We start from the raw sequence: 50,487 nt of genomic DNA on the forward strand, positions 1-50,487 counted from the left end.
TGAAATGATACACAGCCTCCCGTGCAGAATTGCAGGATTGCTGTTCCTTCCTCCTTCAATCTCCCACTGTCTGTATCATGCACATACACCCATACAGTTATATGGCCTTGTGTGTGGGCTAATCCATGCTAATCCAACACTTTTTTAAAAAGCTAGTTATCCTTGAGCACACACATATGGGCAATCATTTAAAGTTACAATTTATTTGTCCACACTGGACAAATAAATTGGCACTATTATTGGCAAAATACATGTTGTGCTATGGATATTTAGACATCCTGGATGTAGTGAAGCTCTTCAATAAATCTCTATATTTAAAATGGATAATAAGGATTTCACATTTCAGAAGTAATGACACCAACTTCATGGTGGCACTAGAGGGATGACTATTATAATTAATCCTCTAGGAACTGTGAAAACAAGCTCTTCAGATATATCTGCTCCAACTCAAGTGGTGGATCAAACTCTGAGAGACACATAAAGCCGTGCATCTGGAGTGCTAAAAAACAGAAAGAGCCAAAGATAACCATCACATAAAAGAGGAAAGACTCAAGATTACAGTTCCTTACTGGCACTGACACTAAGTGTGCTGGAAACAGCTGAATACCAACATGCTCCCGCATTACTTGATGCAAATCGGGTTGAAAAACACAAAAACCAGACAGCGTACCATCAAAGGCTTCATTTAGTCACCTATAAAAACAAGTATAGGTAATGATGTGTCCAGTGGTACCAGTAGTATCATTTATATCAGCACTCATTTGCCCTTTCAGCGATATTTGTGTGTGTGGTCCTTTGTATGTGTGAAAATACCCACATCTATGTTTTTTTGCTCTATTTACTTGTATAATGGTCTCTAAATGCAAACAACTGTTTCCATGTATTTTATAGTGCCTGGTGTAACAGTTGTTTGGGGAGTTAACAGACATTTGTAAACTGCCAGAGAGGCATGGTGTGCTATTATGGCATTACTACTGTTTTACAGAATGAGACTGTAAAAATGGTCACACATTGCACATTCTTCAGTCCATAGGCTGTGAATCCATTGGCAGGGTATGCCTGTCAGTGTGCAAATGAAACAAATATGCAGGGCTGCTTTCTTGCATTTGTGAAATATTTCCAAAATTAGAAACATTCTGTCTCAGAGTGATGCTGAAAAACTTATTCGTGCATTTATTACTTCTGGGTTGGACTATTGTAATTCATTATTATCATGGTGTCCTAAAAACTCTTTGAAAAGCCTTCAATTGATCTAAGATGCTGCAGTTAGAGTACTGACGGGGACATGAAAGAGAGAGCATATTTCTCCTATATTGGCTTCTCTTCACTGACTCTGTCTTAAATCAAGAATCACATTTAAAATCCTCACATCCAAGATCTCAAATAATCAGACCCCATCTTATCCTAAAGACCTCCTTGTACCGTGTCACCCCAATAGAGCACTTCGGTCTCAGACTGCAGGCTTACTTAGTTGTGGCTCAGGCAGAGCCTTCAGCTTTCAGGCCCCTCTTCTGTGAAACCAGCTCCCAGTTTGGATTCGGGAGGCAGACACCCTTTCTATTTTCAAGATTAGGTGTCCTGTCTCCAGCCACAACTGGTCAAGGCACATGGCCTCCCCTCCCTGAGCCTGGCTCTACTGGACATTTCTTCCTGTTAAAAGGGAGTTTTTCCTTTCCACTGTCGCCAGGTGCTTGCTCAAAGAGGATCTGATTGTTGGGGTTTTCTCTTTATTACTGCAGGGTCTTACAATACAAAGCACTTTGAGGGGACTGTTGTTGTGAAGAAAATGAGCATCACTGCAAAACCAATCACCCTCAGCTGTGTGTCTCTCCTTCAGTGGTTAGATCACATAACTTACATATAAAAGACGGAGCTACTGTGATGTCACTCATTGGTTTGTGGACTCCCATTTTGGTTAGAAACTTTGTGCCCATACTGTAGTGACTTTTCAGTCACAATGTTGCCACACTCTAAAACACACCCAGCTTTACTGAACATTGTAGACAAAGTATGACCATCATTTATTAAAATAACATCATGGTCTGTTAAGAAACTACCTATGGAGACTATAATCTATGGCTCCATAGGCTAGTGGTTGCTGGTGAGTTCCAATCAGACACAAATCCCACTTTGGGGTTGTGTCAGGAAGGGTATCAGGCATAAAACTCTACCAAATCAAACGTGCTGTATTGACATTGGAGGAGCTGAAAGTAGTATATAGAGACCAAGATCTCAGCTTCTAGCTGGACGTTAACACTATTATCTAACATTCACACACACACACACACAGTCCTATGAATGCATCATAGCTTGCCCAAGAATACTTCAACACATGGACAGGAAGCGCTAGGAACTGATCTACTAACCTTTTGATTGGTACACGACCTACTCTTCCTGAGCTACAGCCACCTCAGTCATATGAGTACTGGTCACGAGGAACGAAGCAAAGCTTTAACACTCTTCTGCATTGCTTAATTTTTCAGATGGCAAAGCAATGTCCACCTTTGTTTACAGTATATGGTGGCCCCATTAAGGCCATGGTGGGGACTTGAAACTTCCTACAATGGACTATACTTCTCAGGCCCCTTGTATACTATCATGAGGGTGACTATGAACACGGTGGATATTTTTAATGCCCAAATTCAATCACAACGTCTGTAAATTTTGTGTTTTGCCCTGTCTCCTTTGGCCTTTTTTTCTCCTCTCTTTTTCTCCTCTTTATCCCCAGTGGGTCGCGGCAGATGGATGCCACTCCTTGAGCCTGATTCTGCTGGAGGTTTCTTCCTGTTAAAGGGGAGTTTTTCTTTCCCACCGTTACAAAGTGTTTGCATGTTGGAGCTCACTTGATTGTAGAGGCTTTCACCAGAGTATCGTAGGGTCTTTACACTGTGGTATAAAGTGGCTTGAGGTAACTGTTGCTGTGATTTGATGTTATATAAATGAACCTGAATTGAAGTGTTTTGGCGCCGTGCTGTTCTAGGACAGCTATTTTTAGGACGTGAGACATATTTAACAAAAAAGGTAAATGCTCATTAAACCTTTAGGCCAAACATTTAACCTGTTAAAGTTCATTTTGATTTGCTTTTTCTTAGACAAAGAAAAATATTTGAGACATATGAATGCAAAACTGTGGGCAACTGCAACTTTTCACATTAAAGCATTTCTTTATTGCTCTTGTGTATGACTGATTTTGTCAATTTGCAACTTGATCCCTGTGTATGACATTGCTACAATACTAGACTTTACAAGCACTCATATTGTTTAAGTCTTGGCCCGTACTAAGTGTATCTCTCTTATATTGTAGCTTTTTAATGGCTAAATTTATTAGCAATTTAGTGAATTAGCAAATTTAGTGAATTCAGTAATTTAATGGATACAATAAAATACCCCAGACAGGGTTTTTTTTCCTTAATTCTCTCTGCCTTGCTCCCATTTTCAAACACAAACACTAGTGTTTCTTGCTCTCCATTTCTACAGCTCTCTGATCCTCTCTCTCTCACACACACACATTACTGGCGTGCTCAAACACCAGCAGACAAACACCTTAACCTCAAACCACATGCTAGGTGCAGACAGGACCACACATACTGTCTCACACAAAATGTTTGGAATGCTATAAACATTTATTTCAGTTGAAAAGACGATTTTTGCAAGTGCATGATGCATACATGTGGGTGTGCACGCATGTGTGTGTGTGTGTGTGTGTGTGTGTGTGAGTGTGTGCATGTGTGTGTGTGTGTGTGTGTGTGTGTGTGTGTGTGTCCTCTTTTTTTTCTGCTGAACAGGAAGGTAACCAGGTCGAGAGAGATCAAACATGACCAAATATTTTGGCTGTGTTGTCCATAAAATGCGACAGGTTTATACATAAAAAGAGTTAAATCCATAGCTAAGTCATCGCTTACCCACAAAATGTTCCAAAAGAATAGCAAAGTGATTTATTAATTTTGTACATTTATGGTTATGCTTTTTCGGATAGTTACAGAGTTAGGACTTGAAAACTTTATTTTGAGTGGGGGGGTAAGTTGTAATTTATGATGACGTGATTATTGTTCATCAGTTTGTTGCACATTTTGGTTATAATACTGTAGTCTATAAAAATCCATGTTTTTGCATTTAAATAATATATAACAAAACAAATCTCCCATGCGTGGGACTAATAAAGGTTATCTTATCTTATCTTAACACAGTTCAGCAGTGTAATGTAATGATCTGGTGTTCATCCCCAATATAAAGGTATCAATTAGACTGATTTGAAATGAATGATCGCTAAACAAAAGGTACAAAATGTTCCATATACTTTTGTTTTTATTGCTATAGAGTGTATATATAAAGGTGTGTGTGCATGTGTGTCTGTTCATGTTTGCCCTGTGTGGGTAACAGACCTCCCAGAAAGTCCATCAAACAGAACGTGGCCAAGCAAAGACACACACAGACGCAGAAAGCGAGCTGCAGTTCAGATGATATGGTCAAACTCTCTCTTTTCTTCTTGCAAAATCCTCCCTCTTCCATTAGCACTTTTCCTGTATAAGTCTATATTAATCTTCCTCAGTTACCACCTTAGTAGATCTTCAAAACAGCCTTTATCTCACAGAGACAATCGAGAAAGGCCTTTACAATGACAGCATCTGCATTTGCACCACGCTTTTTAAAAATATAATCATTTCACTTTTAACAGTTGAAGCTGCTGTACTCTGTTACCGAAGATCCAGAATTTACCCTCAGATTCATGAAGACCACAACTATTTTACATGTAATTTTCAGAAAAAAGGAATTGTCTTATAATTGAGTAAATACAGAGTCTCGTAATGGAAAATGTGGGAGAGCGATAGACAACAATTGCCAGTATTGTAGCTCAACAGGGAGGGATGCAAATGGATAACATACACAGTCAGATGGGTTATAGAGACCCTCAAACAGCATCTTACAGAGAAAAGTGCCAGCGCCCTGCAGCAGGGAGTTGTCCAGATTTTCCCACTCTGGCTTCTCAAAACCCAACCCAGATATTTCCTGGTTCTGACACCAGCTTGGCTCTCAGATCCCTCCTGAAAGCAGAAAGAAACAAGAAAAGAATTACTTCAACTGTGTTCAAGTGAAAAGGAATGAATTTCAAAGGTCTAGTGACGCAGACTGTTGAATGTCAGGTGGAAAAAAAAAAGACATTTATTTGCGAATCCACAAAAAACACACTTTATATCACAGTTGTTTGAAATATAACATTTCACAGCTGGTTTTGAGGCTGATGATGAACAAATTTGCATTCTGGGTTTCAGTGCAATAAAACAGTGACAATGGATCTTGTGAAGTATTTCATAAGAAGAGGGAGGTTTTTAGCATGCAATAAACTAAAGTGTATTCACAGTAAATTAGAAGAAAAAAAAAACTAATCACATCACCAAAGGAATGTAAAACAGTTTCTGCATCTCTGCCACAGTGAGACATCTTAATCTTTGAACTGTGAGCATGTGCGTTCATCTCTGACACTGACTGGGCGAACGTGCCGGTTTTAGTTTCCATAGCAGTGGTAAGGGCCCCACAGAGCACTGGCCCTGGAAGTGGAGCAAACACAAACCACAGTACAAGTGTGTGTGTGTGTGTGTGTGTGTGTGTGTGTGTGTGTGTGTGTGTGTGTGTGTGACTTTGTATGTTCTGCAGTACCCACCTCTAAACTCAGAGGGAGGCTTCAAACACACACACAAACACACCCATGCATGTACACTCACACAGACTCTCGCCTTGGCTCTGTTCTCTCGCTGGGTGGTCGGTGCTACAAATGTTTATGATCTAAACCAAGCTAATCCAACTGGCTTGTTTCAGTGAACTGAGAATGATTTACAAGATGCTGCAACAGAGCCAAGGAGGGAGAGGAAATCAGAGGAGATCTTAGGGCTCCATTTCAAGTCACTCAACGATTAGACCTGCATGACTGTCTCCATGTCTGTTTGCATGCATATCCCCATCTGGTTCTGTCTCGGAGTTGTGGCATTCTGTTTTGGACCTTTTTTCATTTTGTCTTCCTCTAACCGCTCAGTCGGATGTCTTCATTTCTGACAAATAAAGCGTATTTTGAAAATATGCAAAATACATACGCTCAGGGAATTTTTTTTAATTTACATGTGATTCCTCTTTGTCTCATTTTTCAATTCTGTTTTCTTCTCCCCCGTTTTCCCCACATATATCAAAGAAGTCAAACCGTGATAAACAGTGTGTCTCTGTAGGGCTCCTCCTTACAATGAACATGCTAAATGAAGAGAGAGATTGTTCAATAGCATTGTCTCTATGTGTATGGAAGGATATCCTTAGGGCAGTATATAATGATAAGGGCCTATTAGAAACCTTTCTGCAAGCAAAGGTTTGCTTGCAGAAAGGAAATCAAAAGCTGCATTAAAAATAGAGAGATTAAATGACAGTTATTGAGATCTTTAATAACCTTGAAAAGCAATAATATAAAGAAACATGAATATGAATGTAGAAGTATGGAAAGCATAAGCAAGAAACATTGATGTCTGAGGGGAGGAGGAGAGAAGCTGAGCCATGTAAAATCTTTGTACTTAATTACATTTTTAAGTAATACAGAACTTAGCATACAACACATGCACATCTCATCAACTGGCCAATCACACTGTCTGAGCAATCAGTTATGATTAGCCAAGAAGTTATCTATTGCTATTAAAAACTAAAACACTTACCATTTATTCCAGAAGAGAGTTTTATGTAAACAAACACTTTTTTGTTTCCTCACAAAATTCTGAAGCTTTTACAACACAACATTATTATGAGAACAACACCATCACAAGGATATCACATCCACTATACAGGAAAACTCAAGTAATGTGCAGATGACATCAAACAAAAAACTTCTATACTAACCCCGTTTATCATTATTATTATTATTATTATTACAAGAACAAACAAACAAACAAAAAACAACTTTGATATCCTTTTAGACATGTTTGCTTTCTTGCTGTTTGAGCTTTGCTTGTAACTAGCCAAGTTCTCTAATGTCTCACACACTTCGGTTCCCTGTGGTTAACCAGCTAAGTTAAGCAATCTTTGTGGTCTTTATTTGACTTTTACTGTGGCCTTTTTAAAAAAATTTCCCCAGATTCCTTGATATGAACTGAGAAAGCTGCCACCTGCCTACTGACAGCACCTTGCAGGCTTGAGGAGATGATGATGATAAACAAAAATGATCATATGTCCGTTAAAGTGTGTTTTATAAGATAAATAGCATATGGGATTGTTTGATTTTAGAGTTTGTTCTTTTGATATTTGTCTACATGGCTCTTCTGCACTGCTTCACAGACAGCAAATGCAGCTGGACACCCACTTTTTCAGCAATCACCATTCACGGTGGAGAAATTGCATTCAATAGTTTCAGCATTATGGTGTTTGGGCAACAACAGGCAGTCAGGCCTCTTCGTCTCTTTGTTGTTTTCTTTTTCTCTCCTTCTTCCCTCCCTTCTCGTGCTTGCCTGGCTTTGAGCAGGCAGTAATGAGCAGTCAAGCTCATCTCCTGGCCAGAGCAAACAAAACCAGAGCCACATTCCCCAAGCTCAATTTGCTGTTACGTCTCAGCTCTGTGAATTGGGATTTTTCTAAGCTTTTGCTGTTTGGCTTCTGGCCGCTAATCTGCTCACATTTTTACAATGTGTGAACATTTGTAATTCCTTGTACCATAGCTTTTAAAAAAACGAATATTTTCCTTATCTGTTTAATAATGTAAAACAATTATCATCATCATCACTCGGAAAATTAACTTAGTATAAATCATAGTTTAGCTTGCCAGCATGATGATATTATACCCTAGCAGAGTGAAGATTTTTTTTTCTTTTTAAACAGATCTGTTCTTCTCAACCATACCTATTCCTCCTTTTCCCCTTGTCTGTAAAAAACTTTAGTCTATGACAAATCATGGTCTAGTTTTTCTCCCATTCTCTGATCGGAACCATATTACGAAGGAAGTAGATTCTCGCACGGACGTATTTCACTAAAGGCACGCAGGTGTCATCATTAAAAGGCTAGTTGCTTAGCGTCTTTTGCGTAATTACTGTTAAATTATTTGGCGAGAAATCTAATATATGTTATTTACTTGCATTTAAGTTACCTGTCGGTTTTCAGAAACGTGTCCGGTTGGTTGTAATCTATCTCTAAAAAAGCGGCATCGTTTACTGCTCGCTGCTAGTCCTTAGCCGAGTGCTAACAACACTGACGGCAAGTTGCATGCGTCTAGCACCGCTGTCATTTCCAGGCAGCTCGGAGGGATTCTGACAGGTAGGTAAAGTTTTATATCTCAGTGCTTCGGCTTTGAATTAATTCTTAATTCAAAATAATTTTTAAAGCATGGGTGTGCACTCGGTCAACAGGGTATGTCCTGAGCACACATGCCAGTTTGGCGCTAGTGGTTACTACAGCGATGACATGATGTATGTTGGATATAAACGTTCAGGAGAGCAGCCGCTGTGTGAAGCACACGCTGTACTGAGACTAAGAAAGCTGTGACTGTGGGAGTCAAATAATTGCGTGATTTTAGATGTCATATTTCATCATGATAAACACAATATGCAGATTCTTCCTCTTTTTCCTCATTTTCAACCATAGGTGCCGTACGTTACAATAAAGCACAGGCATCTTTGTTTACATACAATGAAGCACAGTTGTGCAAACTTGTTGGTGATGCACTGGTATCATGGTGTTGAAGGTCGATACCACTGAATGCTTGGGAAAAAAAGACACTAGGAGTCCATTCAACAAGTATTAAGCTGTGCATGCTCTTGGTATGAAGGTGAATGAAGCAGATTGTGTGCTGCCAGTAGGGCTGGGCGGTATAACTTCAAAATCAAATTACAGTATTTCAATGAAACTGGTGATATAGAAAAGAATTCTGAACAAGATTATATTGATGCTTGCAGGCATCAGCATCACTGTAAATAAAGTGTATTTTCCATTCTTCTGTTCCATTGATGTAACACTAATTTAAAGTGTGACTTATTGAAGTATGAATCTATTCGGGTACCAGAAGTACCAGCACGATACTGAAGTAGTGATTACATTCTGGGATGTTGTATGTTGGGTCAACAGCCTTTTAACCAGCTGCTTAAAGTCCTGCTTATTCCACTATGTAACCACATATGTAATTTCCATCCACTGTTTGTTCTCCCTGGCATTTAGAGAACAGCTAGTGGTCCTCGGTGGAGCATTTGTTTACATTTGCACTGTATCTTCTACTTTATAGCCTGGTTGTACAATGTGTGGCAATGTGTATTTGCTCCAAGTGCTGAAATATGTTTGTTGTTTTCACTTTTAGTGGGAGCTACGATATTTTGCAAAGTATGTTTTTTGTTTATAATAAACTGTCATTGACTCTCATAGATGCCTAGTCTTGTCTCATTGTCGTCGTGTGCACTAGGGAATGTAAATGCATGGCGTTGCTATAGCAAGAAACTTGCGATAAGACATTTTTGTATCGTGTGAAATTTATACTGGTATTATTGTGGTTGTTTTGATGTGGCACTGCCCTAGTTGCCAGCATGATCATGACATTCAGAAATGTTAGAAGCTAACTCCTGTGCTCATCCATCAGCAACGAGATCTCATTAGTGACATCAAGCTAATACCATGAAAGACAGAAAAATACAGTTCTTGATGATACTAGTGTTTTAGGGAATTCACAGTTTCAGTCTTTTAAGTAGGAGTCCACTGATGCCTTACATTAATGTCCTGACTTTGTAAAATGAAATCCGTCTAGCATCACTGTTCAGTCACACAGGCTTGAGAGTAAATGAATCATAGAGAGCTTGTCAGTTGTGTCAGTTCACGTGACAACAAATTGCAATTTCACAAACTACTAAACATCTGAAGCAGGTCTGGGATGCCTCTAAACTGCTAACCTTCTGTCATTAGCTTCCTGTGTGCTAGCCAGCTGGGGCCTCTCTGTGTGGAGTTTTCATGTTCTCTGTGTTCCTCCCACAGTCTGACGATATTCATGGGGTTAGCTTAATTGGTTTTTGTAAATTGACGATAGATGTGGATGTGAGCATTATTGATTGTCTGTCTGTGTTAGCCTTCTGTTAGACTGGCCACCTGCAATCTTGGCTGGTGTGAGCTAAGACTTTTTGAATAAGGTAAACAGGGTAGAGCAGAGGGAGTGTCACTTGGAAGACTGATTGGAGTATATAGCTGAGGCATACAGCATCATCAGTATGTTATATGTGTACATTGAACACACTTTATTTACATAACAGTAGCATTAAATGCATTTAAAAACTAGTAATTAAAGTAATAAAAAGACGTACTTCTTTAACAAGGATCTGTTTGTGCTCTTGTGCATGAACTATATTGAACTGATGCACAATAGCCCATTTACCCATGGTGTCCATTTGCATTTAGGAACTCACATTATTGCTAATATGAACATAATTTACATTTTGTGCTTTTATATACTATTTTACAGAGTATTATACACAAATATTATAGACAGTATTTTAGTGCTGTATTAATTTGTTGAAGTACTAAGTCTACACCTGTGGTCAGTACTGTATGTTATACGCTTTCAGTTACAATGTCCCCTCCTCTCTTAGCCATCTGCAGCAGATATGGAGCTCCAAGCGGTGCTGATGGCGGTGGGTGGGGGTTCTCGTATGACTGATCTGACATACAACACCCCCAAAGCTATGCTGCCTGTTGGCAACAAGCCCCTTATGTGGTATCCCCTTAACCTTCTGGAGAAGGTGGGATTTGAAGGTGAGAGCTAGCAATAAATATAATGCTTCTTTATCTCTTGGTTCAGCTATTATTTCAGCTGATACTGAATATTAGAAATATTATTCAGAGGTCTGGGTGTCCATAATATGTGAAAATATTTGTTGCTTTATAGGTCATCTTAAGTTATAAAATCAGGTCTGATATTGTAGCGTACAGCTCACATTAACTGTATTTGTTGCATGTAAGCTTTGTGTAAGTGGTAGCGGGGGAGAAGTCTTAAAGTTAGGGCTAAGTCATTCTTTGTTTCCACATAAAATGTAAAGAAGCAAAAATCCTGCCAGTAAGTTTATGTGGCCCACTTGGAAAGTCTGGAACAAAAAGTGGAAACTCAGACCTATAAGAAAAATAGTTTCACCTCCTATTATAACGGAGGAGTCCTTTTTTTAATGTTAGTACTGTCAGGATTAAATTACAGATGTAAAAACTGTGAGCACTCTTAAAGGGAGAGAGTTATTTGTGCAGTGACATAATGAAGAGAGAATGTCAGAGAAGGTCATAAAAATGGTTTTATGATTACAATCATGTCAACTGTGACTTAAAAAATCATATTTCTTTCATTGCTGGTTCATCATTTGGAGTGTTAAAGCCAGGCAGAATCCAGGGAAGTGCAAACTATAGCTGTGTGTTTAATAAATTATCTGTTTTGGGGGATACTAGACTTTAAGCAAGATCTATCCTACACAAGTAGTTGTTGACCAACTACTTGGACTCTAAATTCTGGGGAGTTAAAACTGGTTACATGTTTTTCACCATTGTTAAAACATTCAAAATACCTAAAAGAAACAACAAGTTACTTTAAAATGTGTTATGCTTTTCAAAATCTAAATATGTAAAAGCGAAGCCAGTTGTAATGCTTTATTCTCTTTAAGGTCAGTGAAAGTTTTGCTTTTGTTTGGCACTGAAATCCTCAGTTAACAACATTACTCATCTGTAAATATTTTACACTGAGTCAGATTTTGCTCTGGTCTGTTTTAGTTGTACTTCCATCAGCTTGTCAACACATTGTCAGCACGTCAGGTGTGCATTTTCTGACTATTTTTTTTATAGTCAAGTTTTCTGACTCTTGTGCAGCAGCATGCAGTGGGGCTCAGAAAGCCTGACCTTATAAAGTATTTATTTATTTATTTATTTTTGGCAATATGCTGTTCATTACAAAAGCCTGCGCTAGGTTAAATAAAAGTTGCTTTCTATACATAATCATTCTGTGTGGCCAGCAGTTTACAGTGTGCATTTTCCTAGCCAAATCTGTGCAATTAGGTTTTACTAGGCTGACACAGCTAGAGTGAGCAAATGCCCAGTATAAACCATTTAATGCAGACAAGGCTAATTAAACTAGACTGATTCTACAACATTTTAGATTCATAAAGTGGTCTAGTACTGTTCCTACCAACTTTATAAAAAAGTGGCTTATTTGAAGCTCACAACATATTATAGCCATGTAAGCATCTGCTGTGGCTTGTCTCCTTTTTTATGAAGATAAGACAATCAAAGGGATACTTTTGTGAACTGTGTTTTCAGAGGTGATAGTGATCACTACCAAAGAGGTCCAGAAGGCGATGAGCACAGACCTTAAAATAAAGGACGTGAAGATGAAACTGGATGTGGTTTCTATCCAGGAAGATGGCGACATGGGTACCGCTGATGCTCTCAGACACATCCAGCCAAAGATCAAGGTGCGCATGTATTTGGGTGTGGTTTTTTTTGTTTTTTGTTTTTTTTTTTTTGGGGGGGGGGGGGGGGGGGCATATTTACTCTGAATCTCTTGGACCTTTATTTGCTATGTATGGAAAATAAGTATGAATTAGATCAGACTGAATTAATGAAAGGGTTACACAAAAGGCCTCAGTCACACGGGTCTGGAGACTGACTTGAACTGGAAATAACGTTCACCTTCAAAATAAAAGTTGTACCTTTTTAAAATGTTTTGTTTGCAGTGATAAACAACATTTATACATTACTTTGAAGGTGAATAGCTTACATTTCCATTATATTTTTCACAGTTTCATTATCACTCTGCAACTACGGGGCTAGTGTTTGCAGACAAGTCGTTGTCTGAAATTGTGGGCAACTGCGGAACCTGGTATAGCACCCATTTGCAAGCGACTCCCAGCAACCTCTAGCAACCATTTCCCAAATGATGGAAGAATAAACTATTTTTCCCTAGCAACTGGTTACTAGTTTCCAGTTTCTAGTCCTGCATGACTGCGACTATCCTAACACTTGTTCCAGTGTCTACAAACATTTAGGATACTGTTTGCAGTGTTTTGTTTTTTTTTAACAAAATATTATGATTAAATTGTTTGGTTGCAGGAAGCATTGGTTTGAGTTCTGATTTATTATGCAGTGCCAGTAAAGAGTTGCATGTTGCATGTTCTGCTCTCTAATACCATTCTCCATTGCTCTGACAGTGTTTTGTAGTGAGTTTATTATTATTTTTTAAATTCTGTTTAATGTCACGGTCATACAAAGAATTGCAGAAAGGTTTTAGGTAAGGTAAAAAATTGACAAAGATTGCCGGGGAAGTTTAGGTGGACGTTCACTAGGGCTGCCACGATTAGTCGACTAGTCACGATTACGTCGACTATCAAAATCGTCGACGACTAATTTAATAGTTGATGCGTTGATTGAAGTTTTGTAAGATCCCAAAAGATGCAGGAATAAGTAGTAGGATTTAAGAGTGTAATAGCGGACTGAAACAGAAGATGGCAGCACTGCATTCACAAGGATGTCAGCTGCCGTTAAACACCAAAGAAGAAGAAGCTGTGTCCCAGAATTCATAGCGCGGCCCTGCTCAGTTTCCAACGATGACGGCAGCTAGTTGGTTTTAATATTACTCTTATTATTCTTTCTGGGTCACAAAATAAACGTGTAGCCATGTAAACTTCAAATATCTGCTCAGTTTATCAAGACACCACATATTTTCAAAAGCGCTCCGACGTTTTCGGAGACGTCTGTTACCCACCAGCTCGATAGCTAGCCGGGGGCAAGGCTCACTAGAGCTGGTGAGAACACCGGAGTCCCGGCAAATTGTTTTCAAACCCACCGCTGTCTTTCGCTACTCAGGTTAAACATGATATATAAGTCACTTAGATAACTTAAAAATGTTATTGTTTGGCTTTTTTCAGTATTTTATTTGTTCCTGAGTAAATCGGTTTGGCTGAGATTAAAGTAATAGTTTTTACACGGCTGAATAATAAACATCAAGCAGACAACTGATTATCAGAAGTGTGAGATGCTTGAGAATATACTCCGGTGTCCTGTTATATTTTAGATAGCAAGGAGCAGATGGCTAAATTTATTAAACTTCACCGAAACAATCTGCAGATTTCATTAAAATTTAATAAACTATCGTCTTGTCTTTATTTTTAGTTAGCACATACCTTAAACACTTAAAGCTGTAAGCTAATGATAGTTATATAAGAGCAGATGCATGCTGGTGTAATAAGCTGTACGTTGTACATCCAGTGGATGGATGATCTGATTAGTTGACTAATCGCAAAAATAATTGGTGACTAGTCGACTATCAAAATAACCGTTTGTGGCAGCCCTAACGTTCACACTGCTGGGCTGACCACCGATCCATGCCTTTTCCTCCTTTGAATGGCCAAGGCCGTCGAGGTGCCTCATTGCACATTTTTAAAATACACACAAACATTCACAGGCACACACGTGTACATATGCTGTCTTGGTATCCATGACCCCCAACTGCAATTTCCATACCCCCCTCTATATCCTGCCTGCTGATCCCTCCATCCCTCCCTTCATCCGATTCACTCTAAACAGATGAGGTCATGGTTAAACTCCCTGTGCTGCCAGTTTACCCAGTGCACCATTTATTCTCATGCAGCAGTCATGCACATCTGTGCAACATTTGTGTTTGGGTATGTAAGGGTGTATGGTGACCCTGTGTATATGCCATTGTACTGACTGGCCCCTTGTGTCCATGAAGACATGTTTATATGAGTTTAGGGTTAGTTTGGGGTTAGGGTTGACCGTTGATCTGTTTCAAAAGCAATTTCTCTTGTTTATTGTTTTACTATCAAGGAATTGTATACCACTGGCTTAGTTAGAAATGTCAGTTTTAAGAATCACAATTAATTCAGACTTATCAAATCTTAAATGAAGGTGATACTATGAATGTTTTCGAGTAATTAATTCATTGTGATTCATGCGTATGTCAATAATGTAAGATTTTATGGTTGTTTTCAGGCTTTCAGCCAATACATATTTACAGTAATGCTATATGAAATCAGCAAGGTAAATAGTGCTGATCTACGGTACTGTCTGACTCAAACATTTACAAGAAAAGACACATTTTTGGCAGTTACAGAAATACAGTCCAAACATTTTGTCATACAAAATTAACTTTTGCATCCAGTCACATCTTTATTTAATCAAGACGAGTTTTTGTTGGTATATTTTTTAAATTATATTATGATCTGAACCAAGTGTTGGTAGGTGATTGGCCAGAAGACCATGACTTTTTTTTTCTGGCACAATTACAACTCTTGATCTGGATTGTGATTCTGGTCAGGGGTTTGATCCCTCGCTCCTCCTTTTTGGCAAATTCCCAAAGAGTGTGTATGTGCAGGTGGGTGAATGTGTTTGCTTGATACTTAGAAAGGCATACGAGTGTAGCTTGTAGTAAAAAGCTAGATTATTAGAAGAGTCAACTAATTTCACAATACCAGAACCACTTAATTATCAACATATAGAAAAGAGGAACAATCTGAAACAATATTGCCCACCCTTAATCTCAAAAGGAAGAAAAACCACAGGCTCCTAATATTTCCAGGAATTTCCATTCCCAACACTAAGCATCATTACATGCTACATTCCTACTGGATGATAAGTAGATGTAGGGCGTAGTAGGATCTCAGATACTAAAAATTACTATCAAATTACTCATTTGTATCAGTATCATTGCCACCAGTGCAGTCTTTCCTCCTCTAGTTGACAGACTTCACCCAGCACCTCTCCTCACTAGCAGCTGAAGTATTTGATATTAGCAACACTGGACAACTTTATTTAGATTAATTTAGGGGATTTTTAGCCTTTTTTCGTGACAGGAGACTAGACTAGTAAGGAAAGGAGGGAGAAAGCATGGACATGCAGGAAATGGCACAGGGTGGACTCTGCAGAAGCCTTTAGGCATATGGTTTGACTGTTCAACCCAATGAGTTATACCAGCACCCCAAGACTGAACAAGTCTTTACAAAGAGTAAAGACTTACTTTACTCTTTACAAAGAGTAAAGTATTACATACTCATAAACGTTAGCCTGACTGACACACACATTAACGTTAGTCATTTAACTATAAGCAGTTCCTCACAGTTCCTATATTGTGTTATTAAGTTGGTAAAGTTTGTATTGTTCTAATCTTTTTCCCCCTGTGCTTTTTTTTTTTTACACTGCATTTCGGTAAGTTTGAAATTCTAGTATTTTGATAAACCTAGCAGGCTATAGTTTCAGTTACAATGTGAGTTGTAGCTTCTTTAACTTTGTCCCAGGTCACAAACAATCATCTTGAAATCTCTATCACAATCTGATGTAAGACTGTTGTTTTAGAGCCTCAATAACTGCAATTACCGTATTTTTCGGACCATAAAGCACACTGGATTAATAAGGCGCAATATTGATGAACAGGTCTGTTTTCATACATCAAGCGCACCGGATTATAAGACGCATTAATCGAAACAAAATAGTCAGATAGGTCAAACATCAACTCATTCTTCTTGCTTCCTCCACTTCTGTACCATTGATTCATTAATGTTCAATTCTCTTGCAGCTGCTCTATTTCCATGTTGTTGCAGTATATTAATGACTAACCTCATATTGTGGATGGATTATCTCACATCTCCTGACTGACGTTTGGTCCGTTTACAGCATCCTGCCATGCGATTGCATTTATCCCTAACTATCGGGAACCCTCACGTTAACTTTTATCGAGTGGAAAAAAGTTAGCATTCATCCTGCAGCTTCACTGTGTTTATGTTATGCTAACATAGCTGTGTCGCTAGCGGTCACGTAGCACATCATTATATACCAGCTAGTCCAACTTCAGTAACCCTGCAAACGCTACTGCTGTTTAGTTTTCTGTCTTTATTTCTGTTGGGAGTGATAGCAGAGCTGTGTGGTTTATTTTTTTCAGAAATCTCTCAATCAGAACATGCTATATCCTGTTTAGGTGGAAACTAGCGAGCTAACTTCCTGCTAACTTCTAACTCTGTTAAATTAAGTTCTGTTTTCATGGATGCCTGCATGTTCAATTTAATTATTACACCTGGTAAAGCAACAAGGCTGATCATTTTAACTCAACTATTATTATAGGGCGACTGTCGATTTTTGAGAAAATTAAAGGATTTTAAGTGCGTCTTATAATGTGGAAAATACAGTAATCTTTTTGGTCGGGCACACTTGACATGTTGCATAGATATTCAAATGGGTTAAAAATCTAGTGATTCCAGGTGATTCTCTGGGTGTTATTGTCCTGAAAAGAGAGCGGCTCTTCTCAGGACAGAAATGTTAAATCATGGATAAAACTGATCATTGAAAACAGCTTTACATTTAAGTTGCCAGCAAAATACTCCTCACAGTGTAGCAAAGGTACTAAATGCTCTCACTGTAATGATAAAGCTTTCAGGGGGGTTTTCTTTATTTTGTGTCTGTCTGTACAATCGAAGATAAAAATGTCCTTCTGACATTCATTCTTTACAACACGATCAGTCTTTTAGTTCTTTTGGTCAAATGGCTTTAATCGTTTTTCTTTTTTCCCCTTTGAATTGGTGTACAGATTCTAGTTATTTTCTTAGCTAGATTAGTCCTTTTAATAGATGCTTGGAATTACCACATGTACAAATATTCACACACTTAGGCAGAACTAGCTTCAGCATGCTCTCATTGAGAATCGTTGAGTTTCTAATCCTTTGAGCAGCCAGCTGGATGAGAGGCATTGAGTTACACACACTCACACACTGCAAGGTGATGAGTGAGGAACTGTAACCATGGCCTGCCAAATCCCCGCACAGAGATCACTCAATCTGTCAAACCGAAGCCTGCGCACAGTGTAGACACTCACACATCTTGATGCAAACACCCTTCCATGATGGGATTTGGTGTAACCGATCAAACAAAATAGTTACAGGAATCGGTGTGTGCTCTGGGTGAGCACAGTCGGCCATTTCTCTCGAACACTGAAAGGAGAGATTACAGGGAGCATTTTTTATTTTGTTCACTCCGCAAACAGTGAGGTTACACAAAAGTGGACGGATATGCTGATTAATGCTGAGTTCTTTCACAATAAGCCAAACTAGTGAAAGGAGTACTTTGCATGCACGTTTTGCTTTGTACGCCAAAAGCCTCTTTGACATTTTTATTATCGTTGAGGCTTAATCACCTGGTATAATGAGCGCGTATGAACTAAAACAGCTATATATACATTGGAGTTTGTGATTCAAGGCTTCACCTTTGGTCCACATCTGTTAGTCAGCCTGTAAGACTCGACACAAAAGGTGAAGAAAGAGAGGAGTGAGAGATGGGACTGAGGCTTTTCATGAAAGCGACACAGCAAACATGCTTAGATGTGTCTTTTTTTTATTTCTTTCCCTCTTTCAACAGTCTTGCTCCACACCCTTACTCCATGTGCATTTTCTCTGTCTTTTCACTGAACTGCAATGTTGAAACTTCATAATCTTAAGAAGACCAGGCAAGACTTGTACATGTTAAAAGTTACCCACATTACTTTTATCCCAGGGTGAAATGGAAAATATTCAGTGGTTTGTTTTTGGGTTTTTTTATGATGAACACATCAGTCAAAGCTTGTGTATCCTTCAAACCTACACTGACTTGATGACCAATGTCACACAGCCGAGTCATTTCAAGTTATTAGCTTCAAAAATCCTTTGAGGAACCAAAATATAAAAGAGATTGAACAAATAGACTGTTTTTATTGGAAGTGTGGTAAAAAGTCTGACTGGCGTGCATGCATTCATGCAGCTGAGCAAAAGTATTGTCAGTTTTCATACTGCAGTATACCATAAAGTATACTTCAGTATATCAACAAGTGCACTGTAGCTCAAAACGTTCACTGGTACTGAATATACAATTATATGGAAATAGTAAAATAATATTATTTTACCTCCGACACGCAGCTAAACGCTGCTCTGGGCGAATCGGTTCTTTGAAAAAGGTGAAATATTTACGAAAGCAGTCATGATAGAGCTTCAACTCCTGAATCAAACCATGAAATTCTCCCTGCTGCTGTCTTCTCATGAGAATTGGATGAAGCCTGAATCTCTGTTTCATACTTTCTTTGTTTATTATATACATCATAGCTTTCTTTATGTATGTGACATTGCTGAATTTTGTAACTTGTAAATAACAGAGTTGTGAATGTCAGCCTTTACTGGTGGATTCATACCTCACACAACAAAGAAAGTGTCCTTGAAACGGGTCAGGATTGTGCAAGCACTAGTTTTGGATTGAAGTCAGTTACCTCTAGGACAAATCCGCATCTGTGTGTGATTGCTTGTGCACCAGTGTGTGTGGTCCTGACCTGTCCAGTGATCCTGGCTGTTGAAAGGCCAAAGTGTCTTTGCCTCTCCAGCTGACTCCACTCGGCTGTCGCCTCTGAGTGTACGCCTGCGTGCGTGCATGTGTGAATGAAGCAAGCACGCCTTTGTCCATTTAATGTGTGTGGCTGTGTGAGAGTGCTCTGTTTCTGAACATGTGTGTGAGCTTATCAGTCTGTGATAGAGCGAGGAGAGAGCTGAAAGGTCTCAGAGTCTCAGGAGTCAGGAGATCTCTTGCAGGCACCTTCAATTTTACTGTGGCAGCTTCCTGTTGCCAGGTCAAGATTAGAGTTGCATGTAAATCTAGGTCAACTTGACCCTTGATCTCACTGATCCAGCATACTCTACATACTTTGATCCTTTTTTAAACCAGATAATATATTACATTTATTCTATATAAATACTTTTAAAAAACTTCACTGTAATCTTTCCTTTTCTTTCTTTTGTTTGACAGTGTCTGTGGATTCTTTGCTCATGTGTTTTTCTTCCTTATCCCCTCTCTCTCACTCTGTGTTCTCCTTCACAAACAGAGCAATAATGTCTCTGTCGTTAAGGCTGCTGGTGCTAAAGGTGGGATTAGTCCCTATGCTGACAGCCTTCATCTCTGGACAGACAGATGGATACCGCACACAGACACAAATGCGGCTGCACCCACATGCAAACACACATTCAGACAGTGGAGAGCAGTTCAAATGACAGGTACTGCTTTTGCTCTCGCCATAAGAGCAAGTGATACGTCAACTGGAATTCACAGCTGCATATTTATTTGTGTTTCCAAACATGTATTGATTTACATGTGGTTAGATAGTAGGGATACTGATACTAGTTTAAGATAGTCATCTTCTAAAATAAGACTTTTCTCAAAAAAAAAATGTGGGCTCTGTTTTAAGCTCAAGTGCATTTTGTTGAACGCTGGCTGGTTTTCTCTGCCTGTGTGTAACTTTAGAGCAGTGTTTTATGTGGATCAGTTCACAGAAATGTACTTAAAACCAGCCAGCCAGGGTAAAATGGAGAAGGATAAGGGAGTTATGTGATATTGTGTCACTGAATGCAGTGAGTGCAGCATGATTTAAAAAAAAAAAAAAGACTCAAATATGGGCAAGACCTAACATGTGGATGTAAACACAGGGTGGAGTTAATCTTCCTTTATTTAAGGCAGGTTTTTCAGAGAGATAACTGCGTACACACACTGAAAACTAAACAGGACCGATGTCTAATTTGTCAGGCGTTTTCAAGCACTTCAAACAAAAAATAGAAAATTGTGAGATTGCAAAAGATTTAAACAAATGTCCCAATCACATGTAATTTCTCTTTTATACAAATTCAAAGCTTTTAAACAGAAGTAGCTGCATCTGTTGATGTAAAACTACTCATTTGCAGTAATTAGAGAGAGTAAAACTAGCATAAATGGCTTACTGGAAGAGCGGTAGGCTTGTTGCATAACATTTTATTAAAATGTATAGAGTGTGACATAGTGTAACGTATTACCAGCAATGTTAAAGACCTGATAGAAAGCATTAATTAGTTATGCCAGAAATATTGTTCAATGTATATAATCACAAACCAGACTGAGCAGTTTTGTTTTTGTTACAGTTCCTGTTTTTAATATCTGCAGTTTAATCAGCTGTTGAGACTTTTTTGTCATTTCAATCTACTGTGGGCTTTTAGGAGAAAAAGAGAGCAAGGTTTTAAGGACTTCAGAAATCTTAGAAGTATCACAAATTAATACCAAAGTAATTTGACGAAGACCATGTGTTTATGAATTGAATTGTCTGCTTAGATCCAAGCAAGCTGACGGTCTGCACAAAGAGAAACAGCAGAAAAATATAGTTACACTCACTGTTTATGAATTCTGTCTCTCAGACCTGAATGAATGGAGAAAGGAAGGGAGAAAAGAAAAAACAGGTACTCTGGGATTTGTGTAACTCACTGTTGTAGGGTTCTTGGCTTACAGCATAAAGTGTCTGGAGATAACTTTTGTTGTCAAAAGTTGCTGAGTAATTTCTTCGCACCACCTCTGCGCTTTTTACTAGATCAGCAGCTGAACTTTTTGTCTGACATCTGGTTCAGCTTTGTTTCCATGAAGACAGATGCAGAAACTCTTCACCACTTTATACCACAGTACCTTTATTCCCTTTTGATTCAGGCTCCTTCCTGTTTTATTTAGATCTGTGCTTTTTTGTTTACTTTTTTTTAAAATTTACCGTTTAACTGAGCCACTCAAGTATAATTTTTTTACCTTGGTAAAAAAGCTGGGTTTTTTTTCTTTTTTGGGGGGGGGGGGGGCTTGCTATAACCCAGTCATTTCTCAGCTATTGGGATAAATAGAGCATTACTTGAATTGAACTGAACTGAATACTGAGAATCCTGAAAGCTTTGTTTTCCCAGACTAACATATTTACGTTACTGATTCTGCTGAGAGTAGAAGCAAGACAGTTCACACTTTAAATAACATTGAATTTAAGGAGTTAAGACTGTGAATAATATAGGCACTTGCAGCAATACACACAAATACCTATAGGATTGTATATTCTCAAACAGAGATGGTGAATAACAGCAGAAATCATTACTCACTACTCTCTGTAATCAGAGTTTAAGTCACTTTAACAATGGGCCAACAAGCATTTGTGCGGAAATAAAGTTTATGTATACAATAGTCTAAATGCTTCACCCTGCCAACTGTATTTCAGCCATTTCTGTCTGTTTCAGAGTTTTGTGTGTGTGCCTGCAAGCTCCTGTCAAAAGCCTCTTTATACTTAGTAAAGTAATCCTAGTCCCACCAAACCACGTCAGGTTCATTATGTTAGACATTCTGTTGTGTCTTACCGTTGCGCTGTCAAGTAAATACTTCAGCATGAATAGATCACTGTGATTTTCTTTCAAATCTTTCTTTTAAGACCGACATCCTGGTGTTGAGTTGTGACTTGATAACAGACGTTGCGCTTCACGAGGTGGTCGATCTGTTCCGGGCGCATAACGCGACAATGGCCATGCTAATGAGCAAAGCCCACGAATTCACAGAGACCGTCCCAGGCCAGAAGGGCAAGAAAAAGACAGGTAAAATGAAAATAAATCTTAGAAAATTAGACAGTTTTGCATCTGCTGTTTATTTAATCTATATTTTTTTTCTTTTCCCTGCAGTGGTTTAACTGGGCAATTTTTTTTGTATTAAAAACATATGTTGTGTATTTTTCCCCAGCTGAGCAGAGAGACTTTGTTGGTGTTGATCAGTCAGGAAAGAGGCTGCTCTTCATGGCCAATGAGGCCGATCTTGAGGACGGACTATCAATCAGGAAATCCATTATGAGGAAGTAAGTCTAACCACACATTGCTTATTTATATGTCCAAATGAGCCATTAGAAATTATACATATATGTGAAAATCTACTCATTTCTGATTGGTTATCCACTTTCATTCAATCATTTCACTGTTGAGTCTTTGTTTTTGTTCACTTCAAAGGGGTCTCTGTCTTCTTAAAGGCTCCTGATTCTTCTGTATTAGTGGAATGACAGCTGTCCACAGCACGGTTTGTTAACCAAAGCAAATCAGTGTTCACTTTATAAGTTGCTGAGCATGTGCGGCACGTGTTCTCGTGCAGGTTCTTATTCCTCCATGCGTGGATCAGAGTTTGGAGGTTTGCCTGATGGTGACGTGTTCTGTACATCTGTAGGTTCTTAGCTCTGGCAAAGCAGATGTTTAAGTTTCTAATCAGAGTCGGTGTGTTTTAGGGCGAAGGTTCTGTGGTGGCTGTGTGGGATTTTTGTTACAGGAAGAGTGTTCTAGGTAGGTTTTTGTTTCGAACTCCTAAAATGCATGTATGTGTGAGAGCGGGTGTTTTGGGAGCTCGTAAATACTTCATGGAGCCAAAGACACAGTAAATTCTGGCCAATAAGAGGGGGGCCAGAGCAGCTGCTCGCATGCTTCTCTGCACAGGGAAACTCTTGAGGCACACACTAACATATATACACACACACACATTCTGTCTTATTTCATAAACTCAGAAATGCTTATATGAACGCATAACACAACCTCGAGGCGGACATTGATGGAGAGAAAACAGTCACACATTGTCACAGTGTTATGGAAACCTATTGAGCCCACAGCTAAACATTTACAGCTTATGCTGAAATACTTCCAACACTGAAAGCACCTCTGATCATTTATACGCTCGCATGTCACACACCCACACAAAATTATTTTTTGCCTGAGGTAGTAAGCAGAATAAATGCCAGAGTATGGATTCCTGTTTCCCACCTGTAGCTACCTGACTGTTTTCAACAGCAGTATCACCCACAGAGTAGTCACAGCTTACACGTACTGTACATAGAGGTTATGAAGCGTCTTTTGGATATTAAATGTTCGTATTCGTGTTACATTTGTACACATTAACATTTCACACCTGTAGTATCTTTTGCAGTTGGTTCTTTTCAGTTTCTGTGGAACGTTAGTGAAAGAAAAATGAATCGGTGTGTGCGACCTCCTGAATTTCTTCATTGACTGACGTCCGTTTAATTTCCCACTTCATTCACTTCATTGAACCAGTTCTTGTTGTGTGCATCCCTCCACACAACCAACCATCTGTTCTTACGGTCTCCATGCTTGTTCTGCCTCAGCCTCTCTGTAATTTCTCTTCCCTTTCCTTCTCTATAGTTTCCACATGGTTGAGGTGTGTTAGCTCAAAACATTCTGCACGTGTGAGATTGTTTGACCTGGAAATCGCTTAAACGGTGTGAAAGGAATCCAGCAGAGCTTCCTCTCATACATTAAGCTCCACCTGTCAGAATGTTGTGGATGTAGGTCTGGAGAAATGGTCGACTGTGTATTAATCTGCTGATTTAACAGGATAGTTCGGAAAACTAGAACGTTTCAAGCAAAACAAGCAAAGCGCCAAGTTTTGCAGCTAGTTTTGGGTTTTTGGGAGGTTTTAAAATTATGACATACACTTTAGGTGCACCTGTTCAGCTGATATTTAATGCAGATATGTGATCAGCCTATCACATGGCAGCAAAACAATGCATTTGGGGATGCAGACATGGTCAAGACGTCTTTTCGAAGTCCATACTGAGCATCAGAACAGGTAAGAAAGTTGATGTAGAAGTTTTTAAATGTGACATGGTTTTTGGTGCCAGACTGGCTGATCTGAGTATTTCACAAACTGCTGACTTTCTGGGATTTCTCACACAAGCATCTATAGATTTCGCAGAGAATGGCTTGTTGATGCTAAAACTGAGCAGTGGTAATATGCCACTGCTTACCTGCTGAGCATGTCCATCCCTTTATGACCAGAGTGTATGCATTTTCTAATTGCTGCTTCTGACAGCGATAACATCCATGCCATAATGCACAAATAAACTTTGGTTTCTTTGAACATGACTGCGAGCTCACTGTACTCAAGTCAAGAGTCAAATGATGGATGGGCAGCTGATAAATCTACCACAGCTGTGTGATCCTATCATGACGATATGGAAATCACTGAGGCATTTTTCCAGGACCTTGTTGAATCTGTGCCGCAAATAATTAATGCAATTCTGAAATCAAAAGTGTCCCAGTACTAGCATGCAGTGCCTAACAAGTGGCCAGTAAGTGTATAAAGGAAAGGCGAGGAAGCTTAGGTCAGATCAACTGCAGTGATCTTCAGCAAAACAGACTCGGAGTTACTTACATCTGTTACTAATGATGGCACACGTGGGGCTAAAAGCCAATAAACACAAATATTACACAAAGTACCTTTTAAAAAATTAAATAACTTCCCTTCCAAAGATCCTTGTACTAAATTTACTAAACACATGTATCAATGGTCCCACATAATGAGTGTGTTTGCACAGGATTTGACAGCTATCAACATTAGTCTGACTGCACTTGCAGAGCCATGTGCACTGTAGGCTTGCAACACAAGATCAGATATGTGAATTCAATTGTGAAAGCATCTATGGGGCTAGTTTAATATTGCGGGAATCACACATTTTGCTTTGGAGGAGTGGTTAAAATTTTCTTTTAAAAGCCCTTCAGCACTGTTGGCTCTTGTGAAAACCTGACTAATGAGGGTATTAACGGTCATTCTGCTGCATCTGACTCACCGTCCGCTGTGGGGTTTTAGTTGTAACTAAATAAGACATTATGTTGTGTGTGTTTGAGAGCGAGATGTGACTCCTCTCTCCCACTGAGGACTTTAGTGGTACTTTAGTAGTCAGTCATTAATCCAACAGTTGAGTCATCCCTGCCTGCAGAGGCACTAAATTCCTGCTCCCTTCGACAATGAGCTCTACAGCACTCGCAGCAACCAGAAATCACATGATGCTGTTGTTAGGAAAGGCAACTTGATTTCTAATGTTCGGGTAATATATGTACTGTTACAATGGTGCGTACTCATTAAACACGAACATTTCAAAGTCAGCATGTGTAGAAGTAGTTAGTGTGCTCATGTTTCAGACTCCTCTTAAAAACTCTGTTTCCAACAGTTTTTTCTGCTCTTGGGTCTGCGGTATGTCAAGGGGAGGGGATTTTCTTAATATGGCATATGCAGACCCCCCAAAGGTGTTGTTCAAATGTTCAGTTTGTCAGTTGCAGGCAATCAAAGAAAGTTGACTTTGAGGAAGACGAGCTAAGTAGTTAAACCGAGGCTCAGTATGAGGGAAAATAAGGACTTGTTTTGAATTGGTGATCATGCAAAGCTGCTATAATAGATTCCCAGAATAAAAACATATGGACCTCAAAATTATTTTAACGATGTCCCCTTAAAAAAAGTTAATGTTTTGGTTTTATACTGCAACAGTCTTGATATGGTGATACTTGTACCTACTGTGCTGCTTTTTATGGCTACTAAATTATTCTTTTATTATGATTCAGGGCACCTGTTCTTAACCTACAAAAACACACACACATCGTCATTCATAACCCAATTATCCAAGGCTCTGTCTCTTGCCCGCCTGCAGGTGCTAAACAGTGATGTCACTTGTTGGGTGTTCTGATGAGTTTTACTTTATGTATGCGATAGCCACACAGAGACTTACACCTGGGACACCCGTAGAGCATGACTGTGTGTGAGAGTGAACATGTGTTTTTATGCTTTTTAATAAAATACCTCAACACAGACAGACATGCACCGAGTTTGATTTAGAGCTTTTACCATCTGGTGTGTGTGCGTGTGTGTGTGCGACTAAGTAATCCTCCCGAGTCACTCCAGTTATACTGTAAGCCTGGTGTTTGAGGTGGGAGGGGAAAGCTTGTCGAGAAGATCTTTTTGATGGCTCCTGTGGGGTCACCACAGATATTTTTCTCCTCATTTCTTTTATGGCTGTTTTTTAAAAAAAAATTGCAGTTCAAATTATTAGTTGTGTGTATGAGGAGAAAAAAAACAGTTTCAGTTCAAATCAGTTAAAATGATCAAAATAAAACTTTTTGTCTCTTTTTTTTTAAACATTCACTAATTCACTATATGACTCTTGGTCATATATGTACATAGAGGTTGTTTAATCAGTGTTACATACTAATACCAAAAATAGGAGAATTAACATAAAGAGAAGGTGAAATACATTTAAGTGGAAATTCACAGACTTACAATCAGTCATGTGAAAAATACAGTGTTCACAGGACTCTACGCCGTCCCATGAAAAACCAAGTACACCCTTATTGCTTCCAAAGGAATTCAGAGAGAAAGAAGCAACCAGGTGCTGGTAATCAAATGCACTTGATTAACTCATCAGCAGCAAGTGTGCGCCTCTATAAAAGAAGTAGTTTTGGCAAGTAGCTGGTGTGAAGTATTCAGGTGTGTGTTAAAAGAATGCTACAATCTTCCCAGGAGCGTAGGTCCCGGCAAATTCACCCAAAGGTCAGACTTTGTGATGCTCAAAAAATCTGCAAAATCCTAAGAGCTATAGTTCAGACTCTGCAAGTCTCAGTTAGCAAGTTAAATGGAGAAAAAGATGGAACAAGTGTCGGTTGTTTGGAAAGTGTCTTATCTCTAAAAAGAACATGGCAGCACAGCTTAGGTTTTCAAGGTTGCATCTAAACAAAACCTGAAGACTTCTGCATCAATGTCCTTGGGGTGGATCAGACCAAAGTGCAGATATTGGGCTGTAATGCACAGTACTACTTTTGGTGAAAAACAAATACAGCATGTTAGAACAAACAGTTCATACAGTTTTGGAGGGCTGATGATTTGGGCTTCTTCTGCAGCCACAGGAACTGGGCACCTCATAGAGCGAGCCATGGACTCCTCCGAATACCAGTGTTCCAGAGTCAACTAACGCTAACGCTTGGCCAGAATTGGGTAATGCAACAGGGCAATGATCCCAAACACAGCATTAAATCTACAACAGAATGCGCGAACAAGAAAAGAATGGAGGTGTTTCGATGACCCAGTGAAAGTCAACTGCTGTGGTGGTACCTGTGCCTGAGTTGTGCATAAACGAATGCACACAAACCTCAATGAACTGAATCAACGCTGTGAAGAAGATTGAGACAAAATTCCTTCACAACGATGTGAAAAACCGATAAAGTCAAACAAGAAACAATCACTTCGAGTTATTGCTGTTAAAGGTGGTTCTACAAGTTTTTAAATAATGGGGTGTACTTAGTTTTTCACAAAGCTGCATAGAGTTTCTGCACAACTGTAGTCGATTTGTTTTGGTTTCCTTAATTTTGTATGACTTCTAAATTTTTACACATCTTTGAATAAAACTTTATCATGTCAAAGTAATGTTGGCGTGGCTTCCTGCTGTCACACTCGCTTTCCAGGGAGAGTTGTAATTATCATTCCTGTTGCTTTTAGTGTGGAATAATAAATCAAAACTGAACACCTCTGCGAACAGTGGACGTGTCTGTTTTTAATTTGGTTGGAGTTATTGTGTGATAATGAGACAGACTTCAACCTGTTTGTACAACCTTAAAAATCTAAATCGCTGCGGCATGCTGTGAAAGATGGTAAGCAGTAATGAAAGGTCTATGTGATTGGTAATAAATGGGCTAAAAGTGGTATGGGCCTTTTAAGGAGGAATGCACCCCACAGTTTTTATTATGTCGTGGTTGAAAGGGCAGAGGAAGAAAAGGTAAGTAGTCGGAGAGAACGTAGGGGTGTTGATAGATTTGTTTATTGAAACGTCTGGGACTGCATTGTTTTCTTTAGGCTGTCGCTTCGTAAATGTCACATTCAGACTTTTGACTCCGCGTCTCCTCATGTGAAAAAAAATTGTGTGAATGACGGCTGCCCGAGGGGCGACATCTATGGTAGATGGCAGAGGACAATCAGGCATTATAGCTGGTTTTGCCGTTTTTTTCATCAAGTGTTATAGTCCTGCGGTGCAAAGGAACACAGATTAAAAGTGGCTTGAGCAAACGTGAAGTAAGCATTAAAGATAAAACCAGCAGGTGACGAAGAGAATCAAAGCACACTCCCCCAGAGGTAGCACCCAATTAAGATGGTAAAAGCAGCGCAGGTGTGCAGTGTGTATTTTAATGTATTCGTTTCTGTGCATCACACTTTTCCATTGTGTGCAAACGGTGGATTTTAATGTTTTGTTGTCACGAACTGAGGACACTTTGTGAGCTTTGATTTCCATCTCTGTTTTGCCTTTTACCCACAGACATCCCAGGATGCTCATCAAAACAGGCTTAGTGGACGCTCACCTCTACTGTCTGAAAAAGGCTGTCGTGGACTTCCTCACAGAAAACAAGTAAGTTTGGGGGGGTTTGAATCTTTTATTTTAACAGGAAGTCTTACTGAGATCAGACTGTTTTACAAGAGAGACTATACAAACTCACAAAATATTTCCAAAAATCTGCAAGAACAAAATACAAATAACCACACCAAGAAACACTAGTGAACTCTCAAGAAAAACAAGTGCATGTCTCCGTCACCATATTCTTTATGATGCTTTTGAAGTGAATAATGAATATATGTCTATGTTTAGATCTGTCTGCAAAGTAAGTCCACAGTGGACATAAATTTTTTTTTTTTTGTTGAATTTTGAAATTTTCCTGTTTGCTCCATGAGAGGTATTACCCAACAGACTTAGACACATATAGACACAAAATATATGCATACGCCCCACACTCAAGCTGACATGAACTCTACCTCGCTGCTTAATCTGTGTGTGTTTAACATGGTTACATGGTGTGTAAGGCTTTGAAAGGTTCTGTTAGCATGGTATTCTAGTGAGGTGTTAATTTGTTTTACTATGTGCCACTGAGACAGGCTGTTAGGCCTTTAGCCTCTGAAGTGAAGCGGTGTGACGGGGGAGCTCGCTATAGCCGGAGGAGTCTATATAGGAGTCTGTCTCTGTGCTGCATCTGAAAAATGAAAGGCTAAAGCTGTTTTCACTATTTTGAGAATCAGGGTTTGTCAGCACTTGCTCTTTTTAACCTGAAACAGACAACAGGAAGCGGGCCGCTTCAAACGCTGTCACTTCTTGAATGCTGGGTAAATGCTTGCTGTGAATTTCTTTGACAAAACCTTATACAAATGCCTATTTTCACACAGGTAGTGGGAACTAGCACTTTGAAGTCCTAAAATTAGCATTTGCATTCTTACATTTATTCCTTTTATATTTAGCAAATTGATGAAAATTGTTTTGACAATTTTATTTTCAGCAATATTTATTATTTGTCATGATTATTCATTCATTTTAGTGGCAGTAATTTTCTAAATTTAACACTGCTTTCACTTCCATGTGATGCAACATGTTCCATCTTTATGTAAAAATAAAACTACTTTTCTTCATTTACCCAAATTGAGTGCATCTTTTAGAAGGAACAAAAAACATAAAAATACAAAATATGAAAAGCACAAAATAACATCAGAGGGGACTGCTTTCCCTGAATTTACATTGTGCTATGGTCTTCTTAAGTAAAACATCTTTACAGACAAATAAGGTGTTTATTCACCTGATATAAGTGTGTCTACTAGAAGAAAAAAGTAATTTTTCACTTAATTTATCGTACCTGCATGATGGACATGAGGATGAACTTAAGGTTAAATACTCGACAGCTGTGACCTCTTTGGAAAAAAAAAAATTGTGTGAGGGAATGACATTGTTGCTCCATGAAGTTTAACTTTAAGTTTAACGGAAGTTTATCTTTGGTCAATGGAAGTGTGATTGCAGTTGTGATTTCAGCACATCTTTGTGAAGGAATACGTAGACGCACTGCGCAGCCTGAGTTTTGTGGACGATTTGCGTCAGCAACAAAGCATTGTTTTTCTTGGCCTTCATGCCTTAATTATCCTGCAGTTTGTGGTGCATTTTCAGGCATGTGAATAAGTGGCTTATGTTGCTTTGAGGCGCAGACACACCTCTACAGCACTGTTTGCATCTGATTTCTTCTTGGTTAATATCACTAAATCCAAAGTATCTCCAAACAGCAGATGATAGTCCAATTTGAGCAGAAACTCTTTACCGTCTGCTGTGTCATACATTTGATTTTTGTTGTGTGTCTGTCTTTTAACACACTGTTAGTCATCCTGAGTACATGCAGGAAACCTCTAGTTGTGCAGTGCAGGGAACAGCTGTGATTGTCACATGCAGTCGCATTGTCAGGCTCTGATATAGGGAGCGCTTGATTTGCTTTTGCTTTGTGTTCTATTGGCGGAGCATTTACTTTAAATAGTGCTTGATTGTATCCGTTTAATTTTAGGAAACAAATATAATATTATTTGTTGGCAACTTCCCAAAACTGGGTGGCGATGAGACTTCCACACGTGTATTTTGTAACTTGCACATTATTTCATGAAGAAGTGGGTACCACGCTGAAAGCCGAATTGTGGAAATCATTTATTACCCATTGTTAAAGTTCAACAACTATAAATGGAGTGCATCCACACCAGGCTACTTTTATTCCACTCAATAAATCCAAAGCCAAGCCAACAAACACAAATCCCCTTTACTAATCCTGTGAATATTTTTGGTTAAAGCACTTGAAAGTAGCAATTTGCCATAGAGATGCAGATGTAAATCTTACATCATTGCATCACCAACGCACCCTCTACCGCCACCATATATCATCTCTCTTGTTAGATGACTCATTTCTTTCTTCAGCTCTTTTCTTGGACTCTTTTCACGGCTCCTCTTTGCCTCTCTTCCTTTCTCCTCAATGTTCTTTCTCTGTCTCTTGCTCAAGGAGAGAAATGGACAGAGTAACTGTTGTTTTTCTCCTGTCATTCAGATGGAAATTCTAATCTCCCTTTAAAAGAAAGTAAGAGAGGGCAAGTGGAGGGGTGTGTGGTGTGGTAGAGAGGAACACTGAGCACAGCGCAGTCCAGAGAGGAGGAAAAAGAAATTAAGATGAGGATATTGCCTCCTGATTTACACAGAGAGAAACTTTGAAGAAAGCTCACTGTTAGCTCTTTTTCTTTTTTTTAATTAATGTATTTCTTGCTGGAACATCATCAGTCTTTAGTCAGTGCTTCCTTTCCTGATTTTGATCAGCGTCTTTATAGGGACAATGACTCCTTTATACATCATTCAGTTATTTATTACATGCTGTTATTGAGTGTTACACAATTACTGCTTACAACTACTCTGGTGATATTCATAAAATACAACCATTTTATTCCAGTATAGTCTATGTCTTTTCATTTTTACCCAGATATTGTAAGATGTTATGATTGCATAGCATGAACTAGTGTTTCTTACCTGATCCAGTTGCTAAATGACTAAATTAATTATGTGTTTCTTTTGTATCCTAGGTCTATCTCATCGATCCGTGGAGAGTTGGTGCCATATTTGGTGCGTAAACAGTTCTCCAAAACTGTTAACAGCCAGAAACTGAAAGACGACACAGATGATCAGACCCAGGAAAAAAACGATGGGCCTGCAAACCACGGTTATTGTTTGCATTCACATAACATATCTTCACGCATCAGAATCAGAATCAGAGGAGGAACAGCATTTAACAACCCAAGCATGATTCTTCTTCTTTGTCTTTTGGCTGGTCCCTTTAGCGGCGCCACAGCAGATCATCTGCCTCCATCTCACCCTGTCATCAGCATCCTTCTCTGTTACAACACTCTGCATGTCCTCCTTCATATATCCTTGTATTTTCTCTGTGGTCTTCATCTTTTCCTCCTGCCTGGAGGCAAAATAATTGATATCCTTTGTTCAGTACATCCACTATCCTTCCTCTGCAGATGTCCAAACCTCAGCCTTGCCCAAAGACTGCAACCTTTTTAAAATTCTTCTTCATCTTGCTTATAAACATTCATCATAAAGAACTTCTAGGTTAGGGCATCGCTGCCTAAGGCATCAGCTTCTAACCCTCTCTTTCTGCATCTCTTCCTCTTTTGGTGTCCAGAGCTCCTCATCTCATCTCGGGACGAGCTTCTCCTCCAGCTGGCGCAGGAGCGCTCCTGCTGGAATGACCACCGCGGTGATATGAGTGAGGCCTACCATGGAGGAAAGCTGCGCTGCTATGTTCACATTATGGACCAGGGTCTGTGCTGCCGGGTTAATACTCTAGCTGCTTATATAGAGGTGAACCGACTGGTGAGTCAAACATTAGACTGTTTGTTTTGTTTGTTTGGGGTTTTTTTTACGCGTATGGCATGACAACAATAGCCTAATCGTGGTTAAATGCTTATGTGTACATGCTGTTCCCAGAAAGTTGATTCTGTTCGTCTGGATGTAGCAACATCAGTGGGAGAAACGTGAGAAAAAAGACTGAAGAAGTCACTTGGATTAGTGATGAAATGCATCTCCCACTGAAAACGTTACATCCAAATGAGTCAACTTTCTCGGATTTCCTTTCTTGGATGACATCACGGCGCTGTCAGTAAAATGTCATCTTGAAACTTCAGATTTAGTATTTCCAGTCACCAATTTGATGATAGATTTACTCAGGTCATACATTTAGTAAGAGCTGGTCCTTTTATCAAAGACTTTTTGCAGTTGGACCTTGGGAACTGCCCCCTGATGGCCATTTTTAGGAATGCACTTTTAAGTTGATTTTACTTGTGAAGGAACATTTATGCCTCTCAGCTATTCTAAAAACTAAAAAACTTGTGATCAACCTGTTTGGCTTTTTAAAAGAAATGTTGTAAACACGCAGACACTCCATCCATCTTTTGTTTACAGTCTGTTTTCAAACTCATTACTACTTTCTTAATCACTCTTTCACTCCCCCCGTTTTCTCTCTGGTAGGCCCCAAAGCTGTTTGAAGAACCATCAGTCCATCCATCTGCTGACATTTCTGAGAGATGTCAGGTGAATATAGACTACAAGCCATGCTTGTATTTCAGTTATCTAGCATTTCCCTCTTGCTTTGAACTTTTTCAGATTGTCTTCACTTCATCAGAGCCTTTTATTGTCGTCTAAAGGCACTTTACAATACATGGACTAAAATTGTGTATGCATGTATCTCCGTTGCTGTTTGTGGTGGGCTTTCAGATGGGATCAGATAGTATCATCGGAGCTGTGTGCCACATTGCAGACAAGACTTCCATAAAAAGGTCTACTATTGGAAACAACACCACTGTAAAAGAGAAGGTCAAAGTCACCAACTCCATCATCATGCATGGCGTTACCATCGAGGAGGGGTGAGAACACACACAGACATGCACACACTTGCTTGGGTTGTGTACTTTGAAATGGTTTCTTGAACGCATTAATTTAACCTAAAAAAAAAGAAAAGAAAAGGGAATTTCACCTTGAAGGCATGTTTATAGATTAAAGTTTTAATTATCTGGCTTGTTTTTTTAAGTGTGAAGTTGCTGCTACTTGCATGTGGTGGGTGACAAGCAGCAGTTAGCAAGCACACGTTTCTAAATAGAAGCATGAAAAAACACTTTTATCCTCCTGTTCAGCTGTTTATATTATTTACTTGACTTGAAGTGAAGGAACATTTATGCCTCTCAGCTATTCTGAAAAACCACTAAACTTGTCATCAACCTGTTTGGTTTTTTTTAGAATTTATAAAAGCATAGATGTGGCTCCCTCTTCATTCGCTGCATACCTTTTTATTGAAGTGTGTGTGTGCGTGTGTGTGTGTGTGTCCGGTGATAGGACGTGTAACAGGTTTTTTGTTTTCTGCGTTCTGTGGGATCGCTGAGTTAACAATGTAACTATTGGTGTGCAACCAGCCAGAGACCGGTTCCAAACAAACACAGAGCTGGTGAAGTGAAACACACAACATCCATGCATTTCATTTAAGCACCTAAATTACTTGGCTATACCCAGTTTCCCACTGGTTGTAGAATTTTTGGAATACCACAGGAGTTCAGATGATGCTTTCCCTAATAGCCCGCCACTATTTAATAAAATCATGTGTTTGGTTTAGCCTTTAAGGATCAGTTGTCCCTCCAGTTTGCCATCTTTTATTTAAAGAATGGTTTCAGCACAGGGGTCTAATCAGGCTCACCAGGAGGTAAACATTAGTTACTTCACACATGCACGTCTGTGCTTACATGTAGCAATGTGTTGCAAATTGTGTAGTTTTTTTTTAAAATGATGTTATTCTTCCACTTTGTATCATTTTAAACAGCAAAACAAAAACCCACCATACAGCCAATGTGCTGCAAATTGCATCATTTCAACTTGAGATTTAGGAACTCCAACTTGGTTAAAGAAACACAGAAGCTCAATGGAGAGCATGTCAGATGTTGTAGTTGTAATTTGAGTCCAGTCTGAGTAAAGATGCAGCAGGATTTCTATCCAGTCCAGTTTCAGCTGTAGTCAAGAGTTAAGGTGGAAAGAACTGACTGCTTTGCACAGAGAGCAACAGTGTCTACTGTAGAATTAGCATGTAGATTGATCTGTTTGGTGTCTTAGGGCAGGAATATTGGTTTAAAGGGACTCATCTTGGCTCTGGATTTTAATGCTCTCATTCACAGGCTCCTGTTTCTTTTATCTCAATTCTTCTTCCTCTCTCTCTTTTCTTTACATCAAGGCCTCAACGCCATCTCCCTCTCTTTCTGTCTCTCGCAATCTCTTCTTAAGCCTTTCAGGGACCCCAGCCAGTTAGCATGGGGACCCTCATCATGCCCATGTAGGTGCACGCACAAAGGCGTGAAAGAATGAGAGAGACAGGAGAAGGGAAGAAAGAAGCGAGGGGAAAGCAGGCTAGCACGCAAGAAAGAAATTGCAATTCTTTCTTTTCTTTCTTTGAGGACATAAGAAGGAAGGAGAAAGAAGGAAAGAAAGAGCCAGTATGAGGGGATTAGCAGACCCCAGCCATGTCGCAGAAACCCCTCGCGTTTCTGGTTTCTTTGTTTGGTGCTGACCAGAGCTTGTTGACAAAGCGCTGCATGTTTGGGAAGGGGGATAGTTGGGGTCAACTTTATAGGGGAGGGTTGGCACAGGAGGTGGGGGGTTGACATGCGTGTGTGTGTTTGTGTATGAGTGTAATAGAGAGGGAGGATGGTGGGGGGGGGGGGGGGGGGGGTCATGGCAAGGAGGAGCCCTGGTGTTAGTAATTAGTGGTGTTTCAGCTTCGAAGCTTCTTTGGTGGTCTCTCTCTCGCCCTCTCTCTCTAATGTTACAAAACTCTGAATCTTGTAATCTCCCATCACCAACTACCACCACCACCACCACCTTCTAGGTAGTAACTTAAACACACACACACACGCACACACTCTTTTCTCTGTCTCCCTCCAAGCCTAACCACCTGAATAGAATGAGCCAATACAAACCTGTCTGTGTGTGAGGTGCACAGGGCCAAGTGTGTGTGCGTCACTGCCTGGGCAAGACCTACATGTGTTCTCCACTGGGCTTCCCAAGCTTCTGAAACACACGCGCGTTTCTTACCCCACACACAAATTCGCACATACACGCCCTTCATGGTTAGTCGACACAGGACACACAGGACTGTCTGTGTCTCTCTCCAAGAATTTTATGGTGATGGTTTGGCTGAATGTGAGCATGCACAGTGGGTTGGCACTGCCAGCTCAGGTGGGACTCCAGAACGGGGCCTACAGCGTACACACACACACACATATATGCGCACACAGCGTGGGCGCCTTTCGTAACTTAATAGAGATGCTAATGTTGTGTCATTAAGTTCGTTTGATTGGATAGTTTTGTGTTTTCGGAGCAGGTGTGAGGTGGGGAAAACAGTCCGAATGTCTGTGTAACCTCCGGTGTGGCCCTCAGTCCATGACGGTACAAGTAAAGAAGCTTAGCGCCCAGCTGGAAAGCTGCACCTTTCCTGTGAAGCTCCCAGTGCTGCATGAATGTTCTTTGCTGTGTGTACCTGCCTGTGCGTATTTACATAAGGGCTCAGAGAGCAAACAACTGAGCTGAAAAATAATGTTTTAGCACTAATGATCTACTGATTCATCCCTTATTCAGGTAATACAAGATTTATGAGTCTTTTAAGAGGATTTTCTTAAACTGTATGTTTAGGAAGGGAAATTTGTGCATTTTTTAATATTTTGAGGGTAGTGTGGAATAATATTTATGTCAATTTTTGAAGACTGAGAAAATAGTTCCCTTGGACAATGTGACTGCTTTTGTTACTCATGTAGTGGTTTTCCCTCTCGGTCAAATCACTGTAATATCAGTTTTCTTTCCTCTGTTTAAAGGAGAGTTAAGATCCCAGTATACATGCCGCATTGGTCGCTTCGTGTGCTGCCGATAACGTCATCTCGCAGCCACGTCCGTTTATGCTCATCGCCACAGTGTAGGTAGCTGCTGCAGTTTTCTTTTGAACAATAGGTGTGATCACTCTAAAAACACGTTCCCATCAGCACTGATATTGGAGAGAAGAAGTCAAAACCAGAGGCAAAGAAATTTTCTACAAAGTCTTATATTTTCAAATTGTTGCAACATCTGTGATTCTATGAACATCTGTACTGATATACCGTTAAAACTGCAGTAAAAACCGACATGCTGACGAATGGCATCGTCGTAAGATGCCATTCACCAGGTACTGCACGGCAGGTATAATGTATACCTGTTAGCTCTCCATGCATAGCCATCACTGTGGGAACATAGTGGCCAGCACACATGCAGATTTATTGATATAAAATCAAATTCATGCAGTTTGTGTGTGTGTTATTTTCAGGTGTAATATCCAAGGCAGCGTGATCTGCAGTAATGCTGTTATTGGCAGAGGAGCAGACCTCAAATATTGTTTGGTGGGAAATGGACAACACATCGAACCAGAAGGTAAGAGGCACCGAGATAAATGCACACATATGAAGAAATGGCCTATCAGTGTTTATCACCTGATTTCATTTTATCCTGTTCACTCTTCTCAGCACGCCAACGTCTTGCCGTTCGATTTTAGTCATATGAAACAGTCTACCTCGGCAGGTAGTTTGTCTGGTTGTAAAGGGTTTGTGAACATTATAATTTCTGGCTTTATAAGCACTTATATGGCTTTATTTATTTATTTATTTGACCAGTTGGCAAAGCAGTTTCACCACAAGGTGAGTTTAATAGCTGCTCTGGTGCCCACACTGTAGTCAACTCCTGTTTCCTCTGTCAGTACTTGCATTTCGGTTTGTACATTTGGACTTTTAATTCTTTTAAATGACACAGTTAAACAGGAGCATGTTTTCAATCCCCAAACTAAATGGACACTATGGGATAAATGATGGCCTCAGTAAAACAAATATCCTGAGCAATGGGCAGTAAAATCCTAGTATGGACAAAAAAAGCAGAGACATCTTGCACTCTTAACATTTTCCAGCACAAAAAATAGCTCTGACAGGCTGTAACGTCCAGGTTTTGTTGATGCGCTTATTTGTACTTCTCCCTGGCTGACTCGGATAAGGTGTTAATGTATGTGTGTGGTATCTGTTTATAAGTGCCAAGTGTTTGAGCCAACTAGGAAAGTTTCTTCATTCTCAAGTCTGATTTGTCAGAGATTTTTTTTTTTAATTTCCTTAATCCTCTTGTCCCAAAAGCTAGCTGTGCGTGTGTGTATGTATGTGTGTGTCACATTGATGGAGAGGTTAGAGAGCAGGGCCAGAACAGGACCACCCGGAATTCAACAGCCTCCAGCCACATCCACACACACTCGCATTCACACACACACATACACGTATAGAGAAAGAGAGGGCGAGCTCAGCTACCAGACTGAGCAGCCTAATTGAGTGAACAACAGGGTGTTCCAAGAAACAACAGTGTGAATTTGAGCTAAACTTGTCTAAAACTGTTGGAAACAGCTGAAGCCTTTTGGAGCATCCAGTGAGCGATTGCTGCAGGAAGTCTGATCTTGCTTCAGCTGTTTTGTTTTTTTTCCCCCTTTTTGCTGTTAGACAGTTCCTGACATTATTATACTAAACACTGGAAACTTGGACCTGTGTTTGCATGTGCTATAAGGCCAAAACAACAGCAAAGATCCAGCCTTTCACCATAAATTGTCTCCTTTTATTTTAACACATCCAGTGTATACAGCAAACTGAAGTCAGATTCATCAGACAACCCAAAGCCAGTCGTCTTCCTTAGAAGATTTTACAGTTTAAGAAAAAAACAAAAAAAAGTAGTAGATACAGCAGAGAGATTTGAATCTTATTCGGTGACTGAAGTTGCGACATGCCATAAAGGTCCTGGGTTCACTGAAATGTTTGTTATTCCTCTAATTTGGCACATAAACTTACCTTCATATTTTGGCATGCATGTGCTGGATTCAAAATCAATTAGCAGGCTAGGAAATAAAAACAGACTGAAATAGAAGAGTTTCACACAGGTTTTTAATATATGTTCACTTAACCTGCCGTAAATTACTTCAAAAGATTTAACACAACAATTCTGGAGATTCAATTTAACAGTGGCTCGCACACAGCCTGGCTGTGTATGAAGAACGGGTCAGATCAGATTATTCTGTGTAATGCTTTGCAGTAAAGATAAGCCTTCTTTCCCTCCTGCATTACATTGTTACTGCAGGAGAGCACAAGATTACCTCTCACCACCAAATTAGCTGGCTGACAGTGGGCTGCTAAAGACATTACACACCCACTCTGCTGCTGAAGCTGTTAGCAGCTAAGGACCACCCTGACAGTTAGCCACGCACACACACGTGCACGCACGCACGCACACATACAATACACACGTCTACGTCCATCAGGTGCTGATATTTTAAAGATGCATACCTCTCCTGTAGGTGTTCTGACACTCAGATATGCATTCGCTATTGCAGGTGTCATACATACACTGCCTTTTATTTACACATGCCAACAATGCGAGATCACACACTGGTCTTAGATGCTTTTGAATGTGTGCTTTTATTCTGTGAGTTACAAAACAATTCAGTGTTTTCTTTAAGAAAGCTCTCTTTCTTTCTGTTTATATGTGTAGCACATTTTATGATGTAGGCATAGAATAAGTGGGCTTCAAAAACATAGACCAAAAAAAGGCAAAGATTATCTATGACCGAATGCAAACAGCAGCTTTTGATAAGAATGCGTTGCTATAAGAAGGGTGGAAAAGGAAATAGTTACAGTAATAATTATTCCAAAACACAGGTTTTTTTTACCCCCACGTGTTGGCTCCTTTTATGTGTGTCACAGGCCCAGCAGTAGAAATATGTAACATGTAATGTTACATATGGTCCTAATACATCTACAAACTCTATTAGTTAGTGACAAATTATCTGGCCCAGTGTGAGTAACCTTTCCTCCCTTTCTTCCCAGTCACTCCCTCTTGTTCCCGCTCCTGCTGTCCCATGCTCCATTTGTTCTCCCCTCTTCACAGCTGAGGATAAGCTCATTCTGAGCAACAGATTCCTTCACACTAAAACCTGTCTGTGTGGATGGAACATAACTCTCTGCCACCGTTTGCTTTGGATCAGTACCGATGCTTGGGGATGGAGGGAAAGAGCCATGCGAGGAGGAGTTGGGGGTTACTTTCCTCATGTTAAACTAGCTTTGAGTAGAGAATGATTTAAGAAAGGAAAAGAACCAATTAACTCCTTATTGGATGTGTATTCAGTTTGTTAGCTACTAGAAATATTATGCAGAAATAAAAAAACAGACTTTCTATTGCACTAAATATTTTGTTAGTTGATTATTTTTCTCCTTCAGTTAATGAAGGTTACACTAAATGGACAAAAGTGTTAGGCCGCACCTCTTAATCTTTTAGTTTAGGTGTTTTCAGTAAAATTGTTACAGGTATATAAGATCAAGCACCTAGCCATGCAGTCTGCCTTGAAAATGTTTGTGAAAGAGTGGGTTGTTCTGAAAAGCTCACTGGATTCGAACATGGTACTTCAATAAGACACCACTGCTGCAAAAAGTCAATTCATAAAATGTATTCCCATCTAGATATTCCACGACCAGCTGTAAGTGTTATTATCGTATTATGTATTGTTATTAAGTTGAACAACAGTAACCCGAGGAGCGTAGATTGTAGAAATCACCAACTCTCTGCTGACTGAATAACTCTAGATTTCAAAGTTCCTCCAGCAGTAACATTAGCACTAAAACTGTGCTCCAGGATCTTCATGGTATAATGTTTGTAAACAAATGATTAAAAAAACTCATGAAGAAGTGCACGAGAAGTCCAAGGTATAAATGTAGCTGCCAAATGACAAATTTTATTATTAGAAATCTGCATTCTTACGAAAAAAATCGAATATTTGTTTGGCACCTGTAGTCAGTGATATGTCAGCACTGCTGTGTCTGTGATGTGGAAGGAAAGGTGTTCACATTACAGGCAGTCGTTTTCAAACGATGAGCACATTATGGGTATTGTTAAAGCCCAACAACAACTATCTATAGACATTCAGCATCTGAAATATTTTTTTTAAATGTGTTTAGTGCACCAGTTGGCAATAAAGTGCAAGTCCATATTGCATGGTGGCAATATTCAGGAAGAGATCACTGAAGCTGACATTTGTGGATTGTACATTTTTGAATTTGTTCAAACGGTTTTGGGGAGGATTATTGCATCATATTATTTATTTTTTCAACTGTGAAGATCACAAGAGCTGGACTTGCAAAGTTTGCAACTGATATAATCTCTTTGTCATATCTCTTTTCTGCAGCTGAACGGACTAACGAGATCATCGTTGGAACAGACCAGCTCATGGAGATCTAGTTTTCACCTCATTAACCAATCCGAGTGCAGCAAAACACGGCCCTAATTCCCCCAGCGGATAGGCCAATCAGAAGCCTAGACTTTGACCTCAATTGGCTTTTTTGTACACAGTGTCCAAATAAACTCGCGTCAACTTGAACCTGTGAATCCGTGTTTTTATTTTATTTTATTTCTTTTACTGTTTTTAAGAAATCCTCCTTTTCTTTCATTTTACAGACTTTTTCTGTGGCAGTACCGAGTCAATCTTAGCAATCATGTCACCACATTAGTTATTATCAGATCGTTACTGTCTCTTAATAGCAGCAGTCAATTACTCAATTTAGCCTGTTCCAGAGGGAGGAGCGCGCACTCATGCACGTTCGAATGTTCACGGGTGTTTACACATGCACACTGTGCAGCTGTGAAGACCAGAGAAGGGAGAGAAAAGGCAGTGGGAGGGAGACCACAATGGCGTGGGGGTTGAGTTTATTTGTACACAAAAATGGTGTATGTGTAGGCCCCGGACCACCCAACTTGATCCTGTATCAGTTAACACCGACACCCCGCCCTCACACGCACACGCATTCACGAACGCAGCAAAGGAGGAAGCCGACTTGCACCCGATGCTTTTCTTTCTTCTCCTCTTTCCATTACTGCTCCTTTTGCTGTCACGAGATTTATTGCATTCCATCACTCGACTTTTTTCTTAAATTACAGGTTTGAGGGTTCCTTAGTCACAAAGGAAGAAGATGAGGACAGGGATGTCTGCAGGGATGCTTTTTTGTGTACATGTGCGTGCGCGTGATTTACTGTCCCCCGTTTCTTATTGTGTCTGTGGCCTTGCATGAGACATCTAGACTGTCTCTTGTGGCCTGATTATGTGATGTTCCCGTGTGTGTAGGAGAGAGATTATCGTGGTCCGGGGTTTTTTTTTTCTTCTTCCCCTCTCTGGTGTCCTTTAGATAGCCTTGTTTGTCTATATCAGCTGTACAGTCATGTGTTTCAAATAAATACTCACTAAAAATGACAGTTACTTCTCTGACTTTGTATGTAAACTCTTGTAAAGTACAATTTACTGCCATAACAGTTTAACAATGCGAGATATGGACTAAAGTATGAATCATGCAGTTAAAAGTCAAAACTATAGATTTCATTCATTATTTGAGTTTCTTAAAGCAGTAATAGTTGACACAAAGTTTTACCCTTAAAGGGTTGTTTCTCTGATTAATAAACTCAGTCAGTGGTTTGTGTAATGTGTCGAAAATAACCTTGATCATTTAAGAAAGAGAACAGGAATCATGGATCTTAAATTTGTAGAAAGACATTTTATTTTTTGTAAGCTTAATTAGCAGCGACTTACTTGTCCTAATTAGCTTGAGAAGGATTGCAATCTTTCTCCATAGCAGTTTGTTTCAGGATTTGTAGAAAACTGGGCGGTCATCTTTAAATAGTAAGTTTAGAATATGCATGTAAATGTAAAATGACACTATCATGAGTTCAGTTTTAAGCTGGGGGTGTGATGCAAATAAAGGAGTTACACTTTATTTATAAGTGTGTGCGTCAGGCTGAAAAAAACGAGCTTTTTCAGACACTTATGTGGCTGTTCGGGATGCACCACAGAAATGTCTTCTCACTGTATTTACTGCAGAAAGTACACAGACTAAATTACTTTGCAGCTTCTTGCTTTTTCTACCTCATTTTATCTTTATTCCAATTTCTGTGTGAAACTTTTGCTAAAAGTTTTACTAATCATTTTTATGCTTATTTAAACGTTAAATCTACCTTTCATTCTCAATGTGAAATTGTCTCATTTTTGATGAAGTATTGCAATCACAGCAGTCACGACAAGCCAGTGGTTTCTGCAAAGGGCTCTTACTTTGGAACTTCTCCTCATATGTCGAGAGTGACTAAATGCGGTGTTGAAAGACTGCATTTACTAGCTTAAAAAATAATTTAAAAAAATATATAAAAACAACAGTTAAGATTCACTTTGTCTGTGTTCTTTGTCTTGGCCGTGTTTACGCTTTTGGTAAATTTCCACTCTGACCTCTCTCCTCGACCACATGATGAGATCTGGCAGCCGGGTGTGTTTGGGTAAAGGTTTGTATATTTACGCAAATACCTCGGAGCCCCCTCAGTAAAGCACCACCATGGCTGAACTCGTCTTCCGGCACATACAGTCGATTTGTTTGCTTGTGCGCGTGTGTGACCATTATTAATCTTCTGTTACAGCAACTAATAACCCTGTGAACGACTGCAAATACACATGTGCGCATGTGCATCCAAAGGTTTGCAAGCTATGAAGACCTGATCGTGTGTTTTATCATAAAACCAGTCATCTGTGATACAGAACCATTTCATAGATGATTATTGGTTGTCCACAAGATTTGTCTTAACGGTTGTGAAATTTAGACAAACTTTTAATTTTTTCCGCGTGACTCTGTGGTGAGTGTTTACACCTGGTTGTTGAGTGTGAAGTGTGCATTGTTTTGTGATGGTGTGCTTGAATTATAAAGACATAACACTTGACAGAGGTCTGGAGTTCAGCAGACTGGTTCTCATCAGAGGTTTTTTATTTTCCTTTCGTTAAGAGTCTGGGAAGTGGCTCAGTGTTGGTTGGGGAAGATTCAAATGGTTGTCAACATTTAATGCTTTTTGTCAAGATAAATGCATTATATGACACCTCTGGGCATGTTGGACTGATGCTATCTGATTTGTATAATAAAAGACAGCTGGTTAGCCGATTTGTAGTTTAAAAGGGGAAGTTCATGTAAATCTGAAAAAGTGGGGTCTCATTTACCCTCCAGGGACTGTGAACTTTTAGTTTTTATAACGCCACACCCTGGCCACCGCCTGAATAAAACTGAAATAAATCAATCTTCTTTGTGTTACACAAAATAATGAAAATATATATATAATACTTTTCCAGAAATTAGTGTTCCAGAGACTCTTGATAGTCTGTAAATGACTGATTTGCTTTTGTTGGAGCGATACTGTCTACTGAAGATGCTGTGGGGAAAACTATCCAAAGTAAAGTCTGGATCATCCAGAGTAAAGCTGATAGATTTGGTAAAGAAGTATTTACTTTTCTAAATTTGGACTTATGAGCTAAGACGAGTACTAAGAATCACTATGTTAGAAGCAGAAAGGAAAGTACTCAAAGTTTGTTGGGAGTTTGTTCATTTTTAAAAAAAATTTAGAACAAACAAATCAGATTCAGAGTGGCTCAGTGATGGGTCAGTCATCGTGAACTCAAGTTTTAATGGAGAAGTGTGAAATAAAGAGCAGTACAAGATGGGTGGGTCAGATGGACAGTGGAGGCAAATGTGTGGTGCACGGACAAACAGATGCACAGAGAGGTGGGGTGGAGTCTGTGCTCTGGGTGGTGGTGGGGGTGTTTGAGACGATGGGTGGCTTCGTGGCTTGAGGGCTGATTGTGGGTGAGTAAGAGACAGACACACACACAGAGAGAGCAAGCAGGCCACCCAAGTGGCAGTCAGTCAGAAACCTGCGTGTGTTTGCTGCTGACCCCTACACATTAGCACAACACTTCCTCAATTTGTCTTCTGTGTTCTCTGGCCACAAATGAATTTCCTCCCTCCCTCCTTTTTTTTTTTTTTTCCACACACTATACCTTTTAAGATGCTACCACCACACCAAAAACACACACACTGACACACACACCAGCATTTGAATACATATGCACACAAACACCCCTTTTATAAGTATTACATACAACAGTTGCTTATGCTGCTCGGCCAACAAAGAGTGTGGTGGCGACACAGATTCAGTGTGTGGGGTAACAACCCCTGTGACATTCCTCGGACACACCTACACTAAGCCAGATATCGCTGTCTGTCACATTGTAACCCCCCAACCTCCCACGCACACCCTTGCCTTCTCCAGCAAATTAACTAAACTTTGATTAGGCGCTCAGCTGGGATCACATCTTTCTCAGCAACATCAAAGGAAGAAGTCTTCAGATACTCCGTTCTTTCTGATCTCATTCCGCTGTGTGTTTAGCTGGAACAGCCCAAAGTGTGTTTCTCAGATGTTCAGTGATATTTTCATTTGATTCTGTCCAGCTTTAAGCAAAAGCTGCTTGTTATTGGCTTTAAAATAGTGAGAAAGTCTTCAGTGACGTCTGAAATGCAAGACATCAGCAATTTCAGCCTCAGTTTTCTACTGAAGGAAAAAAAAATGTCTCATGTGAAGAAGAGCCCGATGTTTCACAATCTTCAAGGTGGAGCTTTTCTGATGAGCTTCAACACTTTTAAATCAAACTAGTGTGGCACTATTTTTTTTGGAAAAGCTATACCATTTCAGCTATGCTTGCTCTCACTGCCATACATATGCATGTTCGCACTTTCTTGTAAAGGCTACAGGTCTAAGTTTCCATTGCCACCTGCTTGCTGCATCTGACAATACCTCCGTTACAACCGCACGAACAAAGACTTAAAGAAAAGTGTGTTTCACTGTCTCTCTCTGGGTTTTGTGTGTTTTCCCCCCAGAAAGGCAACCATTCATTTCGATGACAAAGGGGTATAGGAGTGCATTATCATAATTAATCTTGTGTGAGACTGTGGGTGGCAGCTTTGACTCTGCTCTGAGACTGACAGAGATGCTCAATAAAGAAAGTGTCTCTCAGCACCCGGGCAAATTTTGAGCCTTTTCACTGATATCTGGGAAGTAAAAGTTTGTGTGTGTCATCAAGCTGGAAAAACTTTCAGGGTCTTCCCACCAATGTGGCTTTGTGAACTTTACACGAATCGTGTGTAATTTAGTTTATAACTGAAACAATACAAACATTTTCAGAATTTTAAAACTGATCCAGTGTTTTTGTTTATCTTTCTAAAATATTTGCTTTGGTCATCTGTCAACATAATCTGTGCATTTAAATGGGGCTTGACTTTAAACGTGCTTGTGACTGTTCTGTTTTATTTTTTTCAGAGACTTTTTTTTTTGTTTCTTCCTGTTATGTCTGAGTCTTTTTCTCTGTTAGATCTGGATGGGATGCTCTCATGATTAATGTTTCAGTATACTGAAATATTAAGATGCATGACAAAATATTGAAAAATATCCAAATTGTGTAATGAGGGGGTAGAAAATTATGATCTTATCGCCCTGATCGCTGACTAGTCTTCTGAAGTTTTGATTGTTTGTTAATTTATTTTATTTTTTATGTATAAGATACTTTAGTGCCTTTAGGTAATACTGGGAAAGTGTCTAAAATTTGGTTAAATTATATTACTTTCTCTAATTGGCATGTTAACTATTAACTGGACATAAAAGGACATAATAATAATATGATATGCAGCTCGACACAGAGACACACACAACTTTAGAAGAGGATAAGAGAAGGACAGCCACTTCTGCTTTGACCTCCTGTATTGGTGCATTTTAATGGAAGGATTTTTATTTTAAAAGTCTTCTTTTTCAAAAGTGAATCCAGAAACGTTTAGAAAATTTTTGACATGTTGTGCATGCTCCTATTCCAATCAGTTATTTTGTCCCCCCCAGTTTTCCCACAACCCTCAGAAAGCACTGCAGTTCAGCACTTTTCTGAGCAACACGACTCCCTGCTCCTTTCTTGAAGTATTATATATAAACTGGTTTTTTTTGTTTTTTTTGTAATAGCTCATTTTGCTGGCTATATGGGTTTAAGTGTGTCTTCCATGTGAAGACCCTCTTTGCTTTTATTTATTCTTTACGAGAGAAAAGGCGGCATGAGCCTTTGAGAAAATAAACACCGTGGGCCTGAACACCCAGTGTCTCTGCTGTTGTGAGACGGCTGAGTGCCAGAGCGGTTCCGTAGCGCTGCCTATAGCACATACAGAACCCCGGACGGACAGCCAGCCATGCATGGATGAACGGCTCGATGGATGGAGTCTCTGGGGAGAGATGAAATGGAGGAATGGAGATAGGGGGAGGTGGAGGGAGGGAGGGAGAGCAGGACTGGGGAAGCTGAATGCGAGATGAAGGGGGGAAAAAAATCTGATTCTGATAAGTGGAGATAAAGGCAGGGAAGACAGAACAGGGGAGATGATAAAGAAAGAGGAAGTTGGGAGAGGCACCATGTTGGACAAAGGACATGGAAAGGTGAAAGAAGGAGAGAGGGCTTGGGTGGTTTGTGTTTAGAAGCCAGGGAGGTGTGATGGCAGATATCTGCACAGCGCATGGTCATCTCAGATGGTTTATTTATCCAAGGCCTCCAGACCAGGCCTCGGACCTCCCTGAGTTTGTTAGGCTTGAAGGGGCCCCCTACCACACAACCCAATTCCTCACATTCCACATGAGCTCCCATTTCCAGCTGCCTGTTTCCCTCTACCACTCAGCCCGGCCCAACCCAGTCCAGGCAAGCCGTGCCCAGTTCCACGAAGGGGAAAAACAGGCCTTCGAGTGCCACTCCTGGACATGAGCAGGTTATAGGAGCAGATGGACGCCTGTGACTGAAGATCAAGATGAAGAAGTCTTTACAATATGCAGCTAAGTTAGTGAACATCTGCAGAGTGGCAGGGGTGGTTAATGAGAACTGTGAGTCTACATTTAACCTCCATAGATAGGATGACACACTGAGTGATGGTGAATTTGTGCTGTTTTACTCTAAAAGATGATGAAGATGATGACAATGGTTTTTCTAAGCAGTTTGACAGATTTTTCAAATTCATGAAACCTTTAGTAATATTTACTGTCCTTATCTGAGTTACCCAACAATTAACCAGTGGTGTTGGTCAAAAATAATGGCACATATTTACTCAATATAAAACCACTTTTTTTTTTTTTTTTTTTGCAATATTTCATATTAATTGGCTTATGCTGGACACTGGCTGCTGTTTAAAGATGCTAATGAAAAAGAATGATAATAATATAAACATGCTTTGTTTACTCAGCATGTTCTGTGTGATTTGTCACATTATGTTTTGTTCTTACTGCAATTATCAGTGATTTTATGACACTATCCTATTAACTACTTACAACAGCATTGTCAAACATGAGGCCCAGGAGTCAGAACTGGCCTGGCAGACTTCCAGCCAGGACTCTGGACAGCTTTGGAAAATGTAAAGGAGGACATTAATTTAGGATTTTTAAAAGCATTTTTACAGCTTTGGCTACAGATAAATATCCACCCCATGGCCATTCATACTACACCTAATTAAATACATAATAAATAATCAATGAAATAATAGAAATGTTCCTGTTATTTTCCCCATCTTCTACAAAAATGTCATTTTTATACAGTGGCTACACAGTATTTTTTTTTTAAGAAAAAGAAAGGGCATTTTATAATTACAGGACAGTCTGGGCAATAAGCAACCCGGCATATTTATTTCTTACAATTTAAGCTCGAAGAGTCGTGCTGACAGATTTCTTTCATTTACTACAGCAGCATTTCTTTATCATATAGATTAAGAGACATACTTCTTTTTCTTGCATGGGATTAAATGCTCTGCACACTGACAGAAACATAAGATCGAAGTCAGCTTGAAGGTGGCCCACAGTGTAAAATGAGTTTGACATCGCTCATTTAAAATATTTGTGTTTCTTTTTTTGTTTTTGTTTTTAATAATTCACATCGGTGATGTTATAAGCCCTTCTTATGTAATGCAATAAAATATTTATACAGACATATTCAGTGCTGTTTGTAAAACTATCTTACTGAGTTGTATTACACTTGATAGCGACATGGCATGCATGTAAAAGAATAACAGTATTAATTCTTTTGTACTAGTGTGTGGCTCTTTCAAAGGCTCTTGTAGTTTAATTATTTTTTAGGCATTCACAACTGTACTAAGTTGCCCTAACTTAGTTATGTTGAGTAAGCTTTACTTAGTTTTTTTTTAGTCAATGAGTTTGCATATTTCTTTAAAGTTCTGGGAACTAATTAGACTTTACAGTGAAGACATTCATACCAAATATTTCAAATGTATTTTATTTTATTACTACACCTAAACATAAAAAGAAATTGAAAAAAATCTGAATAATTTGGAAAATCCATAACCCGCCTAATATTGTTTTATTATTCATTATATGTGCACAATTAATAGGTTTTGGTCAACCAGAACCTGTACATCAGACTTTATTGTAGACCGATATCATCCCTGGTACCTCATTCTTGCATCGGTGTCTTCTTTCTTATTCTAACTCTGCAATCTGACTCCTCATCTGACTTTTCATTATTAGTAGTAGTAAAAAATGAAAAATTGTGAAATAAAGATCATTTTTTGGTCCCCGTGTTATGCTCTTCATGGTGTGCAAGAGCCCCTTTAATAGAATATCACTATAAGCCTGCCCGTGTCTCTCTATCTCTTATTCTTGTCTCGATATCATGCAAACAGTGAAAACTGACATAATATCTTAGCAGCAAAGTGATAAACCAAATGAGCTCATAGCACCATCACAGACATGTTCAAATAGCTTAACTTTAGCTTCAGATAGTTTTACAGTCACCCAACGGGCCTCAAATTAGTAACAGCCACCTGACAAATGTTCTGCACAGCAGCACAGGTCAGTGTTTAGGTGGAGAATGACTTTGTAATCCAGTAAAGTGTTTGTACTTCACCCCCATACAGTCATGAGTGGGGCCAGTGGAGGCTTACATTAGCAAACCACCAAGACACCCTTTACTTACTTTATGAGAGAGAAAACAATCTTTCTTTCTTTGTTTGTTTCTTTCAGACATTATCCTTAGGTGAGCTGCTTTCTGAACTCATGAAACCATGCATGGCGAGACATGGAAACTCTCCAAAAGTCTCTCCAGAGAGATAAGGCTTTCGCAGAGAAACCAGGCGGCACCAAGGCGTTAATGAAAGAGATGCACGTGTCCAATAATTCCCCCGTCTTTCAAAAGGCTTGCCTTACAGGACTGAGGGGTGATATTTTCTAGGATGTGAGAAACCCCACCAACCTACTTTTAGAAGCTTTTGGCCGTAAGAAGTGAGATTACAGCTGTTTAGTGCTAAGAACCTACAGGATCACACGCTTCTTTCCACAGCTGCCTGAAACAAACTGCACTCACAGCAAAGGCTGGGAAGCTAGAAATGTCTAACAAATGTGGAGGCTCCAAAACATAAGATGCCCTGGAGTGATATGAAAAGTGTTGAAAGATCTCTAATTCCCCCCATACAAAAGAAGAATCACATGTTTACAATTCTTTATAAAAACACGTTTCTACTCCTTCCCCCCCTTCTTCCTTTCACTGATTGGCTCGT

The 50,487-nt window shown here is 39.5% G+C and overlaps 1 protein-coding gene across 1 annotated transcript; it reads left to right on the top strand.

Moving 5' to 3' along the window:
• Nucleotides 1-7,971: 7,971 nt before the first annotated feature.
• Nucleotides 7,972-41,438, top strand: eif2b3 (eukaryotic translation initiation factor 2B, subunit 3 gamma). The gene is made up of 12 exons (XM_085140278.1): nucleotides 7,972-8,271; nucleotides 10,578-10,740; nucleotides 12,280-12,434; nucleotides 22,229-22,388; nucleotides 22,531-22,642; nucleotides 28,913-29,002; nucleotides 32,011-32,147; nucleotides 32,616-32,806; nucleotides 33,461-33,523; nucleotides 33,707-33,855; nucleotides 37,320-37,423; nucleotides 41,247-41,438. Exons 2-12 carry the CDS (start codon nucleotides 10,593-10,595, stop codon nucleotides 41,297-41,299), a joined length of 1,362 nt encoding a protein of 453 aa, XP_084996404.1. The 5' UTR covers nucleotides 7,972-8,271; nucleotides 10,578-10,592; the 3' UTR covers nucleotides 41,300-41,438.
• Nucleotides 41,439-50,487: the final 9,049 nt, after the last annotated feature.

The sequence above is a fragment of the Neolamprologus multifasciatus genome, chromosome 18 (genome assembly GCF_963576455.1).
Source record: "Neolamprologus multifasciatus chromosome 18, fNeoMul1.2, whole genome shotgun sequence".
Lineage (NCBI taxonomy): Eukaryota > Metazoa > Chordata > Actinopteri > Cichliformes > Cichlidae > Neolamprologus > Neolamprologus multifasciatus.

What these genes read in the sequence shown, in the direction of transcription:
- eif2b3 (XM_085140278.1), top strand. Translation starts at nt 10,593, where the DNA reads ATGGAGCTCCAAGCGGTGCTGATGGCGGTGGGTGGGGGTTCTCGTATG. An exon ending in AGGAAATCCATTATGAGGAA is followed by an intron (nt 22,643 to 28,912) that starts GTAAGTCTAACC and finishes TTTTACCCACAG; the next exon opens with ACATCCCAGGATGCTCATCA. An exon ending in ACAACACATCGAACCAGAAG is followed by an intron (nt 37,424 to 41,246) that starts GTAAGAGGCACC and finishes TCTTTTCTGCAG; the next exon opens with CTGAACGGACTAACGAGATC.